The sequence below is a fragment of the Syngnathus acus genome, chromosome 14, assembly GCF_901709675.1.
Source record: "Syngnathus acus chromosome 14, fSynAcu1.2, whole genome shotgun sequence".
NCBI classification, from domain to species: Eukaryota; Metazoa; Chordata; class Actinopteri; order Syngnathiformes; family Syngnathidae; genus Syngnathus; species Syngnathus acus.
This window is the reverse complement of record NC_051099.1, coordinates 8,063,626-8,115,218: the sequence shown is the minus strand read 5'-3', so window position 1 is coordinate 8,115,218 and position 51,593 is coordinate 8,063,626. Positions and strand designations below refer to the sequence as shown.

Genomic DNA, 51,593 nt, shown 5'->3' with positions numbered 1-51,593 from the left:
TGTAAATCAAGTTGAAAGGCGGAAGATTCATTGAGCTCAAGTCTTTGAATGAGGCAAATGCAGGCCTCGACTCTATCATGGACCTGCCTGGCAAGAAGCTACAAATCACAGTTGCAGCTATGTACTCTGGATCCCAATCAGCCTGATTAAAACTATGGGTGGAATATATTCCGGGTAAAGAATACATGGTACAAAATGATAACAAGTCTGATAATCATTTGCATGCAACCGTGAAAATGTTGACATTGGTATAGTTTTGCATCAAACCAAAAGACAGAGTCATAGCTGATTGAGTTCTCCGTCTACCTTTTTATACTCATAAATTGACTTGTTAAGGAAGATGAATACATTTTCATCGAAGCAACTCCTCAGGCTTTTGTGCGTGAACAAAGCTAAAAATAGCACGGCTATTGATGGGCTGTCATATGCTCAACATTTGGTAAATGGTCACAAATGACATGTTCAAGGCCAGAGGCAATGTCCCTTTTCGAGCAAGAAGGCATGGTGTTGTTTGTACCATAAAAGAGTTGACAGCTAGATAACGCCAATTTAAATGGAGTAAATTGATATTTGACAAGTTAAGTGTTAAAAGATGAATGGCTTTGAACTTGTACGATAATGCGTATAACTCCTTGAACACGCGTGTGCGCCATTTTGAGTAGTTCTTGCATTTTCCTTGGGATTGGATTTACTTTTCTGAAAAGAAGACAACACAAAGGCTCGGGGTAAAAGCAAACTAACACCTTCTCGGCTAGTTGTTTGTGGATACTGTGCCCAATCAAAATAAGTGCTTCATATTGATCCTGCAGTATTTTTCAGCCCCTGCCTTTGAACCCAGCCATTAGCTGAACAAGGAAGTTAAACCCATTATCAGCATACTTCATCCTGATGACCACCATTTATTTATTTTCTTCATTGATAAAGCCTGCTGATACGGCAGATTGTTTGAATGCATTCATTAGGTATACCTCCATATCATCCAAGATTGTGTCTGAATTTTGACCTGATGAACACTGCAATTATATCTACCGGTATGTCTCTCCTTGAAGGATGCAAATTTGTACGCAGTTAGAAGAAAAACAAATATAAAGGTGTTTCTAATTTCAAATTTGAACATTATTTTATTCATAATGACTGTATTTTATTGATGCTGCTTTTATTGGGGCTTATTTAACTGAGTAAATGTCCCTAAAGATTTGACCAGTACATGCATATTCAGAATACAAGACGGTCATTTCAACAGTTGTTCCCATGAACAAGAATTACAAGTGGTGTAATCTGTTTTTGATATCAGGTATTAATCCCGAAAATGTTAAAACCCAAATCCAAAGAAGTGTGAGGAGTTGAAAATGAGTGCTGTTTTTTCAGAAGTTGCATCATAGGCTTTACTAGTGCAAAAGCTTCTATACAGTGTGTCATATCATGTAATATTGAAGTGCCAAGATTTGAAGCTCCTGTCAAACCCCAGTAGCTCGGCTCAGTCCCAATACGGAAAGAAGTTTGACACATTTTCTGACATTGTGTAAAATTTACACACCCCATCAAACACTCATTCCATACGGGGATTATTTCTCTTAGGTATTTGCATATTAACTGGACGTAACTTTAACTGCTATTGGCAAACTGAGGGTAGAATATATATGCTTGCATATTTCCAATTAAGTGGAATATAATCATATATACAGCGTAGGATAAATACTAAACAGCTCTCCAGCAAATAAAAGAAAATGAATCCCCCATTAAATCGTTAAGGATGGATAGAATTAACCGTATATGTAAAATAGGCAGTGAACGGGCACATAGGCACACAAGTGCACGCATATCCTCCACTTGTGCCACGATCAATTTTCCTTGCAGCCGCAGAGAAAGTGCAGTGTATTTTCTGAATGACAGTTATTGTTTGCCGCGAGATCCCCACTGAACATTCACCTCACAGCAGAGTAAAAAGGTGGGCAGAAGGAATTGCCTCCAATGCTGCCCACCCAGGCAATCAACTTTTGGAGGACTTGTGGGAGGTGGAATTAGTGCTTCTTCACTGGCTCTGCCGACTGCTACGGGAGTTTCTATCAACAATACTTGTCAGATGGGCAAGCATGCTGGAAAACATCTGTCAACTGACTGACTCCATTCAAACCTTTATGCCCCAAACATAAAGAGGGTGGGCAAACGTTTTGCAACTATTTGGCCATTGGTTTTTAATCTGCCAAAGCAGTTTTGGTGTCTGTGCGCGTTACATCACTTTGGGGGAGTTTGGTGCCAGGAGACATATTTGTGCCACATCCATTGGCATAAGGGATGCTATAATTTATATCTTAATATTAAGTACCGTAATTTTCGGACTATAAGTCGCACCGGAGTATAAGTCGCACCAGCCATAAAATGCCCAAAAAAGTGAAAAAAACCCATATATATGTATATAAATCGCTCCTGAGTATAAGTCGCCCCCCCACCCAAACTATGGAAAAAAAACGCGATTTATAGTCCGAACATTACGGTACTCATACCATGTTACATACCACTAACATGCATACCTTTCTCTTTTCAATAATTCACACTCTTCCCACTATTGTACATTTTATATTTCTATGATTTCCTTTTTGCAGTTATAAAACAACACAGACAACAGCATGTTTTAAACAGTTTTATTCTTGAAATTAGTTTGGCTTCCTGGTCGTGGAACTGGTGAGTTATTGAAGCTAAATAAGTAAATAAATAATCTCTCGGCATTCAGTCATCTAAATGTGACCCATTTTGTTGGAAATTAATTTGCAAATTAAATTAGAAAGATTTGATTTATACGTTATAGACTTAACCTGAGGCATTGAACAGTTATAAATTTAGTCAATAATCCATTTTGGCATGTTGTGACATTGAGGGATTCCAGCTAATTATAATTGGCAAGATAAAGTACTCCTCAAACCACTCAATGTGGGGTAGAATTTCAAGAGGGAATATATTATCCAAAATAGAATTAATATATACAGCAGGGAACAAACCACCTGATCAACACCACTGTTGTCATAGTTAACAGTTGGTCAGCAGCACTCAGCATTTTAGTCCCAACCCTTTCACTAATCCAGGTTATGACATCAACCTTTTACAGTCATTTGCTTGTTATTCCCATTTTATCCAAATACACTATTTGAGTACAGTATCCACATGTCAAAATGATTATTGAGTTCCATTTTTCTAAAGAACAAAACAAAAAAACTGATGTTTATTATTCTGTGCAAAATATTGCTTCCAGCGCCACAAGAGCCGAATATTTGCATTTTGGGTTACACAGTGTGACGTATAATGGGCTTTCTGAATCTACATAATGTATACCATTACATATTACATAGGATTTTCCCAATCACCCACCCGATCATCATAAAAAAAGATTAGACATGTGCTGACCTCTACAGGTACAATCCTGCCTTGCAATCTTGACAGGCATCACTTGCAACTAAAGAGAACATCCCAAGCTCTTACTCAAATTACAAATAGCCATAATGTGAAATTCTGCGACAGAAATTCTATGCAGGTTTGCATCCAGAGATATTTCACAATAGCATACCTACAATAAACCAGATAATGAAAATTATATCAGAATTGGGGCACACAGCTAAAATGAGGTGGTGAAGCTTGAGGGAAGCTGCAAGCTAAAGTGAATAACTGGGCTATCATCCTCTACTCCTGACAAACAACCAGAGGCTTGACTGAATTGGGGAAAATAGAGGAGGAGGAGAGGTGCCTCATAGGCATCAGCACACAGAGTGGCGATGACAGCCTTTAGGACATAAATGGCAGCAATTGAGGGTAGAATGAGGGTCGGTGGAAGGAAAAGAAATTCCGGTGCAATATCCATTGACTGGCACATGAACCATGGGTGGGCTTTTGTGCAAAAGGTTCTCTCATCAGTTGAAGAGCTAATAACTTATTGGGTGAATGACTCGGGTCTGTTGAAAGAGGTAAACTTGAAAATGTATAAATCTTTAGCATGGATGTGCCAAAGCTTTTGCTTTCCCAATGAAATGAAAAACTGCTTGTTTCTATATCTATATTTTTTATTGATGTATCAGTTTATTTATTCATAATATTAACTAACTTTCACAGTCCCTTCTGACACCTGGTACCAGTGCAAAGCCCACTAAGCTGCATTTTATCAAACTGCCAGTAGGGGGAGACATTTTCACACAACACTACGTATGTAAAATGATTGCATTCCATTACTGTCATGACAAGTGTGCAATACTGAGGACAGGAAAATAAACTTCAACATCAAAATCATCATCCTCTTCCTCCTCCATCCATCCATTTTCTGAACCGCTTAGTCCCCACGGGGGTCGCGGGTGTGCTGGAGCCTATCTCAGCGGTCATCGGGCAGTAGGCGGGGGACACCCTGAACCGGTTGCCAGCCAATCGCAGGGCACACAGAGACAAACAACCATCCGCACTCGCACTCACACCTAGGGACAATTTGGAGTCTTCAATCGGCCTATCAAGCATGTTTTTGGGATGTGGGAGGAAACCGGAGTGCCCGGAGAAAACCCACGCGGGCCCGGGGAGAACATGCAAACTCCACACAGGGAGGGCCGGAGGTGGAATCGAACCCGCACCCTCCTAACTGTGAGGCGGACGTGCTACCCAGTGCGCCACCGAGCCGCCCTCTTCCTCATTATCATTATTATTCCTTACTGTTTCAATCTGTAAATCCAAACACATTTGTTTAGAGCTGGTCTAATCTTCACCTTGGGGGATGTGTTGCGTTGTGTATATTCCTGACGACCAGAGCTGCTGGACTCTCGCAACATGTATTTTACACGTGAACACAATAATAAGCAGGGTACTTGGGATTGTTGATTTTCTGACCGAAAAGGGCGCCATTTTAAGTGGGCTGAAATAATGATAGGTTTCTGTGTAGTGGAGAGGAGATACTGAAGTAATCACAGGCCACAAACAACCGATCACGTTAGAAAACAAATATGTTTTAAGGAAGCCAGAGAAAACCAACACAAGCATGTGAAAACCACATAAGGCACTTTAATTTTAGATTACATTTATACTTGTACTTACACTAAGTATATTTATACAAAATATACTTATACTTAATTATACTTATAATTAGTATACTTATTTTATAATTGTACTTATACTAAGTACACTTATACTAAGTATACTTATATTTATACTAAGTACAAGTATACGTGTGATTAATTATACGTATACTTATCCTTACTTATACTTGTGCTTAGTATCTTATACGAAGTATACTTATACTAAGTATATTTATATTTATACTAAGTACCTATACTTATACTTAATTATATGTATACTTACTTAAACTTAGTATACTTATAGTTACTTATATTTATACTTTCACTTACTGATACTTTATACTTATAGTTATATATATTTAACATCACAACACACCAACAAATGTAGACACAATTATCATGAACCACAACAAAAGGAAATACCTGTGTGCTCTTAATATCATACCAAAACATTAGACCCTGATAAGGATATAAAGCAGTGGCCTTAAAGATCGCCTTAAAGCGCTTTTCTGACTAATACATTTGGCTGGTGTGTTGTATCGCGGAGACATCTGCTTGTCGGCGCGTTAATTGTTTAGCCCCTGCATATCTGCCGGTGACCTCAATTGTGCTGTAATCTCCAGTCAAAGAGCGATTCTGCTTTCCTCATGTGTAAATGTGTTTGCATTATCTGTTTTAAAGTGCTCCGCCTTAGACTACTAACTACAATATAAATTCAGAAAAAAAAGCTACACGACTTAAGAAGCAAGTAAACCATGAATAATTTGTTGAAATACTTGGTGAAAATCCAAGAATAAAGGCACATATTTTGTTAGTCTTTTCATGCAGACAATGAACACAAGAAGAGCAAAGGAGCTTTATTATAGGTAAGAACACGGGGATCGCGGCAGATGAGTGCAAGGACATGCAAGAGAGACTAGCAGTAATAATAAGACAAGTCATGCAGAGAATGGGGAAGCCTAACCAGGAAATAAAACTAAACATATTGAGGTATAAAACTCCAGTCCAATGTCAAGTTTTACTTTTGCATCCTAGGTATGAAATCATGTATTATGTGCTTTCTACTCTATACTTAATAGACTTGCTACTTTTTAAACCTCCATGAATGACAACACAACATGCATAGGATGACGGTAAAAACAGGGTTGGCAGCGATTTGGCAGCGAACAAAGCAAGGTATTCCTCATCCATCACCTTCTTGAATAGAATTGTTGTTGTCAGCAAGACTGATAGACTCATACAACCGAGCAAACTGAGAATCCACTCAAAATCATATGATACAACAGGCTTGATAAATATCATCAGTATAAGTATTATAAATCCACTTAGAGTAAGAATGTGCTTTATTTCAAGTGGCAACATCATCAGGTTGCATGCAAATAAAACAAAGCATGATATTCCAGCCATCTATTTCCCTCCATGGGGTTTGTCTGCCAGCAGTGACAAATTACAATGTCATGTTTCACTGACATTGCCTTAGGTGTGCGTGGATTTGACAAAAAAGTTTAAAAAATAAATAAATAAATACTTCTCGTTCTTGACCAGGAAATGAAAAGGAAATGAAGATGTAAGGTAAACTGAACACAAACCTGATATTTTGTAACTCATCCATGTATGCAGTAGCCAATATGTAGGCAGATTGTCAGGCTTCGGGGTGGAGGAATGGAGCAGGGCGACCAAGTGCAGCTTGGACCAGGGTTTATTGAAGCAAACTCAAAAGGCTCGGCAAACTGACGTGACTAAACAACAAACTAACAGGACTGACCGACCAAAACGTGAAACAAAAGACAGGAATCAAACAAACCGCGTGACAGTGAGACATGCATTGTCCACATCTCATGCAATGCTCCGACGGCAAGTGACACACAACAAATGGCAAAACCAGCTCAGTGGCCTAGTGGTAGAGTGTCCGCCCTGAGACTGGAAGGTTGTGGGTTCAAACCCCGGCCGGGTCATACCAAAGACTATAAAAATGGGACCCATTGCCTCCCTGCTTGGCACTCAGCATTAAGGGTTGGAATTGGGGGGTTAGATCACCAACTGATTCCCGAGCGCGGCACCGCTGCTGCTCACTGCTCCCCTCTCCCCCAGGGGATGGATTAAAATCACACGGGGATGGGTTAAATGCAGAGGACAAATTTCACCACACCCAGGTGTGTGTGTGACGATCATTGGGACTTTTAAAAAAAACAGAACTTAAATACAACACAGGTAACGAGAGGCAGGTGAGTGTGATTACACTGATCATGGGTACACAGGAAGGGAGGGGCGAGCACACGGACACACTGACAAACTATGGACATGATCAGGGACACATAGCAAAAGGGGGGACGAGACATGACAGAACCCGAACAGAAACCATGGCAACCTAGACATCTAACAAAACTGGGGACGAGACATGACACAGATATGCAGAACGCCTAATCTGTGTTTTAAAACTGAAATTAGATTTTCTTTATATTGTGTCAGCACTAAAATCATAGCATTGCAACAAATACACAAGAGGGAGTGCTCGGCGATGGCAATTGTTATTAAGACCATAACCAGAGCAGTCAATCATTTGAGAAGTACCGTTTTGCTTATGGCATGTTCAGAGAAGGTAGTGCAGAAAATCTGGAGTGTGATGTTAAACCATCAATTCAGAATAATTAGTTGGCCTCAAAACACACGGCATGCTTTTAAGACCATTTTAGCAGTACGCGCATCAAATTTTATTTTATGCTAAAACCGATTAAGAGTAAGAACCTGCAGCAGCATGGAGCCCAACCTTTTTAAATCCCAACATTTTAAAACTGAAAATCAGTTCAAGACAAAAGGATTGCGTTTCTACTTTTGCCCTTGAGTGAGCGAAAGAGGGACATTGTCCGCGTGTGTGTGTTGGAGAGCGAGAAGGAGTGACTGACAGGGAGATCATCTCTTTTGTATTTTTGATCCCTAAATGTGGTGGTTGTGTCCCCTTATCTGAGCTACTTAGTTGTGCAGTGGGTAAGTGATGCCATGCACTTAGGCCGTGAAAAGCAGGTCAATATGACCACTGAGAGGAAACCACATGTGCATTACATGGATAGCCTTGGGATTATTTCTCACAAAATGTCTTAATTCCTCTGTTCACTAATGATCCAGGGAAAATGCCCTCTAATCTCCATTCCATTAATTAAAAAGAGCATGAGCCCGTGGAAAACCTCGCCATCTGCTGCCGTTTCACTGCTGCCGACAGATTGTGTTTTCAGCGTTCAGCCAGGGTAACTGTTTTTGTTTGGGGGGGGGGGGGGGGAGCAAATGGGTCGAGCGTGTGTTGGGTATACGATAAGCAGATAAAACTGCTCTGTTGAAGGGATAGTAGTCTCCTATGTGTTGGAATGTTCTAAATACTCACAGTCCACAACATACCTGCACAATCTAATGAATTCCAATGGATGCTGTATTGCAAATGATTATTTTAATTGTGATTTATATAGCAACACTGCATATACGAAATCCTCAAACGCTATACTATTTATAACCTCTACAAATGATTACCACATTGTTCCATTAATTCCTCTTTGAGCATTATTATCTTTTTGAAGGCATAATAGTCGAAAAGATCCGGATGGTGCAGTAGGTTTGATGAATGCCCTCACATTGTTTTCACTTGAAGCCTTCTCAGCAGTTTTTTTTTACATTGTATTCAGACTTCTCAGAATCAGAATTATAATTATACATATAGTTACAATGTAATTGCTTTGATAACTTGAATGGTGGAATTTTCAAACCTTGGGACTGTGACATGAGTTGGACCGGGCTATAATAGGCAGTAGAGATCCAAGCAGATGTCATTTTGCCCCCAAAAGAAACAGTGAGGGCCAATGATACGAGGGCGCGCGCACACACGCACGCACAGACTAATCTGTGCAAACCCTCCTGTGAGTCCGCCCCCCTTTCTTTTCTCTTTTCTCCTTGCTCTCAGGCAGACAGGAGCCGCATCAGTCCCACCAATGTCAAGTTTTTCATTGTTTGCCCTCCAAACTGCATTGTGCGCAATTTGGCCTCAGCGTCAAGTTTTGATGGGAGTTGAGAGCCAGCCTCCAAATGGACACACAAGAGGTGAATAGGAGAAAGGTGTGCGTCAAATGGTCCATACTTTGTGGTTTTGCCTTGATTGTCTGTTTGTTGGACTCGGCAAGTGGACAGATCCGCTACTCCATCCCAGAGGAGCTGGAACATGGCGCCTTTGTGGGAAACATAGCCGAGGACTTGGGTTTGGATTTGGATAAACTCTCTGCGCGAAGATTTCGCATCGTGTCCGGTACCAGGAGGCAGTACGTGGAGGTAAATTTGGAAAACGGAGTTTTATTTGTAAACGAGAGACTAGATCGCGAAGAACTGTGCGAGCAGAGTTTGGCGTGCTCTTTTCATTTGCAAGTGGTCATCGAAAACCCTCTGGAGCTGTACAGAGTTGAGGTAGAAATTCTGGACGTGAATGACAACTCCCCGAGCTTTCCGTGGACCGAATTTAATCTAGACATTTCGGAATCTGCAATACCGGGATCCCGCTTCCCACTCGAGAGCGCGCAAGATTTGGACGTGGGTTCCAATTCGTTGCGCACTTATTTGCTGAGCGTCAATGAGCATTTCACTTTGGACATCCAGACAAGAAGTGACGGCAGTAAATTCGCCGAACTCGTTCTCCAAAACCCGTTGGACCGGGAGCATCAGAGCGCGCACCAGATGGTTCTGACAGCGGTGGACGGAGGTTCTCCAGAGAAGTCCGGAACTGCGCAAATTGACATCACAGTTTTAGACGCCAATGATAACGCGCCAGTGTTCGATCAATCTTTCTATCGAGTAAGGCTGGCGGAAAACGCAGCAAAGGGTGCAGTTGTCATCAAACTCAACGCCTCCGACTTGGATGAAGGAACCAACGCAGACATCACCTATTCTTTCAGCGGGCACGCACCCATCAAAGTGCGCCAGCTTTTCGTAGTAGACGCGCGCACGGGGGAAATCAAAGTCAAAGGGTTGATCGATTATGAAAAAGCAAGGATGCATGAAATTTACATCCAGGCAAAGGACAAAGGTCCTTCCGCTGTCGCAGTCCACTGCAAGGTGCTGGTGAACGTCTTGGATCGGAACGACAACCTCCCAGAGGTCATCCTTACGTCCGTGTCCACGCCTGTTCACGAGGACGCGCCCCCTGGCACTGTTATTGCTGTCATCAGCGTCACGGACAAGGACTCAGGGGAAAACGGCAACGTGGACTGTGAGATCCCAAATCTGATCCCCTTCCAGCTGCACTCTTCTTTTAAAAACTACTACACGTTGGTGACAAGTGATTTTCTAGACAGGGAAACAGTGGCAGAATATAACATTACTCTGACTGCAAGAGATATGGGCTCTCCGCCTCTATTTACAAGGAAAACCATTGTGGTCCAAGTGTCTGATGTGAATGATAATGTGCCTCTATTCAAACAACCCGCTTATACTGTCTACTTGACGGAGAATAATGCACCGGGGGCCTCCATCTGCTCTGTGACGGCACAGGACCCAGACTATGGCCAGAATGCATACCTGTCCTATTCGATAATAGAAGTTGACGTTCAAGGGATGCCCGCCTCCACATACGTCTCTATCAATTCAGATAATGGCAATATTTACGCCCTCCGGTCGTTTGACCACGAGCAGTTAAAAAACTTTCAAATCACAGTGCGAGCTCAAGATGCTGGGTTCCCACCTTTAATCAGCAACGTGTCAGTGACGATATTTATTTTGGATCAAAATGACAACGCACCTGTCATTGTGTCACCTCTTCCTCAAAATGGGACACCCCCGGTTGAAGCGGTGCCAAGATCTGTGGATGCTGGCTTCCTGATCACCAAAATACGGGCGGTGGACGCCGACGCGGGTCAGAACTCACGCCTTTTTTACCAAATGCTTCAAGCGACTGATCCGAGTTTGTTCAGCGTGGCTTTATACACAGGAGAAATTAGGACAATACGACAGTTAGTAGAGAAAGACCCCACAAGGCACAGATTGGTCATTCTGGTGAAGGACAATGGCCAAGTCCCCCTCTCGGCCACGGTTTCCATCATTCTGTCAGTGGTTGACAGCCTGCCAGGATCTCAGCCCGATTCGGGTGACCTGTCACCGAGGCCCCGTCACAGCTCCAACTTTAGCCTCTACTTAATCGTGGCTCTCGGCGCCATCTCCTTCACATTTCTAGTGGCTATCATCGTCATTGTTACAGTGAGGAAGCTGAAGGACAGCGTGTCTGACAAAGAGTCCAACTTTCCCCCCACCAACATCTGCTGCTGCTGCTGTCGCTCGGTGTCACCCGGCAACACCGCCGACACCTTCAAAAAGTCCAATTTGAACATCAGAATGCCAACGGACTCATTCGGGTGCACAGAGGCGAACAGCAACGGCGGGCTCCCGCAATCCTACTGCTACAAGATGTGTCTGACGCCAGAATCCTCCAAAAGCGACTTCATGTTCCTTAAACCATGCAGTCCGGTGTTGTCTATTCGACAGAACAATGCCAAGAGCACTGCCTACCTGACATCTGGTTGGAGCGGACTGGACCGTAACGATCTGGCCAACAACAGAACTTCAACTCAGAAAGAGGTAAAGCACACAAAATACATTTATAATGATGTGATTAAACAAAGTGGGGCATGGAAAAAATACGTAGCTTCTAATTCACACATTATATACAGTGCACAGTAGATGTTGAACTTTGATTTGCGTAAATCATGGGTAGGATGCATCACAATGTGGAGGTGCCCCTGATGAGCCGCTAAGTTTGCAATCACATTCATGATTTATTCCATGAGTCATTTCATGCACCCCAAGTGGTGTGATAGTTCACACCAAATCAATTTGTCTCTCATTACTTCATAATGATCTCATTAGGGTTTGCTTTCTCTGACTCCTCAGGCGTATACGGCAAATTACAAACCTGTGAAAATTGGTTTTTTTTTCCAACTCTGTTCCGGAGCCGATTACTACCAAATCCTTATTTACATATTTGTAGTAGGGGGTGCAGCCACAAAATTAGCATCATTTGAACATCTTTGTTTTATTCTTAGTCAACGGTATGACGGCTACGTCAATTAGCTGCATGATAATTGCATGTCGAAGAAGATTGTTTTTTTTTTCCAGCAAGCTACAGAGCCATTGAATGTCAAGATAAACAAAGAAGAAAAGGGCACACCAGTCAAGCAGAAAACACGTTTGCTCTACTTGAGCGACTTATTGATTTGCATTTGCTGTGTTTCATCCATGCAGCTAAAGTATTCCAGCAAGGACTGGACCTGGACCAAGAATCAACGCAATTCAGCATACAAGAGGTGAATAGGTCAAAAGACGACAGTGCCAATGTGCACTGCATGCAGACGATACCAAAGTTGTATTTTTATTTCTACAGGTATAGTTCTGGAAATATGGAAGGCACACTAGCTCGTCCACAGCAGTACAGTGCTGATGAGTATTTCTGCTCTGTGGCACCACAGTACTGGACTTGGGGAAACCGTATAAGTGGTGAGTGTCCCTTCTTAGTCATGTAAGTGCAGTCATACAATTGTCATCCTCAATGCTCATTTTCACAGACTGCAAGATGTCTCTTCAAGATGAAACCGATCCTAACTTCAACTGGACTTCAAAGTACACACAGCCTCAGTCCGAGGCACTGGACTACCAGCACAACGTGTACGTTCCCTCAGAGGCGTCAGACTACCAGCACAATGTGTACATTCCCGGCACCACATCTGGCTACAGCACACTCAAGCTTGCACCTCGAGGTGACCTAGATGTCTACAACACATTTTCTACTTTTGGGAAGAAAAAGAAATTAATCTCTAAATATGAACAGACGTATGGAAAAGATGGTGGCCTCATAAGCAGTAGTGGTTTTGAATAAGACACCGACCTTTCTGGTCACGCTGTGTATGATATATTTGTACCTAATGAGTCTCTTCTCTTAAAAAAAAATTGTACAGGATTTTAAAAAGGAATTTGCTGTAGTTACAATAAAAGAGGCTTATATTAGGGCTTACTTGAACAAAATGTTGTTTTCCCAGTTAGTGTCCAAAACCTACAGCCCCAAATTGATTGATACTAATATCAACAGTAACTGCTAACTCCTCCTCAAGAAGTGTTGTTTATGGTGGAAGAGTGGTGTCTTAATTTCTCTGAGTAGTTTTGACTGTTATTTTTCACATCACACACAAATAATTATACAATTCAAATGGTGATGATCCTCCTGTGGCTTTTAGGCTTGCTAGATTAAAATTGTTGGTTAAAAAAATACAATACAAAATGACTTAAATGTGTTCTAAAATCCAGATTGTCATATCGTCTGTATTTAGTCTCCATGATTCATCATTCTCGTCATACATGTTCATATACAGTAAAAATGTTCACTTTGTACAAAGTGTGTTGTATAGCATATATATTCTATTAATAAAATTCACATTCAACCTTGCGTGTGATGTTTTTACGTGCAATACTTTTACAGCTAAGCCTGACACTGTAAGTAGTGTGATCGATCATTTTGCCACTGCCAATAACAAAAGCTCAGTGCAGTGCAGTGCATCACTCACTCTGCAGAGGAGCTAATTGGCTGCAACCTCATCATGGCCATGTGCTCCTCCAGATGCAAAAAGGTTGTGTCCGAGCCCTCCCGATGTGGCCAGAATGTTTCTGTAATACCTAAATTTGTCACTAGATGGAGGTACAATATAGGCAAATAGTGGCACACGCCCCAGAATCTCTCATCAAAATCATCCCCGTTGTTGAGCTTAAGCGCTCATGCAGGCACACGCAATGACAAAGAACTAATGGTTGCCATGGTTACCTCAAAAGAAAACTCAATTTAATATACTGTGTGCTTTATCTTGATGAGTGGTTTTAAGTGGGAGGTTATATGGTTCTCAGTGAGAGCAGTGATCATTAGTGCTTGCAGTCGGACATATGTGTTTCATTGTTGCTCTAAAAATAAAATAAAATTCTGCCCTGAAGACAGTCAAATAACCCTCATTTATTAATTGACTAATTCTATTTGGCGTGTGTTGACGTCACCCAATTACACACACACTAAATATATTTTTTGATAGAAGTGAATATTGATGCATTTTTTGGTGGTATTTTGGGCCTCCCTCGCCCCCACCCACTTCCTTTTTGTGAGCTGGGCCACCCGAGGCCAGCCTACACAAACGCTGCACACGCCCCTGCTGCTGCATGGACCGCTTGCTGCATCCCCCACGCGTGGAGGCAAGAATGACGCCGGCGCTTCCTCGCATCACGACAGCCTGAACATCGGGACGAATTTGCTCAATCGCTATTCATAAAAGGCAGAGTAATGGCTTCTCCCATGGCGCATTCACGGACACAGCTGCTGATGGCCGCTTTTGCATTCAGTGCATTATGGAGCTCTGTGCTTTCCATCACCCGCTACTCTATTCCGGAGGAGATGGAAGCGGGCTCCTTTGTTGCCAACCTTGCCACAGATTTGGGTCTAGATGTCCGAAGCATGGTGGAACGGAAAGCAAAGCTGGACGTCATTCACAGCAGAAATTACCTTGACATCAACAAAGACACCGGAGAGCTCATCATCCGTGAGAAGATCGACCGGGAGAGCATCTGCATGACTAAAACAGCCTCATGCTTTCTGAAAATGGATGTCATATTAGAAAACCCGATTCGTATTTTTAACATCGAACTGGAGATCATGGACATTAATGACAACGCGCCCGTGTTCCGGAGGAAGACCATTTATTTGGATGTTTCCGAGGCAACCCCTCCCGGTGAGAGATTCTCGTTAACAAATGCTGTAGATGCAGATGTTGGTGCTAATTCAATCAAGACTTACTACCTAAGTGAGAGCAAATACTTTAACATTGACATTCAAACTGGCAGCGATGGCTCCAAATATGTCGATTTGGTTCTTAATGGCAATTTGGACCGGGAGACGGACACGGTGCATAATCTGATTTTAACCGCTGTGGATGGCGGGGTTCCTCCTCGATCCGGCACAGCCAGCATTATTATCAATGTCCTCGATATCAATGACAACGCCCCCCTGTTCATTCAGCCGGTATTTGAAGTCAACGTTCCAGAGAATTCCGGCGCAGGAACTGTGGTCATGACCTTAAATGCAACAGATTTGGATGAAGGCACAAACGCACGGTTGTTATATTCTTATACTCTCTACACATCCGAGAAGACGCAGGAGCTCTTCTCGCTGGACCGACATACAGGCGAGATCAAGGTGAAGGGGGCTGTTGATTTTGAGGAGAATCAGAATTTTGAGATGCACATTCAAGCTCAGGATGAAGGGTCAACCCCGCTGTTAGGACACTGCAAAGTGATGGTGTCCATCACCGATTTGAATGACAACTACCCCGAGCTGACCATCAAGTCTCTAAAAAGTGCTGTGGCCGAAAATACCGCCGTGGGGACGCTGATTGCCGTGGTCAGCGTCAGCGACAGGGACTCCGGAGTCAACGGGGAAGTGGAGCTGACTTTAAGTCAGCAGGAAATCCTACCCTTCATCCTCAATCAATCCTCAGAGGGTTACTTTGAGCTCTTGGTTTCAAAGCCCCTTGACAGAGAGCTACAGAGCAAATATGAGATCACGCTGAAGGTGACGGACAAAGGCACGCCGCCGCTAACTGAAAGCGAGACCTTCACTTTAGAGATTCATGATATCAATGACAATGCGCCCACATTTCCTCAGTCCTTTTACACGATTCACGTTATGGAAAATAATCTGCCGGGAGCATTGCTGACATCTCTGAGTGCGCTTGACCCAGATCTGAATGAGAACCAGTACTTGGTCTATTTCATTATGGAGAAGGAGATAGTGAACACATCCATGTCAATGCTGTTCTCCATCAATCCAGAAAACGGTGACCTTTATGCCCTGAAGACCTTTGATTTTGAGCGAGAGAGGGAGTATCTTTTCCACATTGAGGCAAGAGACTCGGGGGTCCCCCCGCTGAGCAGTAATGTTACCGTCCATATCATCATTCTGGACCAAAACGACAACACCCCTGTCATAGTGTCACCGTGGCGGGCGCAGGGCTCCGTGGTAGAGCAGGTGATACCGAGATCTACGGATAAGGGACACTTAGTGGCCAAAGTGATCGCCATTGACGCCGACTCTGAACAAAACGGCAGGGTCACATATCAGCTCTTGCAAATCAGTGACACAAGCCTCTTCAGTCTGGATCAATACAACGGCGAGATCCGGACAACCAGAATGTTCAGCTACAGAGACCCCCGGCAACAACGTCTAGTCATTGTCGCGAAAGACAACGGCGACCCCGCTCTCTCCACCACAGTCACTATCAAAATATCCACCGTGGAACACTCCATGGCTTTTTCAGAGACAACAGAGTTGCCGCTAGAGTATGACGTCTTCACTGACCTCAACTTATATTTAGTCATCGGCTTAGGGGCTGTCTCCTTCATGCTGCTCATTACCATCTTGGTTATTATCGTACTCAAGTGTCAAAAACCAAAGCCCATCAAGATCCCCCCGGCTAATCGGAACAGTGTGATCAGCAGGAATAGTGTGATCAGCCAGCGGAGCTCCACCATTGCCGACTCCACCTTGATCTCCAGTGACGCCTACTGGTACAGCCTGTTCCTGGCCGAGACCAGGAAAGGCAAAGTGGTCGTGAGACAGCCCATAATTCCCAAAGGAGCTGGCTACTTTGTGTCCAGCATACCCAGGAGCATAGGGCCAAGTGAGACCACAGAGTCCAGAGCATCCACACTGGAGGTACGTATAATGTGCAATATTTTGCCCTCAAATTACTTGGCGAGTTATTGACGTCAACTCAACTGAAAGAGGCAACAAGCAATCACATTGAATAATTAGGTCAAACAAATATACCGCCCCCACGCCCGCACGCACAATGTTCCACTGCTCAATGTCTAATGTAGTATGTAGGTCATTTATCCCAAATGCATATCACAGTAGTGGGTGGCAGAAGCGCGGGAATACTTAAAAGAGCGCAGACACGGAGCGCTTCTCGTCAAGGACAAGATATGCTAAATGAGCTGTTTGATGCAGGGTGTCTGGCCGTTCACAATTTATGCACACTACTTTTAAGGTCACCACACCTGACGGAACTTGAAAGAATATGTTTCAGAGTCATACTGTCGCTACGGCAACATTTTTCTCAACCTTGTGGATTTTTTCGAAATAATATTTTTATATTCGTAAAAACTGGTGACATGATTCATGTTTTGCATTGTGTTTGACCCTCATACTCATTGTACAACTTGTCTCTTTCTTTTGTTCTTAAGTACTCAAAATGAAAAGAAGTCCATTCTACAACTGGAGGTATGCTGGTTGCTACGTATATATGCCGTAGAAGCACTATTTGTAAAATACACCTGCATCATTTGACTGACACATTCATTTCAATTCCTTCATCTTTCAAATCCTATGATTGACATTTTGCCAGATGAACTGCGGCTCGTGTTTGTCTACACGGGCCGGACACTGTGCCGATTTAAATGCTCCATTCAAATTGGCCAGGTTCTCCAGTAAGGAAAGCCATCAGCTTACTGCGAGCAGAGATTAGAAAGAAATTGGCTGCCGGTCAGGGTCGTGTTGTGCACATCTGGCCATCCTTAAATCTGGCCAAGCTTGTGTAATGGCCAAAAATCACATTATGATGCCTGCTCATGCATGCTTTGTCCACACTTCTTGATGATTTTATACATCAATAGCTATATTCTAAACGAAAATTGTATAAGTTGCCAATGATTTTACTTTTGCCACAATGACTTTTCAATAATGGTGGCAGCTAGTAACCAGTCACAATCCACTGTTGCATGAGTGAGGACTTTTCTGTAATCTTCAGCATGTTCATGTCAGGACTAATTCTGTGTTTTGACTCTCAGCAGGCAACCAGAAGAGAACTGCCGTGATCTAATCATCTCTTCCTGGCAGTCATTGACTCATACACAGATGTAAAACAGTTTCCTTGAGTCCCTCCAAGCCAACGCTTCTATCCTTAAATCATCCAAACGTTGTCATGAGCTAGCTAGTCAGATAGATACGGTCTACTTTATTAATCTTGTGAGAGAAGTAATCATCCTCAATGCATTCAACCTCATTATCCCAGAACTTCTATTTTCAGCATGAATCTGCATGATTCTAAAATATGTCTCATTTGGACGAAAAATTGATAACAATATTCCAAACGTGGCTTAGTTAGCCTCATGCCATTTCCTTTCCGATGCAACTTAACGGGTTCTGTTGCTGTTGTCTCTTTCGGGACGGAAACAGAAGTGCCGTGTGCAAAACACGCCTAATCAATAAGAGTCAGGGTGAACATGATTCTTCCGATTTGCATAGTGAAATGTATTGGGTAATCTTATTCAGTCATTTAAATGCTGCGTGGTATCCGTTATTTTTTAATGACATTTTGACTGTTTTATGTGAGGAGGTGTTATTAAATGACACTCCCGCTGTCACCTGGTAATTTGACTTTCTGTCATATTGTAGTAAAAAATGTAAAAATGAAAGATGGGGAAAAGATTCTGTTGGGGGTTTATGTCTGTAGTCTAACATTTTGAAAGCTCAAGTGAAGAACTTTTTTAAATAGTCTGACTGGCCATGTATTAGTACTATTTATTCGTATCTTTATTCATTTTAGAAATACTTGGGATGTGGTTTGAGGGAGCACAAGATCAGTTAAGATTGCCCTCAAATTTGATGTTACATTTGAGGAATGACATAACGAACAAAAATGTGAATGTGGATTTTACATTCAATCATACTGACCCATACTTAAAAAAAAAAATGGCCGTTCATCATTTTTCTATCAATATTATAAGGTGACAAAAAACTGGCAATAAAAATATAAGCTACAAAAAAAACAAGCAGAAAATTTATATTAATATTTCAATTTTAATAATAAAGCTCTCAATTTATGTAACGAAGAATATTAAAATCATGATTGAACCGAAGTCCATGTGAGTTTTATTATTTTTCATTTTATTGATTGTTTGCTTCTTAACTTTTAATGCTGCTTCAGTGGGCTTTTTTCTAAGGGCATTTTGTGTTGCATATGTGTAGCTTAGTGGATTTGATGTTTTGCTATTCTGTAGTTTTTAAATGAGATTAGACAATGCTGTTCTTCATTTGACCTTCATTTGACCTCCATCTAGGCACGTGACTTTCATTTCTCAGAAACAAGTGACTGAACTTATTTGGGTGCTATTAGCGTTAGAGGAAGCGAATCTGGTTCAAATTTCAGATCTCAAGTAGCCTACTCAATTAAATATATGCACTTATTGCTGAACAAAAGAGTCGTGAGTTAAGTATTGCAAGATTTTAAAATATGCACAAAACATATTTGAAAAAAATTATAATGTGTCTGGAATCATATTCTTATTTTTGCTAATATTACCTACAGGTATTCTATGTGCAATTAATTTTGAAACCACTCACTTCCTAAAGTGTGTAAATGCACATCTGATAAGCTTTTCGTGTGCCTTCTGCATTGTGGAAAAAATACAGGGCGTGCGACGAATGAAAAAATTACGAGCAGTATTGTAAATCACCGGGATCTTACCAAACTTTTGACAATGCCGGTTTGAACTGGTGCCGCTGTACATCATAAGCACATTGAAAATATGCTGTAAACCTCAAACAACAAATATAAATCAAATGTTATCATTAGCCAAAGACATATTGTTATCAAATCCATTGATCTGACTAAAATGATTGCGGGAATTTGCTTAGCAAAATTAGAGTTCATACCACAATGTATTGCTCATAGAGTGTCGACATTGATAGATAGTCAGTCTTTTGTTTTCCAGCTAGATGCATTAACTGTAAATGGAAACACTTTATACCTGTGTTTTTTATAAAGTTGACTTTTTTGATATCTTCTGGAAGTTCACTGTGATCTGATGGCACAGGGGTGCTTGTTCTCTGTTGGTGTTGTCGTCAGTTCATATTTGTGAATTTTGGCGCCGCTTTTGCTTCACCAGTCAGATTGTATAGTATACTTGAGACTTATATCAAATTGATTCAACTTCCATTCCACTTCGTGGATCAAAGAGCAACTGGGAGAGAATGGCCTTGGTTTCTTTTCTAGTCCAGTTAATTGTCTGGTTTTGATGTTGCTTATTTGGCTTTAATGTTCTGCTTGATCATGACAATTGGAATAAACTTTTTTTTTTTAAATCAGCCTCTTTGTTGTGCCTCTGATGGATGAGAAGGAAGAAAAATGTGAAGTTATCAAAAGTGATTTGTCGGGTGTCAAAGACATTCATGCTCACACTGAACACACACGCACACACGTACACACACACACACACACACGCACTCACACACACACGCACACACTGACCCAGTTTCTCCGTCAAACCCCGCACTCATTCTTAGAAACCAAAAAAGGGAGTTGTGCTTCCACTTCATCATACAGCAGCACAAAGAAATGCTTTGTCAGGATGTATTAAAGCCTAAAGAGCTGTATAGTTTCATTGTTTAATCCTTCATTACCACACATGAATTTACGTCTGCAAACTAGAATATGATGCACATGTGGTGAATAAAATGTTACAGCCCTCAGCCGTACTTTGCATGCAATCTACGCTCTTTTTATGATCCAGAGCTGGACTGACTTAGCAACCCAGCTGTGAGGAGCCAGGAGAGCGACTTTGTCTTGCATTACAGCTTGGTAGCAAGTCCTCAAATAACCCTGCAAGTGGACCACATACTGATCAAACACGAACAAGTATCATGTTCAGTTTGTACTATGTTGTTGAAGGGATTTACTGTCATTATGTTAGATGGGGAGGATTTGGGAAATCAAGAAAACTGTTGTACTCTTATGTTGAAGAATTTGCATGACAACGCACCTTCTCAAATCTAAATCAGCAGTTTATCGATGCAATATTAAATCAATAAGGTGAAACAAAACTGATGAACTACTGACAAACGGATCAGTTACGCACAGAGACTTACGGAAGCCGCTTGGCTTGAGTATCGGTTTCACTATTTTTTTTCCCCCCTGTGGATTAGGTTATTAAAAGATGTAGCTTCTCAGATTTGAACACAAGCGGTTTAACGGATTTCAAACAGATTATGTTATTTGCCAATTTTATTTTTTTCTCTTTCTAACCCTTAAAAGTGAGCATGGAGCTGTTTCTTCAGTGGACACGGTAATAACAATTGTCTGCAGAGTTGAATCCGCTACCCTTAACACATTGCATATTAAATTGCTATAACATTTGTTCCGGTCCAGAGTATCTCGAGACAAACTCCCTGCTTAAGGCTGTAGATGGCAACAGTCCATTCAAGACTTTGCACGGGCTGGCATTTGGGCAGAAACATGCTCTCCGGCGCCATCTGTCTGTGTTTTTAAACGCTGAGAGTGTCAGGATGTGCGTGATTCATCCTCTTGTGTCAGCAGAGTCTGGCACTTTCATATTTAATGCAAACACTTGCTATTATTAAACACGTCAAATATTTAACAATGATAGATAAAGGTTAGATATGATTATGAAGGCAGCTGTTTGAAAATAGTGACTGGAATTTAAACTGACTTGTTTTTTTAGCCTTATCTAGCATAAGAAATAAACACAATGTTTCTAGTATTTTCAATAATGTGCAAATCAGGATTTGGCTATTTAACCCAATTGTGCAAGAGGATAGCTAAAATCCACACAAAATGAGGTCATGAGTCTTATTACCTCGCTTTCCACCATCAATGGAAAGGGACAGTGAAGAGCAATTGAGTTCAGTTCAGTCCGGCTTGGCGTGTTTGAAGAGATAAGTCGGTGACAGCAAAGCTGCAGAAATATATGAACACATTGTCAGTCCCATTTAAAAACACACCGAGAGCGAGATGGGAAAACAATGTAAATGTCATGTCAAATGCAACTTTTGTCATGTTGCTTTTATGATACATTATTAAGGTTTGTTTGATGTGGAAAACAGTGCTGAGAATTTCTATTGTGTGTAATTATTTGATTATTTAGAAGTCTAGGAAGATGCCTCATATACCCAGAGGAACAATGCACTGAAGTGTTTTGATCTCGTGGACAGTCTGATGGAGCACTAGGATAGCGCTAAGTGCAGTGCTGCCTGGTCTCCATCTTGAGTGATGCCTATGGCAGATTATTTATGTGTGTCTGCCCTTGCCAAGGGGTCAGCACAGCATTATGATGTTAGTCATTATGTCTTTTGGTTCTCTCAAATAGACACATCAGAACTAAAATTCAGGCAACATGTCGGACACACTATACTTGGACTTTTCATATAGTTATACTTTTGTGGAAGCAAAAAGGAATAACCGAATGACTTGAGTAAATCGGCTATAGATTTACTGGCCAAGCTACAGTGATCCATTGCTTCTAATGCAGCATTTTTTAAAATAACATGTTGACAGTTCAGTGTGGTACATCAAATTTAGGACAGTGATCACAACTGGCACTGCAGCATGCAGCAAACTGCGGTTGTCATGGAAACAAAATGTCCTGATTTTATGCAACAGATCCCAAAACGATTTCTATAAGCAGGAAGGAAGGCTTAGCAACACACCTTTGAACAGGGGAGTCTTGTGAATAGAGAGCTATTTTAGCAATTTTCCATTTTTAGAGGAACACTATGTCCTACTTTGAGTGACATGTACTTGCTGATGCTCTAAGTGTAGATTTTGCTGTATGTAATTTACTGTCTTACACCTCCTTGTGATCAATTTAAACATTGCACAAATACTATAAATTCCAAATAACTTGAGGGTAAGATAATGGTGAAATAAAATCAAATATGCAGTAGTCCGCTTGTATGATGGTTATTCGTGGTCTGCCGTCAAAAATAGAAACATGCAACAGTCACAGATAGAGGACATCATGAAATGAAGGTGATAACTTCATTTATTACCCACTGTGACTGTGTAATTCATTTTAATTAATCTAATTAGGTGTACAGGAAGGAACACTGTGTTTTTTGCTTGCTCATAGCGCTAAGGAACAGTCCATGGTGCTGGATGAGATTTTCACTGCTACTTCCTTTAAACGGGGGGGGTACAACTGATTCTATTAAACACTTGCTGGCCATGGGTAAACATTGTTTATTATTGCAATTTGCAACGTAAGAGTGCACAATGGAAAACAAAATTTAAGCAAAATCGTCCAAATATCGTACTAAATTAGTGCTTTTGCGCTTGTCCTGAAATGAAATGAAGACTTTCAGTTTTCCTAATTGGTCTAATTGTGTGCCAGTGGACCCGGTGTTGTGGTTAGTTAGTGTATATTAATCTGAGCGTACATCACTTTGACTTCAAATAGCTGCCCATCTAACCTTACGTAATCATTTTGCAGCAGAGCACCGGACAAAAACTCTGTCAAGTTATGATGTAACACAGATCGACAACCCGGTTCACACCTGTAGGCAAGATGGACAACCACGTTCTGGCAAGATAAGCACTCTAGTGCACTATATATTGGAACCTTTTTTTTCTTCTTACATCTTCCCTAATATGCAAATATAACACGCTACATCAATTGATAACACATTGAACAGCTGGGTTATCTATGTGTGATGCAGTATCCCTTCAACATGTATGATGGCTAATGTTGCCGAATTGACAAAATGGACAACCAGTCTCTATATATGTAAAACTCCATATCATGTTACTCACTGGCAAATGGACCGGAGGGAACATGATACTTCTGCTTTCTGGGGTCCACCACGGGCGTTTCCTATGTGATGATGTGACCTGACAGTCTGGGGTCTACCACTGACAGTGATCCATGCGGAGGGAAGGTTGTGATTGTCAGTGCAATGTTTTCTCCCTGCTGCGCCTTGCCCAAATGATCGTCATGCGGTAGGCTGCACCACAGAATCGCTACCGGCAAATTAAGCATCCTTGCGACTCCAATGCAGACAATGGAAGCCGGTCTCTGAACATGTGTTTGCGCTTTACACGATTCATCCGTCATGTTAATTAAACTTCCACGGACGGACAACACCCCATCGTGGCTGTTGATCAATTGCATTTATACATTTTGCTCACCTTGCACGATCACTCCTCGTGTGAGACATACGGTGGATTTTATTTGAACTATTAGCCTATTTTAATTGTCAATAATATCACTGCAAAATAACGACGTGCATGTATTTTATAGCAGCTTTAATAATTGGCCGTGTACGACGAAAGCACTCCCAGAACCGACATCGCATTGGCTCTTTGGGTGGAGAGATCGGCGGGGGGGGGGGATCTGAGCGCGAGCAAGGGTGGGATGAACCACTACAACTGTGAAGTCATCTGTATTCACTGCACTATTTGCCGGTTTTGGTTTCCAAAACAAAACCAATGGAGGGTATCTCGCATTGCAAATGATCTTCGAAATACAGGTCGATGTTACAGAAACCAACGTAATTCCCCAATGTAACACCAAATTTAGTAGGTTTCCGTGAACAATATCCGAGTGTCCCACAAATACACTCCCCAGCTGCGGCAATTTTAATTTGAAAGGGTACGAGGAGACATCGTGGCTCGTTTGACAGATCTCACAGCTCCAGTGGCGAGGAAACACACCCGTCAGCAGCGCGCACTGGAGACGGGAAAAAAAGCGCATCACGGACAAAGGAAATATGGGTGAGCTGGGGAGGATTTGTCACCGCCGGGTCCAACAATGGATGAGCGACTTCTGTTTCATTCAGCTGGAGTCCATTTAGCCTACCTTAATGAGGTGCTGGGACGCATGGTACTGCAAGTTAAAAAGGCGGAAGGCTGCGTTTAATCCGTCTGCGGATCCTATGAGTTTGCAATGGCTGTTGCGGGGATACGCAACCGGCTAGGGAGCAATGTGCCTTTTTATTATTTTGTGATATTCTCCTTATATTGTGGCCTTTCGTTTGGACAGTTGCGCTATTCTGTAACGGAAGAACTCGAAAATGGGGCACTGGTCGGTGATCTGGCGCATGACTTGGGGCTGGATATTCGAAAGCTGGCCAGCCGAAAAATCAAGGTAACCTCCAGCAGCAGCAGCAGCAAACGCTACGTGATTGTCAACCCTAAAAACGGCAAATTGCTTGTTAATGAAAGGATCGACAGGGAGGCGCTGTGTGATTTATCCAGCAGCTGCCTCATCAATCTGGAGATCCTGGTGGAAAATCCGACTGAGGTGCACCATATTGTGGTGGAGATAGTGGATGTCAATGATAATGCACCACAGTTCCCCCGGGATGAATATCAAGTTGAGATCACAGAATCTGCATTACCGGGCTCTCGTTACCCAATTGAAAATGCCCAGGACCCGGACATTGGGTCCAATTCAATTCGTATATATCAGCTGAGCACAAACGACCATTTTGCGCTGGTATCTAACAAACCCTCCTTAAATACAAAGCACGTGGAGCTCGTGCTGAAAAAGCCCCTTGATCGGGAGCAAACGCCTTACCACCAGTTAATTTTAAGTGCTGTTGATGGTGGGACACCTGAGAAAACAGGCACGGCGATCATTAACGTGCGAGTCCTGGACTCAAACGACAACGTTCCCATGTTTGACAACTCTGTGTACAAGGTGAAACTGTTGGAGAATTCGCCCAAAAACACCCTGGTTATCAAATTGAATGCGACTGATTTGGACGAGGGCACTAACGGAGAGGTGTATTACTCTTTCAGCAGCTACACCCCTGAGCGAGTGAGGCAGATGTTTAGCATGGACACTAATACAGGAGAAATAAGAGTAACCAGCAATGTTGACTATGAAGAGACCAACTCCTATGAGATGTACATCCAAGCGATGGACAAAGGCCCTGGAGCAGTGGCGGCACACTGTAAGGTGGTGGTAGAAGTGGTGGACGTGAATGACAATGTCCCTCAGATTGTGCTGTCGTCCCTGTCCAGCCCGGTGAGGGAGGACGCCCGCGCCGACACAGTCGTGGCCCTCATTAGCGTCACCGATCGGGACTCCGGCGCCAACAAGCAGGTGTCTTTAGAGATCCCAGCAGGCCTTCCGTTCAAGATCAAATCCTTCCGAAACTACTACACCCTGGTTACCTCAGCCTTCTTGGACCGCGAGACCACCGATGCCTACAATGTCACTCTGAGTGCCACCGACGGAGGAAACCCCCCCCTTTCCTCTCAGAAGACCATCCAGGTCGACGTGGCTGACGTCAACGACAACCCACCGCGATTTGAGCAGACGTCATATACTGTCTACGTGACTGAGAACAACGCCCCCGGGGCCTCGTTGTGCACTGTGAAAGCTCAAGACGCTGACATCAAGGAAAACGCACGTATCACCTACACGGTGCTCAATGACAATAACCACGGCATCCCTGTTACGTCTTATGTCTCCGTCAAGGCCGATACTGGGGAGGCTTATGCCCTGCGAGCCTTCGACTATGAGTCGCTCAGAGAGTTTCACTTCCAGGTCAAAGCCCAAGATGGGGGCATTCCTCCGCTTAGTCGCGTAGCCACCGTTTACATCTACATCATGGATCAGAATGACCATGCACCACTCATCGTCAACCCTCCGGGTAATGGCACGCGCTCCTTGGAGACGGTTCAAAAGAACGCAGATCCCGGCGCCTTAGTGACCAAAGTGGTGGCATACGACGCAGACGCCGGTCCAAACGCCTGGCTGGTGTACATGCTGGATACAGCAACGGACCTGGACTTGTTCAAGGTGCACGAACACACGGGGGAGATCAGGACCACTCGCAGGATCCTGGAAGACAACTCCACCTCATTTGCTCTGACAGTTTTGGTGAAAGACCATGGGCAGCCTGCCCTCTCCTCCACCGCCACCATCAATGTGGCGGTCATGGAAATGCCCCCCAAGATTGTCCCAGACCCCAAGAGGATCATCAGACCCCACAGCCCACTGCTTCTCTCAAACGTAACCCTCTACTTGATTGTCGCTCTGAGTGCCACCACCTTTGTTTTCCTGGTCACCGTGGTGGTACTAGCGATTGTCCGCTGCCATGCCTATTGCACCCAACCTGGCTCCTGCTCTCCTTGCTGTGGGTCACAGAAACCCCCTCCTGACGGCGGGAACGGTAGCGTGAGTGCCGGCGGAGGTGGAGCTGCCGGGGGAGCCGCAGGGCAACCGAATAACAATGTGGTACTCCGGAGAGACCTTAAAGTTGAGCCTCACTACATTGAAGTGCGCGGGAATGGCTCGCTAACAAAGACTTACTGCTACAAGACCTGCTTGACTGCCACCTCTGGCAGTGACACCTTCATGTTCTACAACACAGGAAGGCCCATCAGTGGCACCTGGGGCAGCGGTGCCGATCGCTTCTTCACAAGCGGAAGCGGATTTGTACGCAGGCTGAGCATGCCGGATGCCTCACTTCAAATTTGCCCAGAGGTATGTCGTGTCTATACTATAAACTCAAATACATTCTCAACTTTAGTCCTAATGCAGATAAAACCGTTTATTACCGGTTAAGCTGCCGTTGTCTCATTTTCAATGGGTACCGTATTTTCCGCCCTAAAAGGCGCACCGGGTTATAAGGCGCACCTTCAATGAACGGCCCATTTTAAAACTTTGTCCATATATAAGGCGCACCGGATTATAAGGCGCATAAAATAGAAGCTATACTGCATCAAACTGAGGTTGACTAGCCAATAACCAACGAGCCCTCTGTAAACAATCGCGTTTCTCAAACGATCTCCTATAAAATGATCAGAACTGACTAAAGTTCGATCTAACGCATTGGTACTACTTACCTATGTTTCCCTTCCATATCGATCCGTAGATTTACTCGAAACATTAACAGAGCAGCCTATTTTGACATGAAATAGCCTGGTACGTATAGCAGCTATCGCAATAGCATTACCCATCCGCAAAGTCTCACGAGCCTCAGTTCGCAATCTCCCATGAGCCTCAGCAAAGTGTAAACAATCGCGTTTCTCAAACGATCTCCTATAAAATGATCGGAACTGACTAAAGTTCGATCTAACGCATTGGTACTACTTACCTATGTTTCCCTTCCATATCGATCCGTAGATTTACTCGAAACATTAACAGAGCAGCCTATTTTGACATGAAATAGCCTGGTACGTATAGCAGCTATCGCAATAGCATTAGCCATCCGCAAAGTCTCACGAGCCTCAGCTCGCAATCTCCCATGAGCCTCAGCAAAGTGTAAACAATCGCGTTTCTCAAACGATCTCCTATAAAATGATCGGAACTGACTAAAGTTCGATCTAACGCATTGGTACTACTTACCTATGTTTCCCTTCCATATCGATCCGTAGATTTACTCGAAACATTAACAGAGCAGCCTATTTTGACATGAAATAGCCTGGTACGTATAGCAGCTATCGCAATAGCATTAGCCATCCGCAAAGTCTCACGAGCCTCAGCTCGCAATCTCCCATGAGCCTCAGCAAAGTGTAAACAATCGCGTTTCTCAAACGATCTCCTATAAAATGATCGGAACTGACTAAAGTTCGATCTAACGCATTGGTACTACTTACCTATGTTTCCCTTCCATATCGATCAGTAGATTTACTCGAAACATTAACAGAGCAGCCTATTTTGACATGAAATAGCCTCGCGGGTACAACAGCTATTCGGTGACGCCCCCTGACTACAGTTGCCATAATGCTGGGAAGCGATGCGACCTTGTAATTTACTAGTCGTACTAAAACGTACTGAAACATTTTGGCAGAGCACTGTGTACAACCAGTATGGATCAACAAATTCATCAGTTGATCCATATATAAGGCGCACTGGCCTATAAGGCGCACTGTCGGCTTTTGAGAAAATTTTAGGTTTTTAGGTGCGCCTTTTAGGGCGGAAAATACGGTACTATTACTTTGCCCATTTGCTCCCCTCTGGCGTGGAAGCCAACAACTGAATGAGTGCTGGGCTTCGTTCGCTTTGGTTCAGTTCGCCCGTGATACCGTGCAGGCGCTCAGCCGAGCCCAGCTCAGCACTCACACTACATTAACGTCAGTCCTGATGATTTGCCACATCCCTGTGTGATTTCTGATGATTCAGAGATTTGTGTCTCCATTTGAGGTTGTCATCACATTCGCTCTCAGAGCGGGTCATGTCGTTACCTCTTTGCTCTCCTTATCTGACCAAGTGGGCTTGAGCTAAGCGTGCATGTCTGTGTCTGAATGAAACTAAGATTTTACAGTTGGATTGGTGCACTTTGATGGACTCAGTAAAAGTTACTACAAGACTAGTTGTCAAGCAAAATTAAGATCGAGACTTGTGGTTTGGCTAATTTGCACTAAGGATGTAAAGAGGATGATTCTGTTCTCATTGAAAATATGCAATACCATTTTCAGTTGCATTATTAGCATTTACAACTCATATAGTCTTTGAGACAGTTCACCGAGTGGGTCTACATTAACTAACCATGTTTTACAATTAGAATTACATTTTGGTTCGAATTTTGGATGAAGAGTTGACCAAAGACAAATCTAGTAGTGGCATTCAGTCATGAATGTGTAAACTAGTCGATTTGAAAATTATTCTGAAAGGGCCAAACAAAATTAATAGACCATGAATAAAGACGTTCATTAAAGTAAAGCGCATTAAACTATTCTTCACGTAACTTAAGGACCTAGTTGTCTAAAAATGTATGTCGCTTTTATATTGACATGATTATTTTGCAAAATTGAGTAAAAACTATGAAGTTACATTTGAACATGTTCTTTACAAAAAATAGAATTGTAGACAACCTTTACAGTGTTGACATACTTGTATCCCATAATACCCTGCAAAAGTAGACCAGAAGCAATGGGTGTGGTTACCGGGGCAATGATGGCTCTTGCTTATTAGTTTTCCGGCCGATAATTTACCACAAGTCTGCTGGGGAACATTACAGACTCACAAAGCTAAAAGAGCAGGACTCTTTCATTTACAGTAGTTTGGAGGGAATAACAAAAACGCCAAAAATCGATCACTAACCTTAATTAGTACAAGCACGTGCGTTAACGTCTGTCCTGTTGTGGATATCAATATGGATGTCTGTGTGTGTGCTCCGATCACATCCAGAACAAGAATGTGTGTCATTATAAATTGATGAGGCTCTAGCCTGGCCTGGCTCTGCACTGTATGAGATTGAACTAAACTCTCTTTGGTGTTATCTCTCTCTATCTCCCTCTCATCCGCTTTTCCACTCACCTCTTGCACGCTCAGCCAAAAGCCCCGAACGCTGACTGGCGATATTCTGCATCTTTGAGGGCCGGGGTGCAGAGGTAAGTAACTGTTTTGGAGTCACCTTATATAAGAAGCAGTCCTCCAAAGCCTGAATTAAACTGCAAACCGGAATCTGCCACTGTCAGGATGAAAGAGTTGACCCTCAGCATCTTTTTTAACCCCCAAACTCCTTCAAGGCATCTCTCATCAGTGAATGCAGTGAATCTTCTCTGCAGTGTAACACTATATAGGCAGGCCATTTACATTCTGAGCATCACATCCCCCAGTTGCAGTCTTTAAGCAGGAAGCATGAAGGACAAATGAGTTATGACCTTTCGCAGATTAGCTGATGTACACACACATCAGTGTCTGCACATATAACTAACCCTGCACGCACTGTGTTTATTTATACACTTTTTTTTTCCTGGAGGTGTGAAAATGTTAACATAGACAACATAGGACATTTTGGACTGCAGTTAGACTTTTTGCTTTAGTCCTGCAACAAATCCCAACATTAGTTTAATTAAATACAATAGATAAAAACACTGAATACAGGGTGCAGCATCATCAAAACATCTGGATTTAATTATTTGGAAATATTTTCAACATGTATCTGAGACTGTTGTTTTGAGTTTATTTGAGGTTTGAATTTAGAACAGAATGTTTCCCATCTTTGTCTGAGTAATGAAGGGATTTTCATGAAAGCATGAATCTCATTAACAACGAACCAAATCATTTTGAATACAATTCAAGCAATTTCCATCCCCGTCTGGTCTTTGAATTTTGTTCTAATCAGGTTACAAATAGATGTAAAAAAATATATGCAATCAAATGCTGCTCTAATGCGATACGAGGACATCTGGAACCTCACACTAATGAGTTTGTTCCTCCACTTGCATCTCCTTTGTCTTGAATTGTCATAATTTCATGGCAACAGTACTGACTGCTCTTTTGCTCACTCTTCTGCTCCATCCAAGTTTGCTTTAATTAGAAATTAGTGTTAATTTCTATGGTGATGAAGTATCCTAATGTGCATCATGTCACCAGTGACTATAACATGATGTGGATTAACAGAAACCATCACTGCAATTTGCCGCCGCCGTCTTGAGAATGTCATAGCCTGTAATGTTCATGGACAGAGGAGATGCTCTCATTAACACTTAACCCCGACATAGGCATACTGTAATCTTCTACTCTTTACACATTTCGTATGTAGCACCAAATTCACTGACCCACATTTCTGGAATAATCACTCGGGGGAGGAAAGAAAATACACAGTTTTTTTGTGCGCCATACCCCAATAAAGTAATCAGCATTTTAGCAAGTAAAAGCACAACATTCCTTAGTGAACATTTTGTATTCATGTCATGGCCATCCATCGTCCTAACATTAGTGTTGCACTTAAGAGTTTCTGGATATACTGCATTGCAGAGGGCCCTTTTTCCGATAAAGCCTCTCACTTCAAGTGTTGTGTTTTTCAGTTCGGTTCACATGGAAGAGGCCTCTGTGATGCAGGGACATCAGGGCATGCTGGTCCAGAACTGGCCCACAGTGTCCAGTGCTGCAGGTGAGGAGACAATCTCGCGTTTAGATGGAAAAGCATTAAAAAATAAAGTTTTGCAAAGTAACCACAGGAAATAAATTGTTACATTTGCATGGAAACCAAATTACCTTCACATGACTGTAGCTGACCTGAAATTGAGAACATATTTTGCCTTCAGCTGATCTGCATATTTTTTGTGTTGCTGCAATAATTGCTCAAATGAATTCCTCCCAGTTAATGGTTGACTTAACAGAATCAATATCATTATTTAGACTCAATCTTTATCTTAAAACACTGCTTTTGCTAACCACTCAAATTACTGGGCATTCAAAAATGTTGTTGTTCTTTTTTTTTTCCCAAATAGACAATGCTTTGCACTGTGTGGGTGGTAAAGTTGAACATCTGTGGCATCACAAGCAATGTAAATAGTGCTGACCTCAAATATGACCTGTGCTTCATTATTTACACACATTGGCTCAGTGCTAATGGCTCAGAAACAGCTTTTGCTGGCTGAAAAGAGGTTGTTGTTTTTTAAGGGGGGGGGGGGGGGGGGTTCAGTACACTGTGATCTGTTTCACTCCTTCCTCCGGCCTATTACACATTGATTTTCTGTCTAATATTGGGAATTAGAGCATGGGTACACACTCCAAAGTGAGACGTTTCATCACAGTCACTCACTTGGCCAGTCAGTGGTAAAATATGCCTCGCTGTAGCTCACCAAGGGCGTATTTATGTGTCAAAGAGGCAATTTTTGCCATATTCTGTATTGGTTTACGGATGAGAAATGTTTATTTGTTCAATCTGCTTCTGTTGGTCATATAATTTTCTGAAATACCAGCTTGCACAGTTTGCATATCAGGAGTGCATTGTTGCATGAGGAGACAATTCTGTTCATGGTGGTTCAGTGCAGAGGCATATTCATGCACCGGCTTGCAGGTTGATCATTTTTAATATGCATTAAAAGGCAACGTTTTTTTTTTTCTTTTGAAAACTCTGCGGTGAATTGTTATCATGATGAATTTGTCCAGCATGATTTGATGAATATTAATTGCAGCCACCTCAAAATGGTGTTTATGTAATTGGCCCAGTGGCCCCAAAGAGGAGACATTTGTCTAATGCCATGAAGGCGATGACAAAAGCTATTATCAGTAATATGAGACTGCAGTGAAAAAAAAAAAAAACAGAGCCCTTAGTATTGAAAGTAATTTAGGAGCGGAAGAGCTAAGGAGCGGTACAAAGGAGGGGTGCGGGGGGGGGGGGGGGGGGGGGGTGCTGGTGGGATAGAGAACGAGAAAGGTTAAGAGGATTGGCAAGTTCCTGCAGTAGTGTTGTTGCTAGGGAACACCATGTGACTTGTTGCCTGGCAACACTGTCTAACCAAGAGCTTGCTGCAGCAGCCGCACCCTCCATCAGCAGGGAGTGGGTGAAGGCTGTTCCCATGGCAACCAGCCATACCTCTGAATGGAAGAATTAGAGACCAAAAGGAGGAGAATGGAGCGGTGAGGTATAAGGAAAGAAAATACAGAGGAAGAAATACACAATATACATCTTCAAAACAGAATGACAAAAATGCAAAGATAGATTGGGGAGGAAACTAAGAGTCTATTTCAAATATAGGTTACAATGCAAAGCTTCAATCAACATCAGGTGTCATGGCAACCACCTCAAGGTCTGCAGCTTTTCCTTAATTCATTTCTGATCCACAATTGTGTGATGTATACGCAAGCATGAACAGCGGCAGATTTCCAAACACGTGGTTTTCTCAGGCTAAGCACACACACGGCAATATCTCTTATTTATACCTGTGCCTGGATTCGGACAAGATTTGCTACAGCCACCACAGGGACGTCTCAAGACAACATTCACTTGATTAAACTCAGCCACTTGACATTTTGCCTCAGTTGGTCAAGCGTAAGAATATAAATTGCTGCAGCAGAGGGAAATTGCTGATAGAGCTGAAGGAAAAGAAGAATGACAGTGTTGTGTGGTCGCTATTGTCTCTTATGTCTCACAAAGTAAAATAGACATGGTTGTTTCTTGCATTTTACTTTGTGTGGTAGGGAGAGCAAATTTCTATATTTTGGCTATTAAATAGGGTCTGAAAAAGACCTCCAATGTTTTCAATGCTAGTGCCTCTTCTGTGGATTAACGGTCGGGTTGAATGCTTTCCGTCAAATGTCATAATCCTCAAAAACAGAACAGCATCACAGTATTACGGGATTTACATGGTGAGATAAAATCGTCTAATCTGACACTGCTGTATCATTAAGAAGTAAGTTAATTAACTTACTTGCTCTTCTTGTTGGCACATTGTGGAAAATAAATCCAAATTCAGACTGGATTTGTTTTTCTCTTTAATATTCATCATTTAGATTTTCAGAGTTGATTTGTTATCCTCATATTGTACTCAAACTGAAGTTGCCACTTTCTATTCCATCAAAAATATCAGCAAAATATTTTTTATGTGAATAGTGAGTTATGCTGGTACAAATTGGTGTCCACTATTGTCAAGATTGCTTTTTGTAACAATGTTTTGACGGGTCAACAAAAGTTGCCGACTGTTGCCCTCTGCTACAAGTACATGCATGTAATTGACTTGATGAACTCGTTAAAAATATGGACGGCTGTGTAACAGTCGTCCTTCCCAGAAGGGAGAGTAGTTGAAACCATCTGAGCATTCCAGTAATATCATAAATAGCCTACAAAGAAAAATCAAAAAGAATCTTTTGGCATAGGCTTGTTTGATCTGAATAAAATGCTGCTGGAAAGTAGGTCAGAGCAGAGAGAGAGAGAGAGAGAGAGAACTGGTGTGGGCCTGAGAGCACCGTGTCTGCTGCAATGCTGCCCCCCGCCCCCATCTTCCTTACTGCTTTGCTCCTCGCTGTCTACATCTCAGTGGATCTCATCTAGCATTCCCTTTCCTTTTTCGTTTGTGCTTTTGTGACCTTTTCACCTCACCATTGCAATCACAGACACTCTGGATACCCGCAAACCGTTCAAGTGATTTTAAAGCGAATCTTTTTTTGTAAACTCAATGCTTATAATATTAGAAGTCGAGCTAATTTGAAGTGTTGTATTTTTTTTTTTAGACGGTGAAGGTGGTGGAGAGCTCTCCCCTCCAGTAGGAGCCGGTGTCAACAGCAACAGCTGGCACTTCCGATACGGAGCCGGACAAAGCTACTGCCCGCCACAGGGCCTGAAACCTGGCGAGATTCCTCCCGAAGCCTTCATCATCCCCGGATCCCCGGCCATCATTTCTATCCGCCATGACGCCGGCCCTGTTGACGATAAAGGGGACTTCATAAGCTTTGGAAAGAAGGAGGAAGCCAAGAAGAAGAAGAAAAAGAAGAAGGATAAAAAAGAAAAGAAGGAGAAAGGGAAGAATGATGGAGGGGATGATTAAAGAGGGCTGAATTGAAGCTATTAAGATGCCATCCTGATTACAGAGCCAAAAAGCCAAATTGATATGAATGAAGGAGTCTCTGCAGCATATGCATCACAGTACATACTCTACTTACATTGTACAGTTGAAGCCAATCGCTTCGGTGGAGCTCGGCTCTCTGCACAAAGCAAACCTGCTCGACAAATGCGCCTCCTCTCTTCTATGGCTCATTTGGCCTTCTACTTTGACCAATAGTAGTCCATTCTATTCAAATGTATATTCAGATGGCCTTTTGGGGGATTGGTATAGTAGCTTGAAAATTGCATTCACTCCCAAGTTTGTATAATGAAACTCAAAATGCCATAAAAAAAGCGATTTCTGTCCAACTATTGTCAGGAAAGGATGCTTGAACAAATGAACCCTGCATACTGTCGCATCTAGATAAGTGAAAGCCAAACTGAAAGATAGGACTTTTTTCGTCAGTATTAAGTAGATATCGTAGATATTCAGCAAATGTGGTCTTTTCTATTTCAAAAAAAAAGAATGAAAACCTGAAAAAGAAATAACTGCTAAGGTGGCACAAAAATAGCAACTCAAAATACAGCAATCTGTCAGTATACAATAGCACATTGCCAACGTTCAGAATCTACACTGGCTTGTACCAACTGTATGAAGTTTGTTCCCAGGTCAATGTCACAATTTGTTTAACGTTTACAACACTTGGGCCTAACTAGACATTTTATCCTGTTTTAGCATGACAATGTGATCTAAAAATAAGAAAACCATATTGATTGGGCCATATTAACGATTTTTGTATTATTATTTTTTTCCTAAGCCAACCTCTAGAAATTCACATGACCATTTTGTAAAATAGGCCAACATCAATATATATTGGAAATTAGATATTCTTAATTCATTCCATTAAATTAATGTTCAGCCTATCAGCCAAAAGGACTGATTATTTGGGGCAAACTAAACATAGGTTGATGCAATAATAAATATGAACCAGGATGTTCATCCTATCTCGAATAACACTGAATGAGAACTTTATCTGAGCAAACACTGAAAAAAAGTACAAGAAATGGTTTGGGAACATTCTAAATGACCTCAAATCTTTTAAGAACACAATTTAATGTAAATTAAAATCACATCCTTTAATTTTGGTGAGTGCAATTATGAGACTTGGTATGATTTGCACCATCTGTATTGCTAGCTTGACTATTTTGTTGTTGCCTCTTGTACTCTTGTGATGCAGTGTAATTTATGTGCAGTTGATCCAAACAGCACAACTCTAAAGGGACATAATCCAGTTGTGCACCATCATATTCAATCTGAAACACACATTATTGTAAACACAGACTCCCCAACATCAACTGTACTTTCTTCTCAGTGCTGCATATCCAAAGTGCAAACATATAGAACATGCACGCTATTCTTGAGGTTTGATGGCATTCTTAATGACGAGAGTGTGTTCCGAGGCTGTGGGGCAGGACGGTTGCTTGTTCAAGCCTGATCCCTCTTCTTCTGTCTTTGAATGTTAAATAGATGTTCTTCAAGCTCATCACCACCTGCTTCAGTGCTTGTAGGATGTGCTTGCCCGCTGCTTTTTTCCTTCCTCCTCGTCCTCCTCCACCCGAATCGACGTAGTCGGGAATACCACCCGTAAAAATGGACTGTTGGACTGGTTGTGTCATGATCCATATTCACAAACAGAGGACACTGTGCTACCTAATGTCAAACATTGGCATTGTTCCCTTATTATGTCATCAGAGGAAGTTGTGTTGAATACTTGTATCTGAGCCATCCATCAATGTTACGAGAACATCGGAAAGGTTTGAAATTGGAAGGCAGTTTACCATTCGCACCAACAAGAATTTGAACATGGTGACCGTCTTATTTTACATGCTCAGTTACTGCAAATAAGTCGTTTTTTATGAGCTGTTTTGCTAGTGTATAAACAAATGTATAAAAAAAGATTAACTTTATTTTCCCCTTACTTGAGGAATCTAGCATGGGAGGAGATGTGTAGTTTGAGCTGAAGGCAATGCAAGTCTCATGTCTGTCAGTGTTACGTTTCTGGAACCATCCTATTTCCAGTCACAGCTGTGGGCACTGTTATCATGCTCAAAACCAACCATGCTCACCTTTCCTTGCCCCCGTCCGTCCGTCCGTCAGGTGTACTTCTGTGCTGTCAGATCACCAAGTGTTTGCATGTTAAAAGCAAAAACAAATATACAAAAAAGAAAACGATATATATTATACCTTTTTTCACTGGGAAATGTGTATTGGATAACATAAACCCGAATACACATCCATGCACACACAACACAATACAAACAGTACCGTATTTTATGGACTATAAGGCGCACCTAAAAACCTAAAATTTTCTCAAAAGCCGACAGTGCGCCTTACAGTCCGGTCCGCTTTATATATGGACCAAATTCCTAAATTTAAACTGGCCCGAAGCATTGTGTCATGAAATCAATCATAAGTGGCCCGCTGAAGACTATGAATCATGAATCAAAAAGACTATGGATCATTATTTTGTGATTATAAAGTAATTTGTTGCGTCTGAAGTTGAAATAAAAAACATAAAATGGAGAATGATTTGATTTGGATTAAAAATCTGACATGATGCATTAATGGTGCGCCTTATAGTCCGGTGCGCCTTATATAAGGACAAAGTTTTAAAATGGGCCATTCATTGAAGGTGTGCCTTATAGTCCGGTGCGCCTTATAGTCCGGAAAATACGGTACTCGAATTTGTGGCAAAACCTAAAAGTATGACTTTTTTTTTTATCCTGTAAAAATAGCACTGGTTCGTCTGTATATTCATGATGCTACTGTGTTATGCTATGAAATATTTTTTTTGGCATATGGTTTACATTGGTAAGAAAATTGACCCTTGAAGTTTTGAAATGATCAAACAAACACTGTTGTGAACTCATGTACACACCCTCCATAACTATTCCTTACTTAATGAAAACAAAAAAAGTTGAAAAAGAAGACCAAAAAAATCCAAAATAGATAAAATGTCACAAAAAAAAAAAGTTGATGTATTCTCTGCTCGTGTATAGTGAATATTTGTCAGTCACTGGGTGTGACAGTGGGTGGCACATGCTAATGACAGTGCAGATCTGTTCATAAACTTCTTTTGTACACCTGCTTATTGTTAAGGTGATAATAGTGGTTCTAATGACTTCATCAACCTGGTAATGTGTTTTGTTAAAAAGTCACAAATAAAGGTTTTCTTAAATATCTCAAACTTGACTTTTGATTCTGTTTTCTGTCCAGTTTGTCACATTCAGGATGAATGATCCCATATAAACTTAATTTGTAATACAGTTCCATTTTGTTTATAGCTGTAGCCCAGCAGATCCAGATGTTATTGAGTCATTACTGTGCAATAACATCCTGCTCTTCACACCTTTTTTGAATTTGTCTACACTGTTTTTGCCATTTTTCACATGTCCTGAGTGTTGAATCACTCACTGAGTGTGAGTCACCTAAATGTTGAACAGATTAACAAATTCCTTGTTTGGCACGCTCAAACATGGCGAATAAAAAACTCTTGAATCTTGAATTAGCTCTACTATGTTTTGAATTGACAATAGGTGACACAAGGCAAAGCACTCCAAGCTCAAACTGACATATTGTAGGATTATGATGACATACACTATACCTAAAGCTCCTCTCCTCATCTCAACATAGTTCCTTTACACCAAGATGCTGCAAGTTTGCAGCAAATAATGCTCGTGTTTAAACTGAATCAAAATAATCCATTTTAAAAGCATGATCAGCGCACATCAGCGCAAGCTGGTGGGTATTCAAGGACGCCCGCCCGTGCTCACATGGGAGTCTAATCCACTCTTCCATTTGAACAATGGGCTTTCATGTTAATTACTGTCTGTGAGGGGGCGTCTGCTATTTTTTTGTGTGTTATGTGCGCCATCTGTACGTAGACTGAAGAACATTCCCAACTTTCATCTTATTGCATTTTTTCCCCTTTCTACTCCTCCCAGAGTCCATCTCTCTTACAATGCTGACATCCACTGGTGTTCATAAGCACATTACATATTGGTACAGTATTTGACTAATTTCCTTAGACATGAGGAAGGCTGTTATTTATCCTGCCAATGGTACAAAAAAATGCACATTATTCTCTATTAGCAACGGCCAAAATGAAATCCCACATACAAAACAATAGATTAAAGAAAAACAAATGTACGTATGTGTGTTTGTGATTGCTAAAATCTTTATGCCAATCATCATATCGTTATGGTGTGCATAAATCTTCATTGAAAGTTGGAAAGAAAGCAAAACAAGCTATTAAGAGCCACATAAACAAATACAGCCAGTAATAATTTACAGTACACAGTTGTACCCAGGAAATTATGCCAGGCTAAACATTTTCAGTCTTACATTATTACTGGAAGTGTTCACCTAGGGGCTAAGGAACAATCTTCCATGCACCAATGAAGTTTCATTGTTTGCCGCATCGGTAGTAATAGACTATGAGCAAGCTCTAATGAAGGCAACACACAAAGGCGTCATATAAAATCTTATTCAGTATGGTCTGTTTTAATCATTTCAGTGACAGGAGAAATAAGTGCTCACAAAGGCCGGCTAATTGGGAGGGTGCAGAGTTGATACTGTCAGTCGGTGGACAAAAAGGAGGTGGGAAAATGAAGGGGCAAAGGTATGTTATCTGAAAAAACAGAAGCTGAAAAAGTCAAGTGACGGAGCAATGAGAAGTTGGAAATAAAGTGACAGGAAATTAAATTTGCTTACTTTTACTGTTTTATTGAGAGTCAGGAAAGGTATGACCAGGACTCTTACTTTTGCATTCTTGGGCAGAGGAACCATTCCTCGAACTGCAACAGATCTTCTTGCTCGGCATATGACAGCATTTCATCACTGATTTTAGTTGCTGCGTAGTCTTGCTAAATAAATGTAGCAGGTTTACCGATTTTATATGATGGGTTTTTTTGCTTGTTAATATTTGTTTCTTTTGAATGCATTTCCCATTTTTTAATAATGGTAATTTAGACACGGTCCCTATTCCATTTCCCTCACCTCCCCTTTCTCTCTCTCTCACTCTCACTCTCTCTCTCTCTCTCTCTCTCTCTTGCCCCCAATCTCGACCCAGCTGTAGATCAGGATGCTTGCTGCTGGGAGGTGAGAGGACTGTGATGGAGATAATAGAGAGGGAGTGAATAAGAGAGAAGACGCAAGCCACTCGAGACCGAGAGTGTTTTGGAGGGCAGCATAGAGTAGTATCGAGACTAGGACATGAGCAAAAAGCAGTGCCAATATAAACTCCGACTAGATTAAATCAGAAATGAATTGTTTGCAAAACAGGGTTCACATTTCAGGAGTGGATAACTGTTCCATAATTATTTTAAGATCTAAGCTGCTCCGCACCTAAGGGCTCTGGAGGAGTTCTTCAGAAATGGACATCAATCAGGTATGATATTAAAGTTGAATTTTCTATCTTGATCAAAGGATACTATAATTGCATGAAGTTAGTTGTTGACTCTGTTTACAACCTTTAGTTATTCAAAGACAACACATAGAGTTCAAGTCATGGCCACCCAAATTAACAGTCCCTAAAGGGATAACTGACTACGTGTTCTTTCTGCAGTTATGGCATGTCTGGATGGCAGTCAGTGAAGCGGAGGAAGAGGAGGGTGAGAGGAGTCTTGTCACATTGTATTCATGTTAAAGTTATGACACGTATATCAACTCTTGCAAGCGCATATTCGGTTTTTGAGTTGGTTTTGATTTAGGCTTTAGTTTGTTTTCCTCGTGTCCCTGTAGTTGATTTTTGTTTTGTCAAGTTATTGTGCCCAATAATCTTGTGTGTCCCGAGTGCCGCCCAATCAGCTTCTTCCTATCCTTTGTGTCTCATCCAGGTGTTTTTCGTTGTTTCGTTGGTTTGTTTGTATTTAGCTCCCGTTTTTATTCAGTTCTTTTCGGTTGATTGTCTGTGTCACATCATGTTAAGTCCAAGTATTTGTTTTTATACATTGTTCCCAGTTGTTTTGAACTCCTGTTTATTTTGGTTTTCTACCCTCAGTGTTACTTTGTTTACCTTTTTTTTTCTTTACATGAAATCATTTTTTGGGTTGAACTCCAGCCCCAAATTCTTGCTTCCCTGTGTTTGGATCCTCTTCCCCTCATAATGTGACATAGTAGTTTCAGTTAGTGTTTCATTAGATTATTTTGTTCCATTGTTTATGGTATCTGAAATTGGGGAAGAAGATGAGTTATATTTAGATATAAAACAATCTAATGAGAAAGACAAAGGTTTCCAATAACTGAGGGTGCTTCTTGTGTCATTTGATAACAAATCCAGACTAGTTAATTCATATTTGTAGGTTTGAATTGTTACACAATGGAGAATCTGGTCTTTTGCATTTGTATGTTGTTCCACAAAAATCCCATTTGTTTCCAAAGGGCAAAATCGATGTCAAATGTTCAGTTCATTCGTATAACTATTCGCTAAATATTTGCTGTCTTGGATAATTTTGCTGAAAATAGTTTTATAGTGTAGTGCAATCCTTCCCAGGCAGCTCCTCCAAACTGTAAGCATTTTCCTCTTGTGCTTCCAGATGTATTAAATGCTACACAAACGATCCCTTAAATTGTAAAACGTTGGAAACAATCAGCCACAGGATGGGGAGACGAGCAGCTGACCTGACCACTCCCGTACCAGTTTTAGGCGTCCCAGCCTTGGTGGGGGCACGTAGCTGGAGGACAACTGGAGGCGACGCAACCGGAGGAGCGCAGTTGCAAACGTGGGGTCTTCAGAGCAGCAGCGTTGGCGTGCAAACATCCCCAGGGATAGGCAGAGCACCTTCCGAGCGGTGCGCACAGCTCATGTATAAACTCCACACGCAATCAGATCACAGTGCCCGCACGACAAAAAGCTACATTACCAAGGAGTACAAAGAGATATTACTCCTAACCAACAGTGGTAGAGAAAATGGGACAAGGAATGGAGACTTGAGAAGTAAAAAGGAAGTGACTTTTCAAGAACTTGTAGGAGAGACCTTAGGGGATGTTATGTGCAGTCAGGACAGTCACTGCACTCCTAGAACGATCAAGTCCACCCCACATTCTACACGAACTGCAACCAAAGTGGCTCCAAGAACAAAACCTACTGTTCGCTACGCTAACGGTAGTGTGGTTGATTCAGAGGCCATGGGTGGCATTAGCCTTGATAACGATGAATCCACCCCAACTCACAGAGGACACCAAAAAAGACTGCACACCCATTACACTGAGTCGAGGAATATGTTGATGTTTTCTGCTCCCAAACATACCCGTGGATCACCAAATATATGCAACCAGTGTGGAGGCAGACGAACAGCGGAAGTTGAGATTTTAGGGAAGAAAATTCTCACCGCTCCTGCTTGCCAAAAAGTTACACTATTTAATTCGGCTCACGACTCCAGCAAGTCGCCCCGTAATGAGACCGATATCCAACCAAGCAACCATCAACTCCTTGAGAATTCTCTTCACGGAGAAAAAGAGGCGAGCCCTCAGCGAGGGTCACATCTTCACGAAGCACCAAGACATGAAATAACACGACACCCTGCATGTCCAGTCCATTCAGTTAAAGGACAGTTTTCTACGCATGGACATGACGTCGCCTCAACCGATTCTCAGGCCATCCACGCTAATGCAATCACTATCACTAAAGCCAAAATTGAAACAAGAAAGGATTATCCTTTAGACACTTTAACAAATATGCCTCTTGACAATGAAATTCCCCAAAAAACGGGAAGTCTCCCATCGACTCCTCTTATGGCCACAGCTACTAAATCAAACTCCCCGCACACACAGACTCCTTTTAAATACCAACATAAGGCCCTGCAAAAAGTTTGTGTATCTGTACATGCCGCACAAGAAAACACTCCATCTCATTTGTACACAACATGCAAAGGAAACGCATCAGCTTGCATCCCCGAAACCGTCCAAACATTGAATAATGCACTCATGTCCGCAAAACCTACACCGAGCAACACAGTGTTTCTGCACCACGGAACACAGAACTCGACGCATTCAGCACAACAAATAAAAACAAAAAATGACTCACTATCACATAAATATTCCAGCAGATTATCAGAGCCCTTGAAATCCAATTCATTTGATGTAGTTGAGACACTGCAAGAAAAATTAAGCTCGTGCAGCAATGTGGTTGTCAAACATAGTGTTAATTTCAAAGAAAATACAAATTCAAGTGACAAGCATGATCCTAAACCTTTAGATGCCCCGAAACGTCCAGTGTCCTCACATTCTGAATTAACACATTGCGGAAACACAACATCTCTAAATGCATCTTGCGCAATCCTTGATTCTAAATTGGGGATGTCAGCTCCCATCTCCACAGCTACTAATTATGCTTTGTACAGAAACACAGCCCTGAGGACCTCTTCAAATATTCACCCTTCATCCACTTTAAAACTAACCCAAAAGAACGCGAGCGTGTCCTTTAATTCCTTACTTAAAACAAGCAATGTGTCACACGAACACAACAAATCAATTAATCCTCATACATTTCCCTCTGCTAACAAATTCAAGCCTTGCCAAACACAAAGCGACATCACATCTGAACCCACTTACGAACTTGTTGTTCCAAATCAGAGACACGTAACTCCGACTGCACTGCTGTCAAAAGTGCCCAAAAACGGTTTTGTGTCAAATGTGACACAAACCATTCCAAACAGAACCAACAATTCAAGCAAGACTAGTGAATTGGGTAGTAACCAAAAGCTATTGCGTGGCGATCTAATCAACGATATACTGTGTAATGTGTCAAAAGAACATTCAGTTCCATCGCAAGACACAACTCTTCAAAACAACATTTGTCCAATTAAGTCAAACGGTTCTTGTCTGCAGGGTCGCATGAACGCAAAACAACAAGCGGGTGAACAAAATCAAGGAAGCACGGTAGTAGATCACGAGGGACAGTGTGCTACATGCCCAGCAGCCCAGCAGCAACAGCAGATGGATTCAAATACAGAAAAGTTTGCCTTGAGCATGTCACCCATGCATGCAAACAGTACGGCTGACTCAAATGCAGATAAACAGACGCGTCCAAATTATCCAACAACCTCTGTCACTGCAAAAGGAGAGCCCATTATCTCAACACTGGCAAACAGAAATGTACATTATGATCTCGAGCGCATGCAGCGGCTCGAGTCCAATAAAGCTGCACCGTTTCAACAATCTCTCCAAGGCCCAAATTTGTCTCTAATTGCACCAGCCCAATGCTGCAGTGAGGGAGAATTTTGTACGCCTTGCAATTGGGCATCCCTCCGACGCCTCGGGTCCAGTGAGGCTGAGGCAATAGTCAGCCGAGATGCAAAATTTGGCTCCAAGCAGGACACAGCGGACTTGATCCTGGCCCATTGCCACCCTCATGAAGCAGCAACGCTGTTTCTGCATTCTTCCCCTCAGTGCTGTAAATCAGCAAGCATACAGCATAAGCTTGAAAGTGTGGAGGCCAGTCTGGCAGCCAACAAGGACAGAATCACTACTCTGCTGAACATCATCCATGACCTGGAGGCCGGACACAATCCTTCCACTGGGTAATAACAATAGCACACATAGCACACATCATAAGGCAACTTCAGTAACATTTGCATACAGTAGATTTTCAAATTATTTTTTTATTATGTAACTAGGACATAACAAAGCTTAAATGGGCTTCCAGCAATGTGTCTCTGTCAATCACTCTCATCCAGAATGGAGTATTAATATGCTGCGACTGTCGGCGGTCATGTTTTAGACTAGAGTTGATTATACATCTGGCAGAATGTGTGTTTTAGCATTTCTAAATTGCTGACATCAGCGCTTCTTACCACACAGTGTTTAAAAAGTTGCCTAAATAAATCTGTTTTATGTTTCTTTTACAGTCAACAATGCTACAAAACGGGACAGGACCTCAAAAACTGTTCCACCTGCCAAAACACGGCTTGTATTGTTTACAGGTTGGTGATGTTTTGGATTTTTTTTTTCCTGACTAGGGTTGCTCTTTAATGCAACAAATGAGATTCAACCAAATGGGATACTTTTGAAAATATCATCGATGCCCAATATAAATAGATTCTGTTCATAATTACACCGTCAGGATGAAACATTGCATCAGGTGGAGGCAATAGAATGAAAAATTGTCATCCCCTGAGCCAGCTATTCTGTTTGTGGAAAGGAAGTTCAGAAAGGCTCGGAAATCTGAAATTCTTCTGATCTCTTTAAACAGAAAAAAAAAAAAAGACTGGTGCTTTGCAAAGCAAAGCCTGAGACACCTTTATGCTGCTGATGATGAAGATGAAGAGGCCGTCTTCTCTTGATCTACTCAATCTTAAAATTATGTGTTGAAGTGTTTTAATGGCCTCCTTAAAGGGGGTGGGGCGGTCATTTGAGTAGTACATTATAAACGGTGGTTTCTTATACATATTTAATTAGCGGCAAAAGATGGGGACAAGAGGTAGCTATTTTTTTCACGGATCATATTTATTACATAATGTCAAGTTGTTGAATTGTGTCTAATGTTTGTGTTTAATATTTGTCTATTCAGTGTGGAGTTTGACTTCAGACAGCAGGAAAGGAGGTTCTTGGAGGTTCTTAATCTACACTCAACAAGGAGAAATAAAGCTGCCCATGTTTCCCAATCTTGTGCACTGAACTTCAATTTGCTCAGAAAAGCTGTGAAGAATTTGAAGAAGTCAAAGAAGAAAAGCAAAAAGCTCTACAAAATTCTCTTAAAGTGGCTGCCCAGGAAATAGCAGCAAGTTTAGGAATCCAAATCCAAACGGTTTGGTAATGGACAAAAAATTTACAGAACTTTCATCTTTTTCACTGAAGAGTGGAAGAATCATCCACCCATTATTCCTCTGTTATGTCTAAGCGACTAATGAGTCATGTTGACGTAGAGACTCAGTGGCAGTGTTCCCTGAGGACGACAAAGAATGGAGGGAGGCAAAGAAGGGCACGGGGTTTACTGTCACTCCTCCTCCGAGGGTCAAGTGTCCTCTGGGTGGGGAGGGGGGTCTTTGGAGGCTTGGTAATCCACTGGAGATGTGAGAGATCAGCTTCTGTGGGATGAAAATGTGATTTGACAAGCCACAAAAAAGAGACACGATCGTGGAATTTTCAGACTGAGAAAGTGCTTGCCGTGGGCCTGTTTAGTAGATTTGAAACTTGCCTAATGTTGTTGGAATGAATCGTATGAATAATACAATCACACTTTATTCTTTCCTTTTAATTTTTGGGGTTGAGTTTCTGTTGTTGCATCCTGCAGTTGTTATCGTAACAAAAAATATATATATATTGTATGGTGTATGCACATATCATAGGAAAGTTAATTTATTTCCACGGCTCAATTTAAAAAAGTAAAACTCATGATTATAAATTGAATGATTAAGCACATATATGTTGCAAAAGCAATTCCTTCCCAATTTCTATATAAAAAATCTTTAGATTTTTTTTCTTCTGTAATCTTCAAATTTCTTGAGACAATGACTTTAAAGTTTTTGCATATCCATGAGCTATCACCACAAATATGTTTTGAAATAAAATAACAATATTTTGCTTCATGTAGTGCATCAATATAATGCATGTATTTCACTTTTAAAATAAAAAACTGAAATAAAAAAAAACGTGCCCTTCATATTATATCACATTTTATTTAGCTGCGATAATAAAGGCACAATTGCTGACACAAGACCACTTAGATGCTGAAGTGCAGCCAAAACATCAAGCAACTCAGGCCAGCATCCTTGAAAGGCTGAGAATTAGCTTGTTAGTCTCAAACATCACCTCAGGCTCAGTCACGTCTCTCTCAACAACACGTCAGGGGATGACTGACAGCCAACACAGCTCGGAGGCTCCTTTAATTGCTGTTGTTGGCTTATAATCAGCTATAGTTTGCAGCCACAACAAAATTAATAATCATCATGATAAGTAACTTTAATAATGAAGCGTCAATAACAGCAGCATGCATACACAAGAGAGTTTAGTTTCAACTAATCCCAATATTTGGCAAGCTGGTATTAAAATAAATTGGACTGAGTATTGATTATGAGGTTTGCATAGCTGCGTTGTGTTGTTGTCATCCATCCAAACTTCCATTCAATGCACCACAAGTCCACACGTGCAATGGGGACCTTTTAGCTGAATTTGGGAGATGGGAAAAAATCCTGCAGATTCCTCATGATAGATGTGACACCCATTCAGTACTGGCTCATGTCCAGCAGGTGGTGTAGTCACTTGAGATGCAATGGAAGAAATTGGCGGAGAACCTGGAAGCAAAAAATACTTTTCACGTACCTTGAACAATAAGTAAAATAATGTTAATGCAACAAACAAAATTATGTTTCCACATGTGCAGGGGTCTCAAACTCCAGTCCTCGGGGGCCGCATTCCTACATGTTTTCCAAGTTTCCCTCGTTAAACACGCCTGATTCAAATGATCAGTTCATCTTCACGTTCTGCAGGAGCCTGATAATTGAATCATGTGAGTTTAACGAGGGAAACTTGGAAAACATGTAGGAATGCGGCCCCCGAGGACTGGAGTTTGAGACCCCTGCACGTGTGAGTTCCTTTTTCCTGGGTTCCTTTTGTGGGGCTTCATTTTGGACAAAAGGTCAACATCACATGCATGTTTGTGTTCTTTTCAAAACACATTTCAATCATTCATTATCCATTACTACAATCGAGTTTAGTCAAGATGTAACTTGGGATGAATGTGAGTGTTGTGTCGCATGTCCAAAACTGGGCTGGGAGGAAGACTTCAAACTACAAACTTTAAGTTAGTCATACGATTGTTTTAATATTATCCATTTCATATTATCCCTGATTATTAAAAGGTGTTTTTAAAACCACAAGCAGTTGGAGTTGAGAAACACATATCTTGTTTCAAAATGCTTAAAACCAAAACACTGAACTCAAGTTCAACAAAAATAACAATGCATAAAACAAATCATGTACTATTTTTACTAAAGTAATCATAAAATTACTTTTTTCTTTCAAGCTCGATACAATAGTGACTGATTAATCCCAAACTATGACTAAGTTCACCAGAGATGGGCGGAAGGTGCCTTTTTGGCTGACTGCTGTCTGAGCAAAATAAAAACATCGCGGGTGAGAGTGAGGATCAGAAGTAGACCAAAAGCGAGGGGGAAAGCGAGAGAGGGATCATCCACTGCGTTTGGCTGGCATCAGATATTTTTTATAATCTGGGAAGAAATTTTCAGAACAAAATGAGGTGAGGCATCCCTTTTTGTGGATTTGGATGAGGAGAATGAGGCTAAATTAAGTATGTTATTGATTGTTACAGTAAACACAAATATGGTAGGAAATTGTGGATTCCCAACCCTGATCTAATTAAAACAAATTAATTAACTAATTTACAATTTAATTCATTTTCAGTCCAGCTATTGTGTTTTTGGCTCCGACAAGATCAGGATGACATTCAAGTTTCCAAAAGGAGTTATTTTAAAAGCATGGCATTGCACTGACAATTTATTTTTTATTTTTGGTAGGGTGGGGAGGGGGTAAATCATGATGTCCTTAAACAGCTCGAGTATGTTTATTTTACTCCATGGCTTTGCCTGGATGTTTTATGGTTACTGTTTTTTATGGATAGAACAGCCCACGCTTAAGCAAATGTGTTGGAGCTCTTACAAAAAAAAATCCATCACTAGGAACCTGATTTGCATCCTCAATGAGTATACAAACAACAAGTTTGCTGTTTCTGATAGCCATCATATCATGCCTGTACGTTGGCTTGAAAAAGTATAGTTGGGCCTGGGGCTGCTTTGCTTCTCAGGACCTGGACGACTTGCTGTAATTGATAGCACCAATAATTCTGCTCTGGCATATTATGCACAATCAGTTACTGGCACATTTTGTTGCCAGCATGATGATAATGTTTTTTTTTCTTCATCAGGGACTTGTTGACCTCAGAGAGTCCCAGCAGGGAAAAGAAAAAAACACCAGTACTTGGGAAGATATTTTTTCCCATTCTGTGACCTTCATACACAAGGGCTAGCCTTCAGCATTGTATCAGTGACTCAGCACAGGAGAACATCATGATTTCTACTGCTCTCCATTGGCTTATTCTGGTGTCATTCGTCATCTTAACCATTAGTGGGAACGTACTGGTATGTTTGGCCGTGGGCCTCAGCCGCCGACTGTGGCGCATCGCTAACTGCTTTGTGGTGTCACTGGCGGTGACAGATCTCCTGTTGGGCCTGCGGGTGCTGCCCTTTTCCGCCACTCTGGAGTTACGTAGTGGCAAGTGGCCCCTCGGAGGCACCATGTGTAACATCTATGTCTCGTTGGATGTCATGCTGTGCGCTGCCTCCATCCTGAGCTTGTTGGCTATCAGCGTGGACCGATATCTCGCCATCTCAGCACCCCTCAGTTACTCATCGAGAATCACACCTCCGAGGGTGACCTTGGCCATCATGGCCATCTGGGCCTTGTCGCTGGCTGTGTCTTTTGTGCCCATTCACTTAGGATGGAATACAGCGGACTACAGAGTGCAGCACTTGGACTGGCCCATGGGGCAAGACCACAAGGAGGGACGCTATTGCCAATTTGAATGGAATAACAACTACATTATTTTGTATGTCATGTGCTCATTTTACCTTCCTCTGATGGTTATGTGTGCAATGTACCTCTGCATATTCAGAGTGGCACGCCAACAGGTGAGTATCTAAACAGGTTGGTTGGACTTTTTATTTCCCGGTGGCCTGGAATCAGAAAGTTGAATTCATGATGTCATTCATGTCTTGTTAATTTATAGCATTGATAATATCAATCTGACAATATAAGATCAATGATGACTCAAATCTGCTACATTAGCAGTGATTTTCCCATGCACTGGTCTGATAGGCAGCTGTATGCACTTCTGGAAAAAAAGGAAGAGAGCACAATTTCAATCACACATAGTTGAAATTCAAGTCTAATTGATTGATTGATTCCTCAGGTGCAACGAATCCGTGCAGCCACGCCCTCTTTCGCCCGCATGCCATCAACGGCTGCCATAGCAAAAGAGCACAAAGCTACCATAACACTTGCTGCTGTGCTCGGGGCCTTTGTCATCTGCTGGTTCCCCTACTTCACCTTCTTCACCCGAACAGGAATCAAGGAACAGATGAACCCCCCGACTACACTTCACTCGGTACTGCTGTGGCTGGGCTACTTCAACTCCGTCCTGAATCCCATCCTATATCCCGCTTTGAATAGGGACTTTAGAAAGGCCTATGCAGAGCTGCTATTCTGCAGGGGATCATCACGCAGAAAACTGAAAGTGCACAAAAGATCAACCCTCTCGAATGGACTAAGACATTCCCAAGTGTCTCATGACACGGTTTAACAAACAGAGATGAATAACTTGAATACACAGAAGTGCAACACACCCATTGAAAACAACAGCAAAGACAACAGGAATTAATTGCTAACTGTATTTGTTTCCAAAGCAGTCTACTTGGAGACATGAGCAGTTCAAAGTTTGATCTCTTCTGGACCCTGTCGGTGAAAGTGAATGAGTGGCCAACAAGTTGTTTTCATGTGTGGTATTCAAGTGCTTGACTTCACAGAGATCCAATGAGTAAAGGGGTGAACTGCAGATCACAAGTAGATAGGCATTTAATGATTTATTCACCACCACGTTTAGTAACCGAATCATCCATATTTGTTCATATTTGTCCGCTAGATGGCAGTAAAAGAGTGTAACCCTGAGTAAAAGATGTTATTTGTCTCTTCCACTTTTGAATGATGCCTTCAGCAAAACATTTTAAAAAATTACCACACTTTTTTTTTTTACATTATTTTTGTTCAAGTAACCTTGCTGTATGGCAAACAGTCCAATGGACAAAGACCAAAAGGAATATAAATTCTGTCAACAACATTATTTTTAAGTAAAAGAAATTGTCAATATTATATCTAAAGAAAAAAAAAAGAACTTGCATAGCACCTCTGTTAGTTTGTATTTATGCAGTTCAAATGGACAATGGACAAAGACCAAAAGGAATATAAATTCTGTCAACAACATTATTTTTAAGTAAAAGAAATTGTCAATATTATATCTAAAAAAAATTTGAAATTGCATAGCACCTTTGTACTTATGCAGTTCAAATGGACAATGGACAAAGACCAAAAGGAATATAAATTCTGTCAACAAAATTATTTTTAAGTAAAAGAAATTGTCAATATTATATCCATCCATCCATCCATTTTCTGTACCGCTGTATCCCCACGGTTGCCAGCCAATCGCAGGGCACACAGAGACGAACAACCATCCGCACACGCACTCACACCTAGGGGCAATTTGGAGCGCTCAATCGGCCCACCAAGCATGTTTTTGGGGATGTGGGAGGAAACCGGAGTGCCCGGAGAAAACCCACGCGGACACGGGGAGAACATGCAAACTCCACACAGGGAGGGCCGGAGGTGGAATCGAACCCGCACCCTCCTTACT

General features: G+C 41.7%; 5 protein-coding genes across 10 annotated transcripts; all 5 read left to right on the top strand.

Moving 5' to 3' along the window:
• Positions 1 to 8,941: 8,941 nt before the first annotated feature.
• Positions 8,942 to 13,497, top strand: LOC119133824 (protocadherin-10-like). Its single transcript, XM_037269992.1, has 4 exons — positions 8,942 to 11,639; positions 12,303 to 12,364; positions 12,442 to 12,554; positions 12,623 to 13,497. Exons 1-4 carry the CDS (start codon positions 9,108 to 9,110, stop codon positions 12,931 to 12,933), a joined length of 3,018 nt encoding a protein of 1,005 aa, XP_037125887.1. The 5' UTR covers positions 8,942 to 9,107; the 3' UTR covers positions 12,934 to 13,497.
• A 710-nt stretch (positions 13,498 to 14,207) lies between these two features.
• Positions 14,208 to 20,233, top strand: LOC119133578 (protocadherin alpha-C2-like). 4 transcript variants are annotated; one of them, XM_037269560.1, is made up of 3 exons: positions 14,208 to 16,800; positions 17,331 to 17,367; positions 17,937 to 20,233. In XM_037269560.1, the coding sequence occupies exons 1-2, from the start codon at positions 14,374 to 14,376 to the stop codon at positions 17,340 to 17,342; spliced, it is 2,439 nt and encodes an 812-aa protein (XP_037125455.1). In that variant the 5' UTR covers positions 14,208 to 14,373; the 3' UTR covers positions 17,343 to 17,367; positions 17,937 to 20,233. The 4 variants fall into 4 exon arrangements, with proteins under 4 accessions (XP_037125455.1, XP_037125454.1, XP_037125453.1 ...); XM_037269559.1 differs by having other exon boundaries at positions 17,934 to 20,233; XM_037269558.1 differs by lacking the exon at positions 17,331 to 17,367.
• A 4,327-nt stretch (positions 20,234 to 24,560) lies between these two features.
• Positions 24,561 to 37,198, top strand: LOC119133577 (protocadherin alpha-C2-like). The gene is made up of 4 exons (XM_037269556.1): positions 24,561 to 27,377; positions 30,171 to 30,229; positions 31,652 to 31,737; positions 34,803 to 37,198. Exons 1-4 carry the CDS (start codon positions 24,825 to 24,827, stop codon positions 35,114 to 35,116), a joined length of 3,012 nt encoding a protein of 1,003 aa, XP_037125451.1. The 5' UTR covers positions 24,561 to 24,824; the 3' UTR covers positions 35,117 to 37,198.
• A 3,035-nt stretch (positions 37,199 to 40,233) lies between these two features.
• On the top strand, positions 40,234 to 46,008 carry LOC119133870. Its single transcript, XM_037270062.1, has 5 exons — positions 40,234 to 40,562; positions 40,740 to 40,785; positions 41,710 to 44,694; positions 45,022 to 45,096; positions 45,684 to 46,008. The coding sequence occupies exons 3-5, from the start codon at positions 41,774 to 41,776 to the stop codon at positions 45,889 to 45,891; spliced, it is 3,204 nt and encodes a 1,067-aa protein (XP_037125957.1). The 5' UTR covers positions 40,234 to 40,562; positions 40,740 to 40,785; positions 41,710 to 41,773; the 3' UTR covers positions 45,892 to 46,008.
• A 2,206-nt stretch (positions 46,009 to 48,214) lies between these two features.
• On the top strand, positions 48,215 to 50,919 carry hrh2b (histamine receptor H2b). Of its 3 annotated transcripts, none has more exons than XM_037269272.1 (4): positions 48,215 to 48,371; positions 49,056 to 49,818; positions 50,100 to 50,515; positions 50,585 to 50,919. In XM_037269272.1, the coding sequence occupies exons 2-3, from the start codon at positions 49,198 to 49,200 to the stop codon at positions 50,487 to 50,489; spliced, it is 1,011 nt and encodes a 336-aa protein (XP_037125167.1). In that variant the 5' UTR covers positions 48,215 to 48,371; positions 49,056 to 49,197; the 3' UTR covers positions 50,490 to 50,515; positions 50,585 to 50,919. The 3 variants fall into 3 exon arrangements, with proteins under 3 accessions (XP_037125167.1, XP_037125166.1, XP_037125168.1); XM_037269273.1 differs by adding an exon at positions 48,649 to 48,689 and having other exon boundaries at positions 48,227 to 48,371; positions 50,100 to 50,919; XM_037269271.1 differs by having other exon boundaries at positions 50,100 to 50,919.
• Positions 50,920 to 51,593: the final 674 nt, after the last annotated feature.

Bases quoted from the DNA above. Each gene is read 5' to 3' on its own strand.
- LOC119133824 (XM_037269992.1), top strand. From the start codon at position 9,108: ATGGACACACAAGAGGTGAATAGGAGAAAGGTGTGCGTCAAATGGTCC. The intron at 11,640-12,302 runs GTAAAGCACACA...TCATCCATGCAG, and splicing joins GAACTTCAACTCAGAAAGAG to CTAAAGTATTCCAGCAAGGA. The intron at 12,555-12,622 runs GTGAGTGTCCCT...TCATTTTCACAG, and splicing joins TTGGGGAAACCGTATAAGTG to ACTGCAAGATGTCTCTTCAA.
- LOC119133578 (XM_037269557.1), top strand. From the start codon at position 14,374: ATGGCTTCTCCCATGGCGCATTCACGGACACAGCTGCTGATGGCCGCT. The intron at 16,801-17,933 runs GTACGTATAATG...TTTGACTCTCAG, and splicing joins CCAGAGCATCCACACTGGAG to CAGGCAACCAGAAGAGAACT.
- LOC119133577 (XM_037269556.1), top strand. From the start codon at position 24,825: ATGGCTGTTGCGGGGATACGCAACCGGCTAGGGAGCAATGTGCCTTTT. The intron at 30,230-31,651 runs GTAAGTAACTGT...TGTGTTTTTCAG, and splicing joins TTGAGGGCCGGGGTGCAGAG to TTCGGTTCACATGGAAGAGG. The intron at 31,738-34,802 runs GTGAGGAGACAA...TTTTTTTTTTAG, and splicing joins CACAGTGTCCAGTGCTGCAG to ACGGTGAAGGTGGTGGAGAG.
- LOC119133870 (XM_037270062.1), top strand. From the start codon at position 41,774: ATGGGGAGACGAGCAGCTGACCTGACCACTCCCGTACCAGTTTTAGGC. The intron at 44,695-45,021 runs GTAATAACAATA...TTTCTTTTACAG, and splicing joins GGACACAATCCTTCCACTGG to TCAACAATGCTACAAAACGG. The intron at 45,097-45,683 runs GTTGGTGATGTT...TTGTCTATTCAG, and splicing joins ACGGCTTGTATTGTTTACAG to TGTGGAGTTTGACTTCAGAC.
- hrh2b (XM_037269272.1), top strand. From the start codon at position 49,198: ATGATTTCTACTGCTCTCCATTGGCTTATTCTGGTGTCATTCGTCATC. The intron at 49,819-50,099 runs GTGAGTATCTAA...TTGATTCCTCAG, and splicing joins TCAGAGTGGCACGCCAACAG to GTGCAACGAATCCGTGCAGC.